Source organism: Mytilus trossulus, unplaced genomic scaffold, assembly GCF_036588685.1.
Source record: "Mytilus trossulus isolate FHL-02 unplaced genomic scaffold, PNRI_Mtr1.1.1.hap1 h1tg000233l__unscaffolded, whole genome shotgun sequence".
Taxonomy (NCBI): domain Eukaryota; kingdom Metazoa; phylum Mollusca; class Bivalvia; order Mytilida; family Mytilidae; genus Mytilus; species Mytilus trossulus.
In genome coordinates this window covers 370021-442109 of record NW_026963314.1, presented here as the reverse complement: position 1 = coordinate 442109, position 72089 = coordinate 370021, and the positions used below count along the sequence as shown (strand labels likewise).

The 72089-nt window shown below is 32.9% G+C and overlaps 1 protein-coding gene across 1 annotated transcript; it reads left to right on the top strand.

The window, feature by feature from the left end:
* The first annotated feature begins 35879 nt into the window (after positions 1–35879).
* LOC134701151 (probable serine/threonine-protein kinase pats1) lies at positions 35880–61780 on the top strand. Its single transcript, XM_063562295.1, has 5 exons — positions 35880–36090; positions 38522–39109; positions 43469–43620; positions 56748–57977; positions 61718–61780. The coding sequence occupies exons 1-5, from the start codon at positions 35880–35882 to the stop codon at positions 61778–61780; spliced, it is 2244 nt and encodes a 747-aa protein (XP_063418365.1).
* The last annotated feature ends 10309 nt before the right edge of the window (positions 61781–72089 follow it).

Here is a 72089-nt window from a genome sequence, read left to right as displayed (position 1 = left end):
GTAGCATTATAGGCATGTACTAAAGGTGGGACGTAACTCTTCCAATCTGACTTCTGTTCGTCGTTCAAGGTTCCAAGCATGCTTAAAAGTGTGGAGTTAAACCTTTCGCACTGACCGTTTCCACTTGGGTGAGCTGGAGTTGTCCTTGATTTCTTTATACCGGCAATTTTACAAAGCTCACTTATGACTCTGGACTCAAAGTTTCTGCCTTGGTCGCTATGTATACGTGCGGGAAAAGAATAATGTTGAATGAAGAACTCCCACAGGCATCTAGCCGTAGTCTGTGCCGTCTGATTCCGTGTAGGAATTGCCTGAGCATACCTTGTAAAGTGATCAGTTATCACCAGTATATTTTCATAACCACCCTTAGATTGTTCTAAGCAGAGAAAATCTATGCAAATCATCTCCAATGGTTGACTGGTCTCAATACTCAATAGTTCAGCAAATCTATTACTCTTTGTTTTCCTTAGTATACAGTTTGGACAATTCGCCACCTTACCTTCTACGTCTTTATTCATTCCAGGCCAATAAAATCTGGAGTTGACAAGATATAGAGTACGGTCTCTACCTTGGTGACCAGCATCGTCATGTAAACCTCTCAAAGCAATATCCCTGTAAGCAGCTGGTAAAATAAGCTGATATATAGTCTCATCGTTAAGTTTACTTACCCTATACAGAACTTCTTTCTTAATGACTAATTTATCCCAGTCGTAAAGTAACTTGCGTGTACCTAAAGGTTGCTTACCAATTTCTCTCTTCGTAGGTTTATGTCCTGCTCTTTTTAACTCAAGTGCCCTCGCTATATCTTCGTCTTTCTTCTGTTCTACACCCCAAGAAATGTCTGAAAAGGCCTCTAGCTCGGGGTCATCCTTGTCGATTATACCTTCCAGAGTTTGAGACATACAAATGCTCTCAGCGGGTGTACAGCTGGATGAAACTAAAATAGCCTCGCATATAGCTTTAACAGCATCGCTAAATAATTCCTGATGGTCATAATCAATCCTTGACAAACTGTCGGCGTCAACGTTCGACTTACCACTTCTATATACCAAACTAAAATCATAATCGGCTAATTCTGCTATCCATCTCTGAGAAGTAGCATCTAATTTGGCCTTACCCAAGACATAAGTAAGCGGATTATTATCCGTGCGGACTTCAAACTTATTTCCATATAGATAGTCTCGAAATTTATCAGTAACCGCCCACTTCAAAGTGAGAAACTCTCGTTTATGGGCCGGATACAACTTCTCTGCAGCACGTAGCGCTCTACTAGCATATGCTATAACCCTTTCGATACCATTCTGACGTTGATAAAGTATGGCGCCTAATCCTTCACCACTGGCGTCTATATTCAAAATAAATGGTAGACTATAATCGGCAAAAGCAAGAATAGGGGGACTAGTCAATACCTCTATCAGCTTTTCTCTGGCAGCTTGCTGTTCATCGCCCCATTTCCACTTCGTTGGCTTGGGTTTGTTCTTTTTCTTAGATATCTGTTTCTTGTTCGTTTGGTGTCCTATCAGAAGATCATTTAGTGGTCTTACTATTTTAGCATAATCTCGTACGAACTTCCTGTAATAGGATGTGAATCCTAAAAATCGTCTGAGACCTCTGACATTCTTTATTTCTGGCCAGTTTCGTACCGCTTTTACCTTTTCTTGGTCTGTTTTAATCCCCTCTTCAGAGACAATAAAACCTAGGTATTTTATTTCTTTCCTAAAAAATTCGCACTTACTTCCTTTTAGTTTTAGGCCATGCTTCTTTAGCTTACTGAATACAGACTCTAGTCTTGTCATATGTTCTTCAGCAGTCTTAGAAAAAATCACTATATCATCCAGATATATTAGGCATTCTCTCAGGTGTAACTCACCCATGCATCTCTCCATGAGACGTTGAAATGTGGCACAAGCATTGGTTAAACCAAAAGCTAGCCTGTTACACTCATAAAACCCTAAAGGACCGAGACTAAATGCAGTCTTATAACGGTCAGACTCTTTAAGGTTACACTGCCAATATGCCGACCTAAGGTCAATTTTACTAAAATACTTACTTCCGGTCAGACAATCTAGTGTCTCATCTATGCGTGGAAGACTTTGGGCGTCACGAATAGTCTTCTTGTTAAGTTTCCTAAAATCAAGACAGAATCGAAGACTTCCGTCTGGTTTCCTTACTAGTACAACATTGGAAGAGTAGGGACTAGAAGATTCTCTAATAGCCCCCGCTTCCAACATTTCCTTCAAATGTTCACGAACCTCTTCGTACAATGACGGTGGTATGCGTCGATACGGTTCCTTAAAAGGAATGTTGTCCGTTAACTTAATCTCATGTTCCACCAATGTGGTGAACCCTAGATCCGTTGGTCCTGTAGAAAAGATCGATTTCCACTTAGTTAACAAACCTTTTAATTGTTCTTTTGTATTGTCAGGTAAATCCTCTCTGACATTAATACCAAGTTCTTTAAGACTCTCCTTACCTTCGTTAATTATCTCACCATCTGACAATGTCTGTTCACCAAAACCATCACGTACGACAGTAACTCCACTTAACTCACAAAGGACAGTTTTAGGTTTGATAACAACAGGCTTTGCTGTTATATTACAAATCCTAACTGGTACCCTCTGTTTACCGTTACCTTTGACTGATACTACTCTGGGACAGACAACTACCTGATCTGACAACTCACTCAAAATAGAGCGGTTCTCCGTTACTAAAGTCTCAGTATTTACATCACCTTTTAGCTTCACTATTCCAGATATGGTCATTACTGATGAAGGAAACAGTTTAAACGGGCGTCTATTGGAAGAACGCACCACTCCTGAACTATTATCCTGTATAGACGAAAAGGCAACATCCCACTGTTTTGGTATCGAAATATCATCATCAAGACAGTGTACTAACTCCATACCTAACCGTAAAATGTTTGTACCAACAATTACCGGTACTTTATCTGTATAATCAGACCTAGGTACAACCAACATAGGCACATAGAAAGACTCACCTGGAAGAAAAGGTATCTGAACCTCGACCTCAACATAACCAATATAGGGCAGTTTCGAACCGCCAGCAACACTGACTGATAACTCAAAATCATCCATATCTTTAACCTCGGGGACAGGTTTCATTAAGTTCAAAACATGATCAGAAACTGTTGAAATCATCGAACCACTATCAATCAAAGCTTTACATTTCATCGAATTAACCTGTATACTTGACTGATTCTCCATACCTACCATTCTATCTAACAATGATTTAGTCTTACTTAAGTCTGATTTAAAATTAGGGCTACACTTACTCTCTAAGTCTCTAGTCTGCCCTGCGACAGAGACTAGTCGAAGTTTAAATTCTGATTCTGATTCTGAAACTTATTATCTGTTCCTGACTGTCCTCTGTTACCTCCTCTGTAATTATAACGGCCCCTTCCGTTATCTCTATAATTATTATTATATCTACCTCTCTGTGTACCTCTATTATTCCAATAATTACCTGAACCTTGTGGTTTATTGTTTTGTCTATTTTGTTGATCATCACCTTTAGACTCTTTAACTTTCTTCAACTCACCTTCGAAATTATCTAGCCTTTTATTAAATGCATCTAACTTCTGTATAAGAACATTCATATCTGATACAGCAGTAACTGGTTGATGTATGACAGTAGCTGTAGGCTTAGAAGCACTCGAAATTTGAAGCTCTAGTTCAACTGCTCTTACCTCTTTTCTTAATTCATCAAAGTTTTTGATAGTGTCATATTTGTATCTAGTAGCATTTTTCAATGCAGAATCCCTGATACCTGACCAAAACTTTGTTCTCAGCATATCATCTCTAACGTCTGAAGTTAATTTACCCTTATCGTATGCTTTCTGTAATATACCTTCTAATTTCATACCGTAATCGGCCACTGATTGACCCTCATCCTGCTTCTCAGTATAAAATGACTGTAAAAGTGTCTCATTTGAATAGACATTTCCGTAAATACCTTCTAATTTTTCTAGAATATTATGTGGAGTAGCAGACTCAGGAAGTGTAAGCAGGGTATTACGGGCTTGATTTTTTAAAGAATTTCTCATACACTGTACTATGATTAACTCCGGGTACAAGTTTTCTCGGAGTAAGCATTTTACTTCAAATTTCCACACGTCAAATGAAGCCTCACTCTTTGCATCCCCAGAGAAAACCGGTAACCGTGGTCTTTGGTACGTTGGTGTATTACCAGTAATGTCATGAGTGTGATTTCCCAAGTTAAAACTAACTTTCGGTTTCACCTGCTCATTTATACCCGAAAAATCGTGATAGTATTTTCTAAAAGGAGGAGGAGGTGGTGGTCTAGACGGAAGCTTATCAGTAGTCGGCTTCGGAGTACTAGTGGTATACCCTGTTGGCATACTTCCTTCTTTCTTAACCAACGGTTTAGCATAAGATATCAAGTCATACTCCTCATTAGTAAGTACTTTATATTTACCATGTTTAGACAAAAATGCTATCATTTTTGCAATATCGGTCTCTGACATATTAGGTTCGTGACCTTTAACATTACCCTCAACTACGGAACCAGATGCGTTTCCTTCAGCCATAGTCAAAACAGAGTACTCAAAATACCAATCGGGACACAATACAAAACGTAAACAGACACATACGAAAGACAACAAAAATAATGAAAATGATGATGATGAAAATGTCAACTTACCGTCAAATGATCTAATGTGCATGTGAAATCTGACAGTGCAAGGACCAGGTGTTCATGCAATAGTGCACACAAAAATTCAAACTGAAAAATATAAGTTATAAGATAAACTATGACATCTTAAATACATATATATATATCAATAATACTAAACAATATAAAGAATATATAATACTTATAATAATCAAATATTTCTATTAAATAATGTTAACTGTTTTGATTGCTATTCTTTATTTAAATTTCAGCTCCAATCTAATAAAATACTGTCTGGGTTCAATATACTATTGTTTACTTCGTTGATACCAGTCGAATCCACCGCGGAATGTGTTATGAAATTGACATCTGTGATGATTGTAAACACACAACGTTGTGTACTATAAAGCTACTCAACTGGAACGTTATCGACACCAACACAATATTATGAATATTTAAATGAATGAATCTATTTCCTTTTGTTATCGGTGTAAAATTAAACATTCACCAAACTAATCTAATTCTTTGGTTTGCGCAAAATATGAATATTTTCTAAACATTCATTACCAATATGCCTTTACATGTTTTCAATCCAACTCCGGGATTTGTTTAAAACTTTTTCACTATATACCTCAACAGCGCTGTATATTCTTGGATTATCGTGTCGCCAAGTAGATATCTAGATGAACTGTTATCCAAATAAATTCAAGTGCGGACAGATTCTCCGACAACTCTTAACTAACAAAAAACGTGGCACCAACTAGGTCATCTCTCTCTCTGAAGGCTCCATTTGTCACAGTGGAAATTATACCAAATTAACGTAATGGCTTATATACCAAACAATGACTTCAGTACCACTTTTTATTACTGTAAATATACATTTATTTCAACATATACAAATCTTTCAACAAATACGGAAACAATTACATTCATTCATACTCTAAATATAAAACCACAAACAACAATGAAACAAGGACTGACGGACTAATGAATTCGACAATGCACTTTTTAAAATTACGCCATGAATTAATATCGCCAATAAAACAATTTCTAGCTGTAATTCAGTAATTTGAACTTTACCATAAAACTATGTAAAAAGTACGGAAAAGCCGTATAGCAGATTATAATAAAACTATCATAATATTTCCATTTAACTTTTAATGAATGAAACTCTATCGAGAAACTAAATAATATTTTCCAAATAACAAAATTAACTAACCTGTAAATATTGCTTGAGCTTTGAAGCGTCAGCTTTGAAAGGCTGCTATTCATTTAATGAAATCCTAAATCTTTATATAAAAATAAGGCGTACACATATTTTCCCGCGCTCGTGCAATAATGTTTTATTTTATTTAAATCGTTCAGGTGTGAAGTGACGTGTATATGAAATTGTGCAGTGACGTATATTAGAAATGTCGTCAGTCTCAGTCAATCGTCATAATGAGTATGATGAAACAGAAAATGGAATGAATGAATGGATGAAATAATGAACTGATGAATAACCATTTAATATACACATAAATACGACGGTGACATATATAATGTAAAACAATTCAAACGAAAAACTAACGGCCTCATTTATGTACAAATATGTAACACATAAACATACGACAAAAACAGAATACATGCTCCTGACTTGGGACAGGCTCATACATACAGAATGTGGCGGGGTTAAAATGTAAGCCGGATCCCCGTAGTGGTAGTGTTTAGATTTTGCATATCTTTGACATGCAATTTTTAGATAATGTCCTTTGAAATGCGTGGCTGTGACAATATTTGGAATTTCTTGATTGAACAAGAATCAGTTTTTTGTGTGTGTTAGATGTTGATACTTTGAAATATGATAGACGTTGTACACATGTCATGTCGTTATTTCTTTTATTGTTAAAAGATCTACAGCCAAAAAGACACAAGCACATTTTTAACATCAGCTTTTTAGATGATATTATTTCATTGATTCTATTACTCTAATTATATCGTTTCATATTCAAATAGTTTGACTTCTTCGGATTAAGATAAGCTAACAAATTCCCACGATTACACCCAAGCTGATAAATAATTTATAAAGCATTTTTTATGTTAATTTAGCATTGATATATATACACTATTCTTGTATTGGAGACTTATATCTGATATATGATACTTTGTTATGCCTTAACACAAAGAAAGGTGTTGATATATGCAATATACGTGGTTAAATGTCTCATCAATTTAATAAGAATAACCTAACACGTTGATAACATACCTGTTTATCCAGTGTTAGTATAATATTTATATTGATTGATTTAATGTCCGTTAACAATTTCTGTTCGTACAACTGACATTAAAAACTCTGTAAAATATAAGTTTTATTTTTAAAGTTATCAGAAGTTTTAATGCCTTTTCAGAGGAATTAGCAAAATATAGCTTTGCTGTCACTTGGTCTTGTTTAAACGCGAATAAATTCCATTAGAAATGCGTTTAACCCTGATAAATCTGTAAATTTGGAGATAATAAATATATTTTCCTTTCTCGTAACCACTATTACACGTCAATAGTATATTTGAGTAGTTTTAATGGACTGGCGTTTAAATATATTTTTGGTTTCTTGGAAAGAATGTACAACCTGAAATCCGATGTCTGATAACCAATAGAGTGCGTACTACACACTATCAATGAAATGATTTTTTTTTGTGTTTTTCTTAATTTAACGATGAACGCGCAGTGAACAAAACTATAGTTTGAGCAATTCTGGGTTATTATCGCCGCCATTTTGTTTACCTTTGTAAAAAAATCAAATCCGTCAACGTCTTCTATCTAAAAGAATTTGAAAAAAAACAAAGAGCCACTAACGGCAATCCTTTCAACCAATCAATCAAATGATAAACGCTTGTATTTGTAGAATTTGTATTTTCACCCATCTTATCAGTTAAGCCTCTTTCAACTGATTTTTATAGTTTGTTCTTATGTTGTACTGTTAAACCACTCTCCCAGGTAAGGGGGAGGGTTAGGATCCCGCTAACATTTTTCACCCTGCCACATTTTGTATGTATGTGCCTGTCTCAAGTCAGGAGACTGTAATTCAGTGGTTGTCTTTTTTATGTGTTACATATATTTACATTTCTTTCATTTTTGTACATAAATTTGGCCGTTAATTTTCTCGTTTAAATTGTTTTACATTGTCATTTCGCTTTTTCCATTGTTGAAGGCCATACGGTGACCTATAGTTGTTAATCTATTTGTCATTTGGTTTCTTGTGGAGAGTTGTCGCATTGGATATCATACCACATCTTCTTTTTTTATATCCCTTATATGCAAATCACGTAAGAATATGTGTTTAACTCACATTCACAAATTCAATTATCGCCGCGACATATCTGTTATGTGCTGATGCGGCTTAATCAAACACCAGCCAATCAATAAACGACAACTGTTGGACCATATACTAGCATTTGAAGTAGTATGCCTATGTATGTTTTTACCCGAAGATCAATAGTACGTCATCCATACAAGTTTTGATTTATCTTTCAATACTATTTAATACAAATATAACACACCAACGTTTAGTCATCACAGTGATTTTGCTAAATAAAGGAGCTATCTTTTTTGTGCAATAAATACATAATGTTAATTAATGTTCATATTAAGGAGTGTGCACTTATTCAAAATTGATAACTACACAATAACATTATCATCATTTTTTGGCATCCCATTTCTTTTTCAACAGCCATCAACAGCTGCTTTAGTGTTTACTGTTTACATTTTTTTTAATTTTTTGAAATACTAAGGCTTTTCTACCTCAGGCATAGATTACCTTACCTGTATTTGGCAACATTTTTAGGAATTTTGGTCTAATGCTCTTCAACTTCGTACTTTTTTTGGCCTTTTTAACCTTTTTGGATTCGAGCTTCACTGATGAGTCTTTTGTAGACGAAACGCGTCTGGCGTATATACTAAATTTAGTCCTGGTATCTTTGATGAGTTTATTTAGATGTTTTTTTTACCATAATTTGATTGATAGTTCAATTTTACAGGATGCACATTTGAAATCTTTTTTAGGCTTGAAATGGACTAACCAAAAACCGGTCTCTTACACAATAAATAAATACATATGTTTATTTGATAACCAAGAATTGTCATAACAATATCGTGTACTCACCATTAAACAACGACTGGACAATTTCTAATGTACAAAAATAAAGTGTCCGAGATATATTTTAAAGCATATATGTACGTTTCTCTTTTTGTAATAAAATACTTGAGTGTAGTGATGGGTGTTACATTGTAGAGAACAAGGGCTTAATATTTAATATTTAATTAGATAAACACGGTAAAACATCATGACAAGAGATACTTTAGTGCTTAAGGTAGATTGATTGATGATTGACGGTAGTTCACTTCACGTTTTCGGCAAAAATTTCGAAAACAAGTTAATAATAAATCATGCATACGACGCCGACTGAGATTAAGGTTTGTAAAATTGAACTGTCATTGGGACAAAAAAGGTTTATTTGATTAATTGATTGATTGGTGGTTGCTTCCCGCCCAGTTACAATTACTTCTTGCATTTTAAAGACGAAGGTGTATTTTAACAGTAATAGAAATATAACTTTGCAACAGACGTTTCATATATTTCATATATGCATATATTTAAATCATGGAAACCATAATATATTATGCCGTTTACCAAACCAACGTGTATCATTATTCAAATTCGCCCTCACCATCCTCGTCCGAATTTAAATCATGTAAATAATACTTGCAATGATGAATATACATTTTTATCAAGTTATTGGACGATTAACACACAAGGAAAAACATATATATATATATATATATATAATAGTTGTACTATATATGGCAGTTCTTAACAACTAGATACTAGTGCAATAAAGAATTTGTTAGTGTAAAAAAAAAATCTCCTTACGCACACCATACATTTAATATAATCACAAAAACTCTTTTTCGTTCGTCTAAACGCTGCTTTATTTGTAATACTGTGTACCTAAATGAATACAATGTTTTGAGCGCCTTTATATGGAATATATATCGTCCAGTTTATGCAACATTCCAGAGCTTCTGTTTCGTTGAAATATATTCTTGACATACTGTTGACTTATTATACCTTGCAAAATTTCTAGTGTCAAATTTTCCATGTATGTTCAGTACGTGAACATTTTAACAATATATACACATGGAAAAAGTATTGCAACACCAAATTGAAATTCAAATTAAAAAAAACACATTTTATTTTTTTGTGATATAATTTGGTAACACTAGTTAAACATTATGTAAGTTTCACCTGAGTGTTATCAATAAATATCGACTCGATAAGTTTTTATCTGCAAGCTACTCTACCCGTAAACAGCAAAACAGATATTTTATCCTCATTGTTTTTCAACACTTTAAATAACCAAGTTTTTAAAGTTATGTGATTGACACCTTGTAATGGGTCCTTGACAACTCTTAACTGCAGCGAGATGAAAGATTATCAGCATAAGAGAAGCAGGGATGTCGCTGTAACAACTGCACGTATTGTTGGTCATGACCATTCCACTATAAGTCGTTTTGAGAATAAAAATCTGGAAATAAACGCTGTAAAAGACCTTCCGAAATATTGAAAACCCCTATACCATTTGCTAGAGAAAATCAAGCATAATGAAGGTTGGTCAGAAGGAAACACATTGCATACAAGACAATCCTAAAAAGAAAGTGGTGGCCATACAGGAGCCTTTTATTTAGAACTGTTCGAGATCAGCTCATCACTACTGGTTATCGTGTGATAAGACCATTTCGGAGACACACAGTTTTTCGTATCAAATGTAGTGCAGAGCTCGCCAAAGTTGAAAATCAGCATCGTGGAGGTAAATCCAATGTTCAAATGGAATTTGGTTTATTTTCCTAGGCCCGATCGTAGCCCGGCTTTGAACCATATCAAGCATATATGGGACACTATTGAGCGGAAAGTGTGCGAAGGACACCCCAGTTCAAACACATCATGAAATAAACAATGCCCTTCATCAGAAATGGTTTCTGCTACCTTAGCAACAAATTAGTCGATTTATAACAGGACTCAGAAGACGTTAAGATGCGGTTATCCGTTTAAATTGAGGCTGCTCACAAAGTACTAATTATTTGGCGTATAACGATCAACGATGATGTGAACAGTCATCTGAATGTTAATTTTGAAATGTCTGACATTTTAAAGTTCGACTACAGTAAAAGTTGTAAAATGGATTTTTTTTGTACAAAAAAAACTTCATTTTGTTATTAAAAATGTGGTTATGTTCCGGACCATATGAGTATTTGGACCATACGCGTATGGTCATGACCATATGGGTATATACTCATATGGTCCGACCATACGCGTATGGTCCGACCGTACGCGTATGGTCGGGGTAATTAACAGGTTTACTTCTAGTTGTCATATCATTATTAAAACGACACTACTAAAGGTAATTTTATTATAGATCTATACAAAATTTAATATTAACAAGATTAACAAAATGAAATAAGCAGTTTCACACAGTAAATTTCATCACTAGTCAAAACTACAGTAAAAACATTGGTTTTTTTTCATTTTTCGATGTATTATTATGAGTGAATGGCAAAATGTCGACCTGGGAAGATAACTTCCAAACATATCTTAATGAACTGTTACACAAGAAATCAATTGTTTTACTGAAAACTGACGTAAAAGTTGACAAGATAAAGAGTCTAATAATTTGCTTACTTTTGAAACTTTATATAATTAGCATTTATTTAGCAGTGCAATATTCAGAATTTGTATACCAATACGTGTTTTTGTTGTTAAAAAATGAATGACGTAACCGGCAAGGACCCTAGTTTAATTTTCTATGTTGTCTTGTGATATGATGCACTTCAGTCGTGTTACGATATTGGAGATCTAGAGCTTTTTAAAAACATCGTAGACACATCGGAATGACCCAGTACCCAAGAAAAGCTATGGTACCGTATGGAAGTAAATGTCACTCTACGCATACAAGCAAGAATACCATAAACGATGAAAAGTAGATTTGGCATAATTATTTAGTGCTATTTGAATTGTAAATAATACTATTGCATGTAGAAATCATTGTTTTTTATAAAGTTTTCTAATGCATATTATTGAAAAACAAATACCTATATGGTCCAAATACTCATATGGTCCGGCCCGTTAATGACCAAACGAGTATCATACTCATATGGTCCGACCATACGCGTACGGTCGGACCATACGCGTATGGTCGGACCATATGAGTATACGCATATGGTCATGACCATACGCGTATGGTCCAAATACTCATATGGTCCGGAACAGTTATATAAATCCTTTTTTTTTCAAACCTTTTTTGTTAGTTTCAATGCCAATGTTATCATAAACTATGTTTTAATAATATTATACACATATTTTCTTATATTTCATCCAAAAAAAGAAACTGATTTTTCAAGTTTTAAAAAAGCAAGGTGTTGCGATACTTTTTTCCATGTGTATATATAAAAGGTAGATTTTGGCACTGGTTTGTACCTGACGGATCAGAATGCACGTCCCCATTCGGACCAGACACATAGATTAATTGAATTGAAAAAGCCGACACAACCAATCAAATGCCATATGTTGATCAGAAGTCTGTATGTATTTACCACAGTCATCTTAAGCACATTTTTGATAAAATATGACTGCTAACAAGGACGATCTTATGGTTCAATGGGAATCATTACTTCGTCATGTTGACGTATGAAATCGTGTTGACAGATTACACTAGGTGTTTTCAAATGCACACACTCCAAACAACTGTTTTGTAAACTGCCTAACCACTAAATATTTTTTTCACCGCTCAATTTCTGTTATTGAAAAGTCAATATCATCTCCTTAACAAATACGTTACATGGCAATGCAAATTACAATAAAGTATAAGAAAACAATAGCATGTACACGTGTTTATTCGTATCAATGCATACATTAAGACAGCAAATTAATTAATATATCACGATAACGTTACGTCATACTGCCATGAAGCAGTGCTGCAACTTATTATGTTGATATTTTTTATTATTATTAACGATAAGGTGATAAACTTGAGTATTTTAAATAAATTCTAACAACTTAAACAGCAAAAATGTCAACTCACTTAAACAGTAAAGCGGGGGGATCTCCAGATAAAAGCATCAGATGTATGTCTATACCCAGTCACAGTAACACAACACGTGGATAAATCTCTTTTTTTACATCACCGATATCTATATTGTTGTGTTAAACTGTATTAATAGTTATATTGTCCAGTCAAAGTTTCCTGTTTTGTTTTCAGCTAATGGCAATGTTACCGATCCCCAAATTGTATATATAATATTAGCATACAGGTATAATGTTTCACTTGTTGTTTGGCATTGAACAGTGCGAGGTGATATGCCGCAAATGTCCTGTTAAAATTTTCATAAACTTTGTAATGATATTTCCAAATCTATCTTTTTAATGAATATCACAACAATGTATATATCTATCGTGCAACGTAAAAGTAGGGTTTAGTTTTCGTAGGAGGGTTGGTTATGAATCTCATATAAATTTCGAGCGGAATTTCCAGAAAAAAATGGCATAACAATGTTATCGTTATACTAATCAAAATTAAAAATAATAACGGAGTGTTGAAAAGGACATAAATTAGAACAAGCAGTAATTGAACATTTTCATACTGTCGTGCATGTTATAATTAAGTTAGTAGATAAAAGGAGATTTGGTATAATAATGCCAATTAGACAACTCTTCATTCAATCCAGAATGTGTAAACAACTATATGCCAAAGTAAGGTCTTCAAAACGGAGCATTGGCTAACACCGAATAGAAAGCAGTTAATAGCCTAACACTAACTAGTTAACATAATCAAATCGACAAACCAACGGTTCATTCAATATAAAAAAATGAGAAACCAGAAATACTTATGAAGCACATCAACAAACTACTAAACAACAGGTTTTACATCGTCATTAACACCCGGTAGTGTGTTAGTTGAGGGGTGGGGTGGAATGTGTATGTGTGTTGATCAAACAAAAAGGTGACAAGGTATAGGGTAACTTTGATTTTACTACTGTTGATGATGGATTTGTCTATTTGGTAGATGTTATGCTTTAATGATGCATACGACTTCACCTGTCCATCGCAGGCACACTGGCAACTAAGAGCAAAATCCATGTGCAAGCCGACAACAAACTATACTTGCTTATTTGACATCAATTTTCAAATAAATGTATATAGAGATAGATGTAATAGACCTAGAATTCTAGGTCCTGGTAAGTATTTTTTCAATTTTGTGTTTGTTCTCAATATGATACCGTATCAATTTTTTAAATTCATATTGCAATGAATTAAAGTAATTTTGATATATTAAACAATAACGTTTTTTTCATTTAAAAAAAAATACTTGAAATATGATAAACAGAAAGTGTCTCGAATAGAAAAGCCGTTCACATTAAAGAAATTTATGTCAGTGTATATAACTTTGTAGTGAATGTTCTAAATTGACAAATTACTGATGAAGCAGAATATAACACACAAAATATAATTTATACATAACATTGATTACTAAACACTTTCAGGTTATAAATACGTCTTTCAACCTAACTTAAACAGAGCAGCATGTAGTGGTAATCGATATCAGCCTTTTAATTTTGAGACAGTTGGGTATAGTGACTGCACCTATCAAAAATCACTTTGCAACAGTCAAGGTCAGGAGACGTATGATAACAGCAACACTAGGTCAGACACAACGTGTATTTGTAATACTGATAGAGGATATACTTTTGTCAGGAACTCGAAAAAACAATGTTATTGTAATCCTTCAACTGCTGATTGCTCCTGATATCTCGGAATAAATCCATACAACGATACGGTTGGATTGAAGGGTACAGTACAGTTCTTTTTTTGTCAAATTTATTTACTTTGAGTATTTGACAAAGAATGGTCCTGTCTCTCTATTTATGTATTGTTTCATTCTACTTTAGAATCCATACGTCTGTCTGTTACCAATTTCAAGGCAAAATTATGTCCCTTTCAAATAAATTATCATGTTCTAGTGGCATTTTAAATTTCCGGACCTACTTATTGTATTATTTAAACACAATTTCTCAAGCCTGTAGTTTATTTGCATACATGCTGGTTATGGATAATAGTTATCAAAGTTACCAGGATTATAAAATAGTACGCCAGACGCGCGTTTCGTCTACATAAGACTCATCAGTGACGCTCATATCAAAATATTTATAAAGCCAAACAGATACAAAGTTGAAGAGCATTGAGAATCCCAAATTCCAAACAAATGTGCTAAATACGGCTAAGGTAATCTATGCCTGGAATAAGAAAATCCTTAGTTTTTCGAAAATCTTAAAGTTTGGTAAACAGGAAATTTATAAAAAATGACCACATTATTGATATTCATGTCAACACCGAAGTTGGGCTGGTGATAGCCTCGGGGACGAAACGTCCACCAGCAGTGGCATCGACCCAGTGGTGTTAATAGTTATCAAAGGTACCAGGGTTATAATTTAGTACGCCAGACGCGCGCTTCGTCTACAGAAGACTCATCGGTGACGCTCATTTCAAAATATTTATAAAGTCAAACAAGCACAAAGTTGAAGAGCATTGAGGATCCTAAATTCCAAAAAAGTTGTGCCAAATACGGCTAAGGTAATCTATTTCCCTGGAATAAGAAAATCCTGAGTTTTTCGAAAATTTCAAAGTTTGGTAATCAGGAAATTTACAAAAATGACCACATTATTGAAATTCATGTTAACACCGAAGTGAGAGTGTGCAACCTTATGGTTCGTCCTACCCTTACAAATGACGGAAAAAAGGTTATCTTGTTGTCTTGTACAAAATTGAAATTATTTTATATCAATAAATTTCTCAATTACATTTTTTAGACATCGAATGCTATGATGACATTAAAATGACAAGAAGTCCGTTTTTAGCAGATTGGTAAGTTTTAGTTTATTTCTCAAAATTATGTCCATTTGTTATGTCCAACTATTACTAAACATTGATTTAAATATACCTATGTACTTAGTGTACTGTCTCTTTATAATTTGTGTATAAAAGAACATAAGGATTTATTTGAAAGGGACATAATTTTCATTTACGAATCAATATAACTTAGATATTATTTTTTTAACGTTATTGTTGAGGTTACAATTTGTTTTTATGTTTACTTTGCTCATTTTATCTGTACAAAACGATGCACCAATATATTTATATGTGCTTTTTATAGGTTTAATAAATCACAGACAACAAAGGACAATAGGTTTGACAACTACACATACAACATACATTGTTTGCCTACAAGTAAGTTTTAACCTAATAAAGGAAGGGTTAATTAAACATGGTAAAATTATTTGAAAACAACATATTGTTTTCGTTTACGTTCTATTTGACACTAAAGTATTCATAATTATTTATGGTGTATCCCTGGTTATGGCACATACGAATGATGAGGTCACAAATTACTACACTGCTTAAATGCTTGATAAAAACAATCCGTAAATTATATGTGTCAAGTGAACTTTCTGAATTATAAACGATGACACAAACAGTCATCTATAACGACTACCTTCAAAATGTATAATTTTATAATTTGACAAAAATGTCATATGATAATCATAGAAACCATATGAAAGACCGTTAACATCAAAATTGGGGTTCGTGTTGTTTTTTTTTAGTTTTCTATGTTGTGTCATGTGTACTATTGTTTGTCTGTTTGTCTTTTTCATTTTTAGCCATGGCGTTGTCAGTTTATTTTCGATTAACGAGTTTGACTGTCCCTTAGGTATCTTTGGTCCAACTTTGTATTTGTTTGGCTTTTTTTCTTTTTTGATTTGAGCGTCACTGATGAGTCTTATGTAGACGAAACGCGCGTCTGGCGTATAAAATTATAATCCTGGTACTTTTGATAACTATTTTATAACCATGGTCCGATGTCTCTGCAGGTGGACTTTTATTCCCCGAGGACATCATCCGCCAAGGAGCAAAACTACAATTGCATAAATTTACGAAGATCAAACAGGAAACTGGCTCTGACGTCGGTTAGTATAAAAAGGTTCGAAACAGACGTCACCAAGGACACAGTCATATTTTACCAGAAGTTACGGTGATCTGACGAAAGGAAGGCTAAACAAACGTATGTGCGGTCATATATCGGACATTAACGTCAATACGAACGACATTCTATACCAGCATTTTAATCAGCCCAAACATTCCATCGTTTATGTGACAGTTCGCACTTTTAATTGGGAATTGGGACACCTCATGGTTGCAATGACAAAAATAATGTAATAGGTATTCTATCTAGTCCGTTGTGTAACTCGGTGTATGTGATGAATATTTTCAACTCAACTCCTCGACGCAGACGCAGTCATGGTCATCGTCATTAAACATAACCTTCTCTAGATAGTGTCTCTATTAATGACTTGCTTCCATTTATACAAAAGCCGTTAGGTATTCACCACATTCGCACGAAACTATATTCATTACCCCTTTCAAAACTTCATTCTCTGTTCAATTTATGTTTGTAATCCACTGTTATACACCCTCATTCAACCCAATACAAATCTGAAGCTATTATTTCGGATATTGCAAATCACAGACTGTTCAAGTCAATCCGCATAGGAAAAGATGAAAAAGAGAAAAGATATTTCCTTAATCTTTCCTTTGCCATTAAAGGTCTCGATGGCGTCAACTTAGGCAATATCCTTCATCATAAACTAGTTCAATCGAAAATACCTCCTTATTTAAAAGACCAATCTGTACAAATCGTTTCTTATACCTATATCAAACCTATTGCAAGACTTCAAGTCTAAACCTCCTGATTGTACTTGTGCTAGTTCCCAATTCACATATAAACCGGCGGGCCACGTTTTAACCGGTGACCTCAAAATTCTTAATAAGTAAACACTTCTCTACGAAATATGATATCGAAAGCTCCGAAATATCGTGAGCCTAAATCCATCAATTGGAAAAAACAACTTTACAATTGTGTTTGATTCAGTCGAGGATTTTGCCAGGCAATGGGCTTATCGCGAGAAGGAAGACGTAGACACTCTTTCCGAATGGATTTAAGCAGTGGGGTCGTTAATACAAATCATAATTAAGAAAATAAATGGGTCCATCAATACCCATGCTACGTCAATCTTTAAAGACCTAAATGTTGCAAAACACTTATCCTACCTCCATTAGAAAAATTGTTGTTGTCCCCGCAGATAAAGCCCCAAACAACATCGTTTTTGTGTGTAAAACTCATTACATTAACTGCTTAATAAACGATTTAGGTATTTACAATTCACTTGGAAACTCAGTATATACCTTCACGACACTTACCAAAGAAAAAATCCTGGATAATCATAGGTCTGTTCTATGTTCCTTTGGAATTTCATCCAAAGATGAAGAACTGAATCACTGAATTGGATACTTAAACTACATAGGTGTCCTTACAAATAACGGTCCATTGCTGGGTCTTCCAAGTGCTCCACGAAACCTCTTTCTAAATTATTAACATCTATGTTATCAGCAAATCAAAGACGGGCTTCAAATTTATTGTGAAACTGCCTATTCTAGAGTTGACATGAATCAGATGTGGATACTTAAAAATTCCAAAGATCGTTTAGATTTCAAACAATCTAACTCTCTTTCATCTTGTAACAGTATTAACACATTTGACTTTTCTACTCCTTTCACAAGTATTCCACATTCCAAACTAATAGAAAAATTGAAGTAGTTGGTGTTGCTTAGCTTCATGAAAAAGAATGGCCAACGTAGAAACAAGTATATTGTCTTAGGGGGATGAACCCTACTTTGTAAAGGATCACTCTGAATCAAACAAAAAATTATCTGAAACTGATATTATCAAGATGCTTGATTTCTTGATTGACAACATATTTGTTACGTTCGGAGGACGTTTTTTTCAACAGACTGTCGGTATGCCAATGGAAACAAATTGTGCCCCTCTACTTGCCTATTTGTTTCTTTTTTTTTTTGAGGCTGACTTCATGCACGAACTTTTCAGGTAAAAGACAAAAAGTTAGCGATATCCGTTAACTCTACTTTCCGCTATATAGATGATGTTCTTTCACTCAATAATTCAAAATGGGGTGACTATGTGGAACGCATCTATCCCATCGATACTACAGATACAGTTAATTCAGCCTCATATCTTGACTTGCATCTAAAAATTGACAATGAGGGTCGGTTGAAAACAAAACTTTCCATTTTTAAGTAGCAACATTCCAGCAGCACTTGCATACAGGGTATATATCTCCTAATTGATACCATATTCCCGTGCTTGCATTTCCTATCATAATTTTCTTGATAAAGGGGTGCTGCTTACAAGGAAGCTATTAAACCAAGAGTTCCAAATGGTGAAGTTGAAATCATCCCTACGATAATTTTACGGACACAGTCACGAGTTGGTTGACCATTATGGAATAACTGTTTAACAAATGATATCGGATATGTTCCTTACGTTGTAACTACAATCCCCTTCCCTTTCATGAATGTGCTCTACCGAATTAGACTATTTACCGGATTTGTTATCACATAAGGAACACGACGGATGCCAAATGTTGAATGGGATCTGCTACCCTCCCGGAGCATCTGAGATCACCCCTAGTTTTTGGTGGGGTTCGTGTTGTTTATTTTTTAGTTTCCTATAATGTGTCAAGTGCACTTTCGCTTGTTTGTTTGTCTTTTTCATTTTTTAGCCATAGCATTGTCAGTTTATTTTCGATTTATGAGTTTGACTGTCTCTTTCGTATCTTTCGTCCCTCTTTTACTTAACATATTTGTTAATGGATTGATTAATGTTGCCCTTTGTTTCTCCTTATACATTGCTTATAATGTATCATCTCCTTTTTGATAATTGGTTATTTAAGAAGATCATTGCTTACTTGTTTTGTCTTGATTATACAGTACTAAGCTCTTTTATATTGCTGCTTTTTGTTTATTATATTTTGTTCATTATCTGATTTCGGACTTCTCTTGAACTAAGTTGTTGTGCTTTTGTTCCACATTGACTAAAGGTATAGATGGAGGGTTGAGATTTCAAAAATCATGTTTAACCCCGTTGCAATTTTGCGCCAGTCCAAAGTCAGGAGCCTCAGGCCTTTGTTAGTCTTTTATGCTTTTTAATTTTAGTGTTTTTGTGGATAATTCGGAGTTAAGTATGGAGTCCATTATCACTGAACTAGTATACATATTTGTTTAGTGGCCAACTGAAGGATGCCTCCGGTTGCGGGAGTTTCTCGCTGCATTAGAAACCATTGATGACCTTAGTTTTAAAGTTGTACCTCTCGGTTGCTCCTTGATATGAGTTTTACCATTTCGGATCGATAACACAACGTATTGCAAATTTGTTCCAAACGTTTAATTTCAAATACATATGTACACACTTTAAAAGTTTGTTGCTTTGTCACTATTGCCATCTGTTTTAGCCATATTTTAAAACAATTGAAAAATTGTAAAATAGTAAAAATTCAGCATACTCTGAAAATTAAATCAAAAAGTATATTTAATTCGAAATAAGAGAAAACTACCAATGGTGACTAATGAATAGAGTAATGGTTACCCGTGGTCTCTTTTCCGACCGGTTAATCACCCCTTGACAAAGTAGGATGTCCATTTGACTCTGTAGGCGGTAGTGTTTAACTCCCATAAATTGTTTCTAATGTGCTAGGGAATTTACATCAATTCCTCTAATTCGAAGCGCTATTGGTGAAGTCATATAGTTGCTGTTTTCTTTATTAAACGCTTATCATAAACATACACAAAACTGAATAAATGGCATTGTTTTACGGATTTCAATGACGTACGTGTTAACACATTTTAATGATTATCTTATTTTCATTGATCAACGTTAGTTTTGATGACATTAAGTTTTACATTCGTGAATTTTCAGGTAGAATCCTTATGTCATCGAATTTCATCGTTCAATGACAACATTTGCATCGATTGATATCGGATAACCGATTCATTGACATCATAAGGGAGTATGATGGAAACACCGCAAGTAAATCATAACATCGCCGATGAACTGACATTCAATAAATATTCATATTGTATCAAGGGGGTGTACTGAACTGAAAGCTTTTGAAGAATGTTTTATAAGAATAGTACGAAGCTTGAAATGATCGGGTATCATCTGAAATAATTAACATAATGCTTTTCGTTTGGTTTTGAGAAGGTTGTGTGTGAATCTAGCTTCATATATTCATCGTGCAAAAAACAAATCAGATAGTAGTGCTGAGTGCACAATCTGTATTCAACAGAAAACTGACTGTCTGCTGAGATATCAGGCAATCAAAGTCAACAAATATGCTATCGATTATCATATACGGTGTATTTGTAATGGAAATCTGTTTGATTTTTCTGCCAAAAAATTAAATTTTGCATAACCCAAAAGACGGAAGACCGTTGATGAGTAGATGTCTTTGATTTTGTAAATATTGCCGGTATATTTAACGACCATGTTGTTAAAGAACAAATTCCTGGATATTTTGACAATACTGAGCTACCTCTTATTTGTTATACTTACAAGAAATCTACCCGGAAATTTGTGTTTAATTACAGTCAATTGTGTAAAGATGTTAATATCAGTGAAAATACACCTACTTCATGTAATTGCAGTAATTCCGAATATATTTATGGACCCATTTCCCATGTTATAGCAGGAGATCTTTACATCGTAAAAGACCGAGAGTTAAAATCATTCCTCAGTAAAGGACATAAATATCGTCCCCCGTCAATTATTAATTGGAATGAGTGTCGTAATATCATCCACGACTCACTCCATACTTACTGTATGAAATGGATAAAACGGGAAAAAGCTGACAAAAAATCTTTGGACTCTCTTTTTTTAATTCAGTAATGAAGATAGTTGATATACGTATTAAACATTTTAAAGAACATTTTACTATAAACAATAACCACAATAAACCTATTTCTCGTATCAAACATAAACTAACAGAACTAGCCAAGGAATTTGTTTTTGTCCCGGCCGATAAAGCTGCTAATAATATTATTATTGTTTGACGTAAAAATTTTTATTGAGGTTCTGAAAAAGGCAATCACCAATTCACCAACAATCCAACTGACTCCATTTTCAGAAAACGAAATCTGTAACAAACATAAACTTTTAGCCACCGCTTGACAAGCAGAGCCAAATACAATGAAAGTCCCAACTATGTATTGGCTTCCAAAGCTACACAAAACCCCTTACAACTATAGATTTATTTCGTCTTCAAGCCATTGTTCAACTACTAAATTGTCTATTCTTCTTACCAGCACTCTTTGTACAATTAAAAACCTAACAATAAATTGTTCAAATAAGGCCTTCGAAAATAGTGGAATAGATTACTTTTGGAGTTTCAAGAACTCGTTGGAAGTACTTTATGAATTGCATGCTTATATTGGTGATTTTGAATCTGTTCAAAGTTTTGATTTTTCTACCCTGTATACCACATTGCCTCACATTCTCATTAAGAAAAAATTCACACACCTAATTAAATGGGCATTCAAAAAATCAGAATGTGAATATATATCTTCAAACTCTTTTAGGTAATTTTTTAGTAGCAATAAACAAAAAAAAATATGTTAATAGGACATGCTTTGATACTATATATGCCCTTGATTTTTTACTAGATAACATTTTTGTTCGCTTTGGGGATTCCGTATATCGTCAGATTATTGGAATTCCGATGGGGACTAACTATGCGCCACTTATTGCGGAACTCTTTTTGTATTGTTATGAGTTACAATTTATGACAAAAATAAGCAAAGACCCATCAAAACAACATCTGATACACAAATTTAATAATACTTTTAGATATTTGGATGATATTTTGGCTCTCAATAATGACGACTTCAGTATGTATATTAATGAAATTTATCCTGCTGAACTTACTTTAAATAAAGCTAATACTAACAATGACCACTGCCCTTTCCTCGATCTTGATATCTATATCACTAACGGAAAGCTGAATACTAAAATTTATGATAAAAATGATGATTTTTCATTTCCTATCGTTAATTATCCGTTTTTAGATGGTGACGTTCCCTTGTCACCATCTCAACTTGTACGATTCGCTCGTGTATGTAACAATGTTTTAGATTTTAACGAGAGACATTTATGTATTACTGAATAATTATTACACTAGGGTTTTCGTTATCACAAACTAGTCAAAACATTTACTAAATTTTATCATCGATATAAAGACATCATTCGTAAATATAGCTCAACATGCAGACTATACGTTCAGGTACATTTCACATCCATTTTTTTATGGAAATATTCTTTATAAAGCACAAAGGTGTCAGTATTCACCTCAGAAACTTACAAAACCTTTGAATAGACTTATTAAGAAGGGATATAATTACGATACTGTTATCAAGGCATTAAAAATTGCATATGTTGACGTTAATATTGAGTCACTGGTAAGGTCTTTGCGTCGGAACTAAACACATTTATTCTAAAACAGTTATGACACGGGTTATGTTCTTCTCATATATGTTATGATGGTATGATACTAAACCCCTAACGGGAGGGATTGTGCCTGATGTTCATATGATGAAATCATAATCTTTCAGTCAGTTTAATTGAAGTCTGGAGCTGGCATGTCAGTTAACTGCTAGTAGTCTGTTGGTATCTATGTATTATTGTCATTTTGTTCATTTCCTTTGGTTACATCTTCTGACATCAGACTCAGACTTCTCTTGAACTGAATTTTAATGTGCGTATTGTTATGCGTTTACTTTTCTACATTGGTTAGAGGTATAGGGGGAGGGTTGAAATATCACAAACATGTTTAACCCCGCCGCATTTTTGCGCCTGTCCCAAGTCAGGAGCCTCTGGTCTTTGTTAGTCTTGTATTATTTTAATTTTAGTTTCTTGTGTACAATTTGGAAATTAGTATGGCGTTCGTTATCACTGAACTAGTATATATTTGTTTAGGGGCCAGCTGAAGGACGCCTCCGGGTGCGGGAATTTCTCGCTACATTGAAGACCTGTTGGTGACCTTCTGCTGTTGTTTTTTTATTTGGTCGGGTTGTTGTCTGTTTGACACATTCCCCTTTTCCATTCTCAATTTTATCTAATAAGTCAACACTAAGGCTGTGAGTTTGAATCCGTAACAAGGCAGTTGTTATCGTCTCCAATCTTAATTAACTGTGATTTTTACTCTCCCTACGAAAGTTCGGCGGTTCTCTTCGGGCACTCCCTATTAACAAAGGAAAACTGACTGCCACGAAATAGCAAAGTAAGGTTGATATGCAGAAGGCGTCTTTGTGTATCTTTGTATTAGCCTGCCGTCACTTCTTTCATAGAGAATATTGGACAACATTAACAGAAAAAAGAAACGCATAAAAGGATACATGCAACAATGCCTATTTTAAACGTTTATGTTGCCCGTCAAAATTGCGTTGGATAATTTGTATTAAATTTTGTTATTAACATCTAACATAGAACGCATATACAGAATATAACATTCAATTTTAAAAATGTAATTGACTATCTGAACTTTACATCAATTAAAAACAAGTAGTGCAAATGTTCTAAAAATATAGCACACGTTCACAAACTCTTTATTTTGTACTGTTGTAGATGAATATCGCATCAAAGCAGCCATATCTGTATTAACATTGTTATTAGCTTACTGTAAGTATTTCAAAATATAGGAACAGTTTAATAAATAATTCCAAAATATATTTTCTATTTCTGCATTCTTGTTTCTGAACGGCTTTTAAAGGAGAATGTAATATGGCTTTTTTTATTGCAAATATTATATAGTTTCCTTCAGTTTGGTTTTTCCATGTATTATCTATAAAGCATGTTTTTTTTCAAAACCTGTATACTAAAGAAAAGCCGAGTGCCCAAAAGTATCCCAAATACATGATATCAGTTCAGTACGTTTGAATGAAGTCCCATAATAAATATATGGTCTTTACAATTGGATATCGTACCAAGATGAAAGGGTATTCTTTAAACTATCAAATTCTGCTAACGTTAAAATAAGTCTGAAATGTAGACAGTTTAAGATTGTCAGTGTAAAAGGTCCAAATTTGTTTTTCGATTTTCACCATGAAATTAATAAAATGACCCCATCTATATACTAGGGACAGTATTGCTCTCTTAAATGCTGGACATGACCCTCCCATGCTTTCCCAAAGAAACTAATAAAGAGGCAACCAATATGAGAAAGTGATTAAAATTTTACAACCTTATATAGATTTTAAAATCCTGCCCATCAATTTGGATAAAATATCATTCAAGTGATAGGAAAAATAATTGGGTCCATCTTTTTCCAGCGTAAAGTAAATTTTATTTGGCAGAGTTATATACAATTATATCGATTGTAATTGATGCGCACCATCTATTTGAAGTATAATTTGGTTTCATGATGATTTTTAATAAATATTTTTGCTGTTACTATACTACTTTAATCCTGAATGTAATTTGACTGAAAACAAAGCTTATATATCAACTATTAAAATGAGGTATACTCATGAGTATGCTCAACAGAGGTTATCCTGAAACGCAAGAAGAAAATAAAAACATGTTTTCCTGTGTTGAGGAAACTGAGTCAACTTATATGCATGCTGTGGATGTACCCGTTTGAATTTTGCATTAGTTCAAAAGTGGATCATTTATTCATAATCGTTATTGTTAAATGCCGTGCAATAATTTCGATTTCTAGTTGATAAGAAAACGTGTACTAGATTGCCTGGAATTTTTTTTTAGTCATGTGTAAACAATACAGTACATGCCTTTGCGAACGCTTAACCAACTTTAAAAATGGGGCCCATTCTCTAAAATACGAGCATATTGACAAAGACAAAAACAAAGGCATCGTACACATCGCTACTATATAAAAAAAGAAGATGTGGTATGATTACCAACGAAACAATTATATACTAGATATCAAAAGCCTTAGAAGTAAATATCTATATGTTAATGTACGGCCTTCAACAATGAGCAAAACATATACTTCAAAGTAAATAAAGGTGTTGAATTAGTAAAAGTTTAGAAAACAATAGTATTTGAATGAGCGATAATTACCCACATCGTATATAATTTTACGGATCTGTTTATCAACAAATCATCGTAAAAAAATCAATTTTCTACAGGTACAACTAAATTTTCAAATCTAGAAATTAAGAAAGACTTGAGAAAAGGTTTGGCGTTATTTGTGGTTAGAATCATAAACTTAAATATTAACCAGTAAGACATCTGTTATGTTAATTGAAATCAAAAGCTTCATTACAGAAAAGAACAAAACAAGCGAAATTGGGCAAACAAGCACCGTAAATGGGTCGTAAAGTAATAACATTGTCCATAAAAGACAAATTGAAAATACGAAAGGAATAATCGTCCTTTTTGTCTAAAGTTAATATCTTATTTCCGGAGTACCTGAGATGACCCCTAGTTTTTGGGGGGTTTCGTGTTGCTTATTCTTTAGTTTTCTATGTTGTGTCGTGTGTACTAATGTTTGTCTGTTTGTCTTTTTTTCCTTTTTAGCCATGGGGTTGTCAGTTTGACTGTCCCTCTGGTATCTGTCGTCCCTCTTTTAGGAAAAGACATATAAATAGTTAACTCTTAATACTTTAATTGAAAAAAAAAACCAACAGTAAATGTTTCGAATTTTTTATTTATAAATAAAAGTTATTTACTGAGTTAAGCAATACAGTGTGATTCACAAAAGTACAGGAACCAGTCTGACATTAAAGAAAGACAATCTGGTCCAAAAGGAATTTCTAAAACTTTTGAAAAAATTTAATGTTGTGAAGTAGATAATTATAGCTTTCATCATATCATCACACTTCCACTAAGTATATCTAGCATATTTCCTTTTTTTTTATATTTAGAGACTGCTAAAAATTTAAACCACATTTATCAAGATACCGTTAAATTAAAAAGGAAGACTTGTATATATCGAAATTTTGTGGAAGTGTACCATTGTGTACTGTGATGCGTTTTTTGTTTCGTATACTATTTCAAACAGTGCAATATTTTGTTCTCTAATAATTGTTGGTTTTACACTATAATTTATTTGACTTTATTTTTTTAGGATATGAGTTAACGCATGCATGTGCTGCATGATCGTAATGTTTCAACAAAATGATTTTTTAGCAAGAACCGTTTTGTATAAAAAAAGATGTTTCACAATTTTTTTTTGTCAATTTCACATGTTTTGTTTACTTTTAAATTTAAAGTGGTCGAATTTAAGATTTGTGTGTACTGGTTAGCCGGACAAAAACACTGAAAAATCAACTGGTCGTGCATTTTTTTGACAAACACCAAATTATATAAATGATAGATGTTTAGTTTGATTTTCATGTTGTTCTATCTTTTACATATGTTAGACAAGAAAGTAAGAGTAAAATGAATAAGGGATTAGATTAACCAATACCGGTAAATGAATCCATTCCGGTGTTAAGTTCTAGATTTTTATCTACTGATTTCAAAATTTGAAGGTTTGCATTAACTAGTTATTGCAAAAAAGTATATAAGTTAAATAGATAGATGGATAGGTAATTTATTTTCTAAAAAAATCAATACAAAATTACAGAGTACAGTTGCAATGTAGATACAAATAAAGTAATTGAAATTTCTGGTTTAACACAATTGACCTCCGATTTTAAATGATGCGTTACTACTCAAAAAGTAAAATCACAAAAATACTGAACTCAGAGGAAAATCAATTTGGAAAGTCCATAATCACATGGCAAAATCAAAAAACAAAACGCATCAAAAACGAATGGACAAGAACTGTCATATTCCTGACTTGGTACAGGCATTTTCAAATGTAGAAAATGGTGGATTAAACCTGGTTCTATAGCGCTAACCCTCTCACTTTAATAACAGTCTCATCAAATTCCGTTACATTTACATGATGCGTTAAATAAACAGTCACAATCAATAAAATAGTCAAAATATGGGAACATCAGTCATCATCGTATAACAATTTAACAGGACACAACAACATCTACTATCTACGAACACATGGATTGATTTGAGTGTCTGACGTCAGAAAAATTATATACGTCACATAAATTTGTCGTTCAATGTGAATACAATAGTTATCAAAAGTACCTGGATTATAAACAATTTTAAATTTTACTCAATGATTCCAGAAGTATGTAGTGCAAGGTATTTCTACAAAGACATCGTTTAAAATTTTATACATACTGTTCACAAAAACCTTTTACAAGGTCAGATGTCTTTAAGCATAATGCAGAAAGACTTTATGTCACTTCCAAAGTAAACAATGTCAACATCTACAAATTCAAATTTGCATTTAACCTTGACCTAAATTTCAAGTTCATAAAACAAAGTGCTTAATTCGATATACCCTAGGTCTAAAAATAATAGGCTATCAACATGCGACCTATTTAAAAAATTGAATGGGAGAAAACTATTTCACTGCACCGAGTTGGTTGACTATTATGGAATAACTGTTTCACAAATGATATCGGATATGTTCCTTACGTCGTAACTACAATTTCCTTCCCTTTCATGAATGTGACCTACCGAATAAGACTATTTACCGGATTTGTTATCACATAAGCAACACGACGGATGCCATATGTGGAGCAGAATCTACGTACCCTTCCGGAGCACCTGTGATCACCCCTAGTTTTTAGTGGGATTCGTGCTGCTTATTCTTTGGTTTTCTATGTTGTGTCATGTGTACTATTGTTTATCTGTTTGTCTTTTTAATGTTTAGCCACGACGTTGTCTGTTTATTTTTCGATTAATGAGTGTGACTGTCCCTTTGGTATCTTTCATCCCTCTTTTAATCCAAAATAATGTCATTTTTAAATTTATCGTCCCTCTTTTAGTCTAAAAAATTTCAGTCTCAAATTTAGGTAAAAGACGTTTATAAATATCTATTACTGTTTATGAAACATGTAAAAGATAAAGGTAAGATATTTACTTTGATTTCAATTGTCCATTTAAAATTTTAAAGCCTTATTGTATTTTACGAGTGATATATGGGCTACTCATACAGTCCTGAGGATGTAACATTAGTCTTGGAAGTGTCATTTTTAATATGATGTTCGATTAAATGTAAGGTATCAGTTACATCTTGCAAAACAACCAATCACACAACAAAAAACAAACCGAGAAAAATATTCTCAACATGACAACATCTAAAATGAAAATGACAAAGTTATGCCTGGAAACACTTGTAAATTTAAGTACATTATATCGTTACTACGGTTCAATGCATTAAATTGAACATACATGATATAACACAAATAACAAAATATATAGTCCAGTACATACAAAACCAACCAGCAAACAACCGACATTTTCAATAAGTTAACGTATAAACATCAACACATGGTAACAATAGTTGACTCATTTAAAACTTTTGCAATTTAGTGCGTTAGAAGTCTTTCTGTACCAGGAAAGCTAACAAAAATGAAAACGAAAAATGTATGACTTCTTCGTAACTTTAGGAACTTTAAAAAAAAAGAACACAATGTGGTGAAATTAAAATAGCTTTGCCTACGTATAATTCTTCTAATTTTTCTACGTACACCATGTTGATTTAGATCTTGTTAAATATATCCATTGAAATGTCTATATCAAACTGTTAGTACTTTCTAAAATACAGCACATGTAAGGACTTATATTCTTAACATACAATTTGTTTTTCAGTTGCTGTCTGTATTTTTGTTTATACACTTCTTCCACGCTGGATCCAATTTCGTAATAGTAAGTTTTAAAAATTTATAAGGATGACTGGGGAATACAAATGTGATCATGTTTCGTCTTCTTCGGACTGAGGGTAATTTCTTGCCACTGTTTGACATTCTTTGAGTGTACGTGATAAATTAATACGAAGATGTTCACTCTGATGCTTCGTGTAGAGTGAATGTCTAGCTCTCTACACGCTGAAAACCCTCACTTCAATTCTATTTTGGGTCTGCAAATTTAGAATTTATACAAAAGCAAAGTGTGATGAACGGCAAGACATTGTTTTACTGCAACTACAAAATATGTAAAGTTAGATAAAATCAGACATTTTGCTTTTCGACAGATAAAATTCGGACCCCTTGAGAGTTATGTCTGTTGTACTATCTGATATTATTCTTCTCTTAGCAGTATTAAATTTGCACGATAGCCTCATTAACGATACAAAGATATCCAAATTTCGAGGAAAACGATGACAACGTGCAAATAGATAATTACCTGTTCAGGTTCGGACATACAGCCGCCTTTATGACATTTACCACTTCCCACGATGTATTCCTTTGAATTGTAGAAATTGGTTGTTAAAATCAAATGTCAATACGGTTGAGGTTATTTTTGGAATGAGCTATACACGCTATATAACATTTCCTAATAACTGACAATATGGTTAAGAAATATGACAGTTGTTTGCCATTAGTTTGATATGTTTGAATTTGAATTTTATTTGGCGGTCGTTATTTTCCATATTTTTACTTGTTCATAGACCATTAACTACATACAGTGTGTATACGGTAATTAAATTACCATGCATCTAGAGTTCAACAAAATGTCGATTTTGTTATGTTACTTAAAAAAACATCAACAAATAAACAACATATAAACTAGTACGCAAATCAAAGTTATTTGCTCTACAGATAACTGCTTTACTATCTTTATCACATTTGATCGCGGATATGTTCTGTTTGACGGTGTCAGATATTCATTGCAAGTTATGATATCAAATAGACTACATGAACACACTATTTTTGTTATTCAGAAATGCACTTTCGTGGATTCACCATATGTCGATACCTTTATCTGTGAATTGCACAAGGTAATGTTTTCTTTGACTGTTAATGACGTCTTTACACTAAATCTTTTGAATGTTCCTTTAGTTGTTATTTTCTTTGAACTAACTGTAATTAACTGTGAGTACTCTCAGATATATGCTAAGTGTCTTTTTTTGTTCGGATGTGCTACTACCACGTCACGTCCACTCTTCTATTAGATAAATTTATATGTGTATCCTACTGATCAGTTAAAGATGACTATGCGGTATGGGCTTTGTTCATTGTTGAAGGCCGTATGGTGACCTATTGTTGTTAATGTTTGTGTTATTTGGTCTCTTGTCTCAATGGCAATCATAACTTCCTTTTTATGTTTCGAGAATTTCTTAAGCAAGGCTTGCTATCGGGTTTTATTTCATCTCTGTATACAGGGCTGTGTCATTAGCTGAGAATACACCAATGATCGATCGGGAGCATTTATGCTTGTCCTATAGTAATTTTTGGGTGATTTACAGACAGGGAATTACATTACCCTGATGTTCGTTCTTTCAATTACGTGTACCTCAACCAAATCTTCTGAAACTCATACACAATCCTGATATTTATAAATCATAAAGCTCTAATATTGATGGAAAACGTTTTACAGTTCTCTAATTATTTCTCTTTATAACCTAGTATGCAGGTAGGTGAAATATGTGTCCTATTATATATCCGTTTAATTAATCTATTTACTATAAAAACTTATATGGGTCATTCTATGATTTACGTATTGGCCACGTATTCATTGCCGCAATTTACTTATTCGTGGCCGTAATTAACTAATTCGTGACCATGACTTATTTATTCGTGACAACGACTTTTTTATTCGTGGCCAATAATTACTAACTTGTGGCACGAATTACTATATCGTATCTACGAGTTATTTACTCGTGGCAACGATTTACTAACCGTGGTTACGAATTACTACATCGTGGTAACGAATTACTATATCGTGGTTACGAATTACTAAGAGTTACTTATTCGTGGCCACGACTTACCTAACCGTGGCCATGAGTTACTAATTCTTGGCCCCGACCTACTAGTTCGTGCCCACGAATAACTAAGTCGTGGCTACGAATAAGAACGTCGTGGCCAGTGGCCACAATTACCTAGGTCGTGGCCACGAGTTACTTATTTTTTGGCCGCGAGTTACTTATTTCTGGCCACGAGGTACTAATTACTTACAAGGAACCGATCCTTTAACTACAAGAAAAAGGGTTATGTGTCGATAATTGTATTTCGTCAAGAAACCTAGCCACCCTATTTAGATAGAACATTGAGGGCAAACTGCAGTTATTTTCAAAATCTCAAAAAGTGGGATCTTATAGAAAATTGAGGGAACCGTTTTTATTGGCATTAAACGTTCTACAACAGCCTTGGTTTGAGTAAAGTTCTATGATAACTCTTGAGAGAAATATAGGTCCTTAAACGTCAACTCTCACGAAGTGATACACAAATAAAAATAATAAACTAAGGACAACAGTTTAAAAAGACATACAGATACTTTCTCTATATATATATCGTGGGCACGAGCAAGTAATTCGTCGACACGACTTACTAATCAAAATGTGATACATGTATGAGTGCCAATGAAATTTCTCTCCATCCAAGTAACAACTAAATAGTTCTTGTTAGAGAATTAGTAAGTCGTAGCCACAGGTAAGTTGTGGCCACACAAAAGTAACTCGCGGCTTCGAATAAGTAACTCGTGGCCACGACTTAGCAAATCGTGGCAACGAATTACTTACTCATGGCCACGTTTAAGAAAGTTGTGTCCACGGATAGCAAGTCGTGGCCATAAATAGGTAAGTTGTGGCCATGAATTAGTTAGTTGTGGCCACAACCTTTTTTTCTAAAGTATTCAATGACCTAAATAAGTTTCATAAGTTACTATGACTAGTATGTTGTCTATATTTTCCCGGTTAATTGTTCTTTTATTAACTAATTTCGATCTCGTTACGATATTGTAATGTACTGCTCTGAAAATTTAGTTAATCGCTTTACAGCTTTTAGAAAAAAATTACATTTGAATCTGTTAATTTATTTGGCATTTCAAATCAACTGTGTGGAACGGGCACTGATAAGTCTTAGGGAGCGAGAGGTGCATTTTTCGTACCAAATTAAAAGCCTTGGATCTATAAAAAAAAAACCATAATAATCGAAGTAGCTGCTGGGGTACTCTTCGTCCTCAAGTGAATCACTAGCCCAAAAGACAGCTCTCATAAAGTATATTGGAAGACACAGTACATTGCAAAAAATCCTCACTACTTCATTTACTATACAATATAGATAAATAAATAAACACGAAACAGTAAAAGACTCCTCTACAATCTGAAGGCAAGCGCATACAAGTGTGTTAGAATGTTCTCTGTAATTCTGTATGTTGATACCTTAGATGGTTTTAACAAAAATATTGGACTGCGCAATCGGACGATCTTATTTCCACTTTATAGTATCTATTTTCGTGGTTGCATACTACATAAGTATTTTAGTTTATGTCAGATTGGATTGTAAAATAAAAATGAGAGAAAAACTGGAACACGAAGACTATCAAATGTAATCTGCATCAATTTCGAGTGTGTTATCAAAAAGTTCCAAATATTGACTTCCCACCAAAAAAATCAAGTATTGATACCTCAGGCGGCCTCGTATCACACAATGCTTTGACCACATCAACTAAAACTTACCATATTTGCACCTTATTATGTAAATTGACATGACTGCAGATCAAATCGATGATAATATTTATGTTTGGACGGGTTAAATAATTAAAATGACAAGATTGATTGTGTTATATAACATTGGAATACAAAAATTTGTCCAGTTCGATTTACAGTGTCATTATATACTTTTTTATTCCGAATTGTGACGCGTCATAAAGCTAGAGGCTCTAAAGAGCCTGTGTCGCTCACCTTGGTCTATGTAAATATTAAACAAAGGACGCAGATGGATTCATGAAAAATTGTGTTTTGGTGAAGGTGATGTGTTTGTACATCTTAATTTACTGAACATTCTAGCTGCTTACATGTATAATTATCTGTATCTATAATTAACTTGGCTCAGTAGTTTCAGAGAAGATTTTTGTAAAAGATTACTAAGATTTACGAAAAATGGATAAAACTTGACTATAAAGGGCAATAACTGCTTAAGGGATCAACTGACAATTTCGGTCATGTTGACTTATTTGTAGATCTTACTTTGCCAACATTTATTAATTTGTACATTTTATCTCTATCTATAATAATATTCAAGATAATAACCAAAAACAGCCAAATTTCCTTAAAATTACCAGTTCAGGGGCAGCAACCCAACAACGGGTTGTCCGAAACATCTGAAAATTTCAGGGCATATACATTTTGACCTGAAAAACAAATTAAATTAATGTCAGATTTGCTTTAAATGCTTTGGTTTTTGAGTTATAAACCAAAAACTGAATTTTACCCTTAGGTTCTATTTTTAGCCATGGCGGCCATCTTGGTTGGTTGACCAGGTCACGCCACACAATTTTTAGACAAGATACCCTAATGGTGATTGTGGCCAAGTTTGGTTTAATTTGGCCCAGTAGTATCAGAAAAGAAGATTTTTGTAAAAGATTACTAAGATTTACGAAAAATGGTTAAAAATTGACTATAAAGGACAATAACTCCTAAAGGGGTCAACTGACCATTTCGGTCATTTGACTTATATGTGAATCTTACTTTGCTGAACATTATTGCTGTTTAAAGTTTATCTCTATCTATAATAATATTCAAGATAATAACCAAAAACAGCAAAATTTCCCTAAAATTACCAGTTCAGGGGCAACAACCCAACAACGGGTTGTCCGATTCATCTGAAAATTTCAGGGCATATAGATTTTGACCTGATTAACAATTTTACACCTGTCAGATTTGATCTTAATACTTTGTTTTTTTAGTTATAAACCAAAAACTGCATTTTCACCCTATTTTCTATTTTTAGCTGTGGCGGCCATCTTGGTTGGTTGACAGGGTCACGCCACACATTTTGTATAACTAGATACCTTAATAATAGTTGTGGCCAAGTTTGGTTTAATTTGGCCCAGTAGTTTCAGAGGAGAAGATTTTGGTAAAAGATAACTAAGATTTACGAAAAATGGTTAAAAATTGACTATAAAGGGCAATAACTTCTAAAGGGGTCAACTGACCATTTCGGTCATGTATATTTATTTGTAAATCTTACTTTGCTGAACATAATTGCTGTTTACAGTTTATCTCTATCTATAATAATATTCAAGATCATAACCAAAAACAGCCAAATTTCCCTAAAATAACGAATTTAGGGGCAGCTACCCAACAACGGGTTGTCCGAAACATCTGAAAATTTCAGGGAAGATAGATCTTGACCTGATAAACAATATTACTCTGATAGATTTGCTCTAAATGCTTTGGTTTTTGAGTTATAAGCCAAAAACTGCATTTTACCCCTATGATTTATTTTTAGACGTGGTGGCCGTCTTTGTAGGTTGACCGGGTCATCGGACACATTTTTTAAACAAGATACCCTAATGATGATTGTGGCCAAGTTTAGTTAAATTTGGCCCAGTAGTTTCAGAGGAGAAGATTTTTGTAAAAGTTAACAACGACGACGGACGCCAGACGCAAAGTGATGGGAAAAGCTTACTTGGCCCTTTGGGCCAGGTGAGCTTAAAAACCAATACTGCTGATATCTCAAGCGAGCTCGTATAAGAAAAATCAACCAACACTAACCATAAGTGTTATACATGTTTAGTTTACACATGCTATAAGTATGACATACATGTATGCAGTGGTATTATCTGAGACTTCTTTCCTTACTAACCATAATATACTAGCATCATTTACAACTATTATTTCTCGCTGTTTTGTCGCTATAGGACACATAGCCTGTGTAGTAAAATCAAAACAAATATTAGTTTTATATTTGTTGTGTACAAAATGTACAAACATGTTCTTGTTATTGACAGAAAGACCAGATAGAGCAGTACGATACCTTTTTAGTATTGCTTCATTTTACAGAGAACATGAGTTCATAACTTCAATAATAAGATACATCTATGCAGAGTTACATAAAGATCTTCTTTTCATACTTTAGCGCCTTAGAAATACACAAATAGCTCAATTTGAAATAGTTGAAACAGTCAGTATAATAATGATTTTAATATTGTGTCTAACATTGGCTTAGGAAAATATTATTGTCTCTCATCCCGGCTACAATTTTCGCATAGTCAAAGTTAAACAAAACATTATTATATAAATAATTACACAAACATGAAAAGGCAGAAATTTGTTAAGAATGAATTCATTTATGTTCCATTGAATTCGGTTGCTGTTCTTTCTACAATGTGTTGGCAAAACTGCCTTTTGTCGTCCAATTTCAAATCAGATCGTTTATGATTTAACATTGTGTATCATTTTTAGAAATAAAAAAACAAAGCATGGATAAACGTATAGCAGCAATCAAAGACGGTACAGAAATAAGACGTTATGTTAGAATTCAGGTTATTGGTAAAGAAGGAGTTGGCAAGTCGAGCCTTGTACGTAGATTAGTTGGAAATTCTAATATGAAAGTAAACAGCACGGATGGAATCGATATTGTTACAAAATGCAAAATAAGAACAACTGATGGTAAATGGGTTATTGGAAAAGGTAAGTTGCAATGTTTACTCCCTATTACAAATTGAATAACAATATGACAAGGATTTGCATCTACCGTTCATTTTTTAATTAGCGCTAGCATATTGCATATTATCAGCAGCAGAAAAAATAAAACATGTAAATATGTACCCTACAAAACGGGCCCTTTCGAAACAATTATGGGATTAAAGTAAACCATTATAGGCCAAGGTACGGCCTTCAACACGGAGCTTTGGCTCACACCGAACAGCAAGCTATAAAGGACCCAAAAAATACTAGTGTTAAACCATTCAAACGGGAAAACCAACGGTCTAATTTAAACAAAAACGAGAAGCATGGTTGTGTCGCTATAGAAAATGGACACAAAGTATTATTAAATACAGACAAACAAAACCTGGAGAGATTTAATATGTTTTATTTGAAAAAAACAACGATGGTCGTAGTATGAACATACATTGTAGTCAGGTCGTAAGAAGGGCGTGACGAGGACGGTAAGGGCGTGCTGTGGTCTTTAACAGTGCAGTGTTAACGTGATATAGTCGTAGTGGAAGCGTAGTTGGGTCAGGATGAGAACGTGATGGTCGTAGTGAGGTCGTAATAACGTCGCTGTTAGATCGTAGCGCAGTCTCTCCGAATAGAATCACGCTTTCAATACGCTCCTGCTACGATGGTACAGCGACCTTTGCAATCTTTCTATGACCTTAGTGCACTCTCACTTACTACTCTTCTACTACGACCTGATTTCGCCACGACCCTACCACGATTGTTTTGTTCAAAGTTAGTCACGCTCACCGCGATCTTGAAGACCTCAACAAGAACGTGAAACGACCTTACTTCGATTTACACGATCGTCCTACGATAAAAAAAATTGCATTTTTCTCACAAATCGTAGTAACTAGCCTACTAGTTGGACTGCGATATTAGGTAATAACTAGTGATACTTAGTAATTCCAATCAATTCGTTCAAGCATTTCAAAGTAAAATCTAAAAACAGGCTATTTTTTTTCAATTTTGAATTATTTGAATTATGTGCATTTTTTAATTTGCATGATTTATTGTGCATGAAATTCCATGTTTATTCTGTATTATATATTTTTAGCACTGCATAACACTTTCCATACAATGTACTTTGTATATATAGTGTTGTGTGCGGCACAGTACATTCTATTGAAAATGTGTTATCTTCTTTGTAACAGAAATTTTAATGCAATTATTTTGTAACAATTGTTTTGATTGGATGACAGCAAGCGTAAAATTCTCTATCTCCTTGTCTGTAACTAGGGAAGCCGACATTTTGAATTTCGGAATGTATTGACATGCTATTTCTACAATAATAAACAAAAAAACTCACTTGTTGCGCTTAAAAATCTCCTTTTTATCAAATTTTATTACATTTTGAAGCGGCACAGAAGCCATAAAACGCCCGGTGTTTATGTTTGACGCCGGAAGCATAACTATGACGTCACCTAGTGTAGGGACCAAAGAAGATAACATTTTTTCGCGGAATTTTCTTTAATGAAGATTTTACACTGAAATAATGATTGAAATTTAATAATGAACTTGTTTTGCATTAGAATAGAGATAACTGTATTGTATTTGAAGCCTTGCGGACGTCCATCGGTAGTTTTACTGTCGCAAATACCCGTTTACCTGTCTCCGCTCCGCGTCGCCAGGTAAACTAAATTTGCGACAGTAAAACTACCGATGGACGTCCTTAAAGCTTCAAATACAATACAGTTATCTCTTAAATTCAAATGTGTATTGAATATAAGACTTAATCTAAGTAATGTCTTTTTAATTAACACAGTTAGTTATTACTTAAAAATAAGGTCTAAGTATTTCATTTACTCATGTGAGTAAAATTGTTATCAGTATTTGTTTTAATTCAAGTTTTTTTTTTGATAGTCACACATTTTCAGTAAAACAATTACTTGTTTCAAGTAACTATTTACATATCTAGTAAAATTTAAGTAACTTCTAGTAATAATGAGTAATTATAAGTAATTCCTAGTAATGAGTAATAAAAAAAGTTGTGTTATATCGCAAAAATTAAGAAATTTGTTGAGAGAGTGAATGCGTCAAATATTGGTGAGTATCATTGTGACAGCCCTTACAATCGTCATCAAAAGATTACAGTCTGATAATTTGCGATATTATAATGAGTAGATTATGTGACACATCATAACACAGTTTGTTTTGAACACAGCTTCATAGTTCTTTCAAATAATTTGACTGTTGTATTCTTGAGGGTTTTGTGCAACATTTTTTAAATAAATTGTTATTTCAGTGACTTTGCGTAAAAATATTAGTTCGAGCTTGTTTTTTATATTAAAAGTCCGGCGTGGACAATTCATATCTATTATATTTTCATTACACAAGCAATATCTAAAGTTATCCATAATCATGTTACATGCATGTCTATATTGTCAAAAACGTATTACAGTTGAAACTGAGAGGGATAAAATAATGAAAAGGATACAAGAGACTGTTCGTAAAGAACCAAAGCAAAGCGAACCAGTTAATAGTGAAGGAATTCCATGTGACGGAGATAACACAGAAAAAGAAGCAAATATTTCAAAACAAGAACATAAATCCCCAACTAAAGATAGAATAAGAATTGCATCACCAGGTACAAATACAGTAGAACCATCATTGACAGGTGAAAACAAAGTAAACATAGGACATAATGTTACCATCGTTGAAAAAAAGTCTGAAACTGACATACCTAACGAAAATGTTGGTGTTCTGTCAAAAGATATAAAAAAAGCCGACGATTTAGTAAAAACTGACGATATGATGAAAACAATTACCGAACAAATGGATAAAATTCTTTTAAAAATCAAGAAAGATCAAAACAAAATGACATCTGAGAGTTTAGTAGAATGTGGTCTCTGGGATTTTGCAGGTCAGAAAGACTATTATGCCACACATCAAACGTTTTTAAATCCACATGCTATCTATCTTCTTGTTACAAATATATCTGACGACATATCAGCTACAGGAGATGAGACAGACTTTGATTCAATTGAAGGTAAGATGTAACAATCTTCGTCAATAAAAGGTTAAAACAAGATCCTGATTTAAAAAAATGGCTGAACTTCTAGGTTGAGTCAAAAGGATGTCAACCTGTCATAATACACATACAATCACAACAAATACATTTTTGATAAAAGATTTCGTTTGAAGCATGTTGGTTTACAAAAAAGCCCTAAACTATTTGCAAACAATACTCGTATTTTAAAATAAATAAAGCATAACAAATCTGAAATGATTATTCCTTCTTATTCAACGTGGACATGATAAAAATAATAAATATGATACAGTAATCAAATGTAATATATACTGAACCGCTGTAAAGACATAAGATAATCGGATTGTCAGTTGGCCAACATTCATAGAAACACAAGTAAAAAATAATATTTTACTAAAACAAAACTAAACAAAATCAAATAAAACTAAGCATAATTATAACATGCAAATGAATACAAATAAACAAAATAAACAACTGAAATGTTAGTAAGTATAAATTGAAACTAATCAAAAAATGTCTCATCACATCTGCTATCATCATTTGATCATACACTGTTTGCGGTCAAAATCTAGGACGTCGCTTGGAACATCAAATAATTTCAGATTGAATTATTCTAAACTTTTACTTTATTAAACTTTTCACTATTTAATATTGACTTGTATACACTTGTAACATCAACAAGATGTATGGCTCACTATATATTCACTTATAAAATATATTTCACTAATTGCATAGCTTCTATATTGATATTCCACTTCCGGTAAATCAAACACGGACTTCCGGTAAATCAAACACGGACTTCCGGTAAAACTAACACCAACTTCCGGTAAATCAAACACGGACTTCCGGTAAAACTAACACCAACTTCCGGTGAAATTAACCACAGCTTCTATAAACTCAAATACGTTATTTCTGCCACATAACATTTATATTGGCCGTTGTATGATACGTTAAACTAAACCTCACAACTGGAATTGGGGAAGATCTTTGTCAATAAACGGGACATACGCTGTCTGACCATTTAAACGTTGCCACTCCAAAACTGAGCATTAAAACTGCACCAACCAACCCCTGAAACAAATAATTGAACCCCAAATAAATTTATAATCAAATAAAAACAAGATTTCAAACCATAAATCGACCGCCACGTGCATGAAAAGTCTCCGGGTCTGTTTGATATGTCAGAATGACAAGTAAATGATAACACCTTCAAAAATATAAATAAATGTTCTTACCTGAGCTAATTCATTATATTGTCCTGTCAAACTCCATGTCCTGAATTGACAATTCTGAGGTATCATCAAATATAAGAACTGCAGCAGACAAAACGTCTATTCACATCAAAATCTAGGTGTACTCTGCCTAACCACTTTACCTGTATGAAAAAACCATTTGCTACTTGTCACATGATTTTTACCTGCCGCTTAAATGAATGATTAGGGTACCAATCAGGGTGAAATTTATACATACCTTTATAAACCATGAAAATAAGATAGTGAGCTGCCTTTCATGAATTACAGTTTGTGAATTATAAGCAAATAATAAATAAAATATAAAAATCACATAATGAAGTTCGTCACAACCGCAAAAGAAACGTCGTAGTTTTTGAAAACTCACATAATGATTAAAATCTTTTTCTGTTTATTTTGGTTTAAATTCCCTTTAAAGATGCTTATATCATGTTGAAATCTCCGCTGACTGCGATCATTTATTCGGTCTTCATTATATTGGTTTCTCTGGGTCCGTAAGGGTCAAATGTAAGGATAATGATATTCACGTTGAATCCGTGCCTTATTAAGGGTATTTAACAGATTTGTCATCATTATCTGTTTGATGCAGTACTGATGCCACGACACGGATGTTGAGAATACATAGCAAAAGATATGCAGATAACTGCATGATAGAGAAAGAGATGTCCAACCATTCTAGTTTGAGGCGGAAATGACTTGAACTATAAATAAGGGCTTGTTATCTTGTAGAATCTTTGACTTGGTAGAGGAAATTTGTGTCATTGCAGCCCGATCAATTTCTAGAATCACATGTCGTGCTACAATTTACTTGCTATCAAACTAACACATGATTTCCCGCTTTATGTCCGGACCTAAACCCGATAGAACATATTTGGGACGACATTCAAAGAAAACTGAATGACATTCATCCATCAGCACTAATGGTGGACACACACGCTACTAAATGTTGACCTGTATTAATAACCCATGTAATATGATGGCGAAGAACTGTATCAATGAACAGATATTGAACTGTAATAATGTCAATCTCTTAAAAAAAAAACCTGAGCAATACGAGCCCCGTTAAAACCTTGGTTTATTACAGGTTTTCCTGATTGGTTAGGAAATCTTATCCTGATGTGACACCTGTCGTGTGATTTCTATAAATTTTACATTAGATGATTGCAATTGACGGTTATCTAACCATAGGACATTATCTGTTGTTTTAACCATAAGAAATACGAATTTTTGAACCCTGAAGCTTGACTTAATATGATACACAAACTAAAAGCACGATGATTAACGCTTCTAATCAAGGCAAGAACAACACTCTTGTGGTTTTTATTTTCGACACGAATTAATTTATTGCATGAACATTTTTATCTAGTTTTTTCAAAGCTACCAATCAAATAACGTTGTTCCACTTTTAACCCTTTAAGTTTTTTGGAAAATCTGGATCAGAATTTGTTCCCCTCATTGAACAAAATATGAGTTTATCAATGTTAGGATCAGAATATTGTTTAATAGTAAAAAAACACAACCTCTCTTATAGTTGAATGGTCATTCCCTGAACCCCTAATCCAGACTCAAAGTATCATTATTATAAACACATAAATAATTTGACAAATGTCTTCCCGAATTTACATTGACAGAAAAAAATGACACTGGTCACTCACCAATTCGCTCATAAATGAATTACTAAAACACCCTAAACATCGCAATCCTTCTTTTTCATTTGTAGTCTACGTGATGTATTATGTAATAAGTGGCGGGTTCCAGGGATTAGTGCTCTTTATCGAATGTTTAGGTGCAAAGCTTCAAAATGGCTTTCATTAATGCCAGAAAAATGATCCAATAAATTTTAATTCAATTCTATGTAATGAACAATCAAATAACATATAGTTTATAAGTGTAAACAAAACAGATGCACAGGTAATTATACCAGGTGTATAGATGTGAGCAAATTAAATGTGAAACCCATGTACATAACATTAAACTAATTGTAAACATGTTTACTGTACACGGCGTTTGGGGTGAACACGGCCTTAGTCGGTAATTTCACAAACGAGGCCGAAACTAATGTATCGTATGCTTTGCGTTAGCATTAGTAGCACTAGTAATTATATATATTCAAATATTTATCATATTTATTCAACAATGTGTTTGATATTTTATTTCATTTTTAAAGTATTTTCGGTGTTTAGTTTTTATTAATCTTTTAATGTTGTTTATATTTGTATTTATTCCTTTTTTCATATAGTTTTAAATTTACTATTTTTTCTGAACTTTTTCTGCATATACTTATAATTTTACTCATTTATTTTTTTGGGGAATATGCTGTTTCTTTTATTTGATTGATTTTACATTATTTCAATTTTGATGTTTAACTGTCGGTTTAATAGCGTCACACAAACAATGCAAACTAAACCAACTATTTATTATTACAAACAATTGTAGAAAGCCAGGAAGAGATTTGCACGCACACAATAATATGTATCACTGTGTAATCCATATGATTTATAATAATCAACACTTTATGACCGAAATAAGGGATTCTGCACATGTACAGATAACGTGACTTCACTATTATATACAAATAACTGAGTTTATATTTGATTACAAACGACTTTAAACACAAAGAGATAACATAATTATAAAGCATACACCAAATACTGTCGAACGTTCGAAATAAATATCATAAAGAAATATATAAAAAAAAATCATGATTGCCAAGGTGACAACTCTTCGCAAAAACCAAATTGAAAAGAGAACAATTATAGGTCCCCGTACGGGTTTCAAAAAGGAGACAAACCCACACCGCATAGTAAACATTAAAATCCCGAAATGAAAATTGTCAAACAATTCAAACGAGAAATCTGACAGCCTGATTGATGTACAACATAATAAACAAAAAAAACTAATATGTAACACATCAACAAACACCAACCACGGAAATGATGTATCTTGGATTAGATTTTGAACTTTTTTTACCCTTAAAAATATATTAAAATTTTCAAACAAGTTCCGCCGTTTTAAAGAAAGAGTGACATGTATCCTAATTGTATACTGGCTATCACACAGATAAAAGACGACAAATAAAAAGTTCAGCAATTTCTTTATTTCTTTTCAGAATACATTGACTTTTGGTTTGACAGTATTCATTGTTTGAGTACGAGTTCTCCAGAAAAGAAGACCAATATACCAAAGGGGTATCCAAAACATAGATTATACCCACCAGTTATTGTAGTGTGCACTCATATTGACGAGTATAAACCACATAAGGTACAGTATGACGATTATATCGATACATGCATTGTGTTGCTTTCTCACATATTTGTTTATGTCTGAATATAAACAGACGTTTACAAGAGAAGGTATTGTTCGTGTTAATTTAATAATGGAAGTTTACCGAAAAAAAATATAACTGCAGGATAAAAATATTGGTTATTTACAACCTTCTAAAAGTAGCATTATAGAAATGAAAATGCAAACGCAATGTGATAACGGCTATTTACCAAATTTGATCAAAACATAGGCAAAACGGAAGAACATTGATAAACAGGAGCTACGGATGGAAATGTTCTTGAAACAAACAAATGTGTAATAAAGATTATGATTATCATAATTGGATACAAACTATGTGTAACCCATTGGCTGTTGATTGCTAATTGGTCGGGTTGTTGTCTCTTTGACAGGTTCACCAATTTCATTTAAATGTTATTACTAGTATCAATATTGAGTCGACTTATCAATCATAAAAACAGTCAATTGAACTTTTGGTGTAGAGAATTAAGTCTGATATTTTATAAGTTAGATGACCAGCTATATATAGCATATTAATCTATTGTAATAAAAATTTATAATATCTATTAAGATTTGTAGATTTTGTTAACACAGTCCTTATATTTGTATAAAGTTACATTCGGTTTATAGTGGAAAATTGTTTTAACGTTAAATAAGCTACAATTGAAATTGCATGCTTGTACCTCTCTGATATTATTATGAGATAACTCTGGTTAATTTCCCCATCAATCTATCATGAAGGGGAAATAAATAATTCGACTTCCGTTGAAAGTCTGTTTCTAAAATTATGAATGGTTCTTTATATTGGTATGTGATCATTTTAAACGTTTCAAATTTATGAAATTATATTCGTACATCAATGTTTTTGATACACCAATAACAAAAACTGAAATATATTGAATAATAAAATTTGTAATTATTCAAAATTATATTAGAAACCTATACTTACTTATAAAATAATGAACCTGTTTAAGAGAGACAAAACTCGCTTAACTTTTTTTCAAATCGCCACGTAATACAAAGGAATGTAACTCTTGCATGTAAATCGATAAATGTCGTCTACGGATTAGAGTGCAACCCTTGCGGATTGGTATACATGGTATACGCCGGTGAAACGAAAAGAAGGCTAAACAAACGTATGTGCGGTCATAGATCAGACATTAACCTCAATGCTAACGACATTCTACACCAGCATTTCAATCAGCACGATCATTCCATCGTTTCCATGACAGTTCGTAGTAACACAAAGATATGCCATAGCTCTAACAATCTTAATTTTTCAACGACTCTCCGTAGACAAAAGGAAGACTACTGGATTAGACAATTGGGAACTGCGACACCTTATGGTTATAACGACAAAATTGATGGTATAGGTATTATATCTAGTTATTCGTGTAACTCGGTGAATGTGATGAATATTTTCAACTCGACTCCTCGACGTAGACGCAGTCATGGTCATCGTCATTATACATCACCTTCTCTGCATGATGTCTCTATTAATGACGTGCTACCATTATACAAAAGCCGCTAGGTATTCATCACATTCGCACGAAATTTTATTCATTACCCCTTTCAATACTGCATTCTCTGTTCAATTTATGTTTGGAATCCACTGTTACAAACCCTCAATCAAACATATACAAACTTGAAGCTATAATTTCGGATATTGCTAGTCACAGACTTGTCAAGCCACGCAGGTAGGTTAAGGCACTTTTAAACGTAAATAAGGGCAAAATATGATATTTCAAGAATAAAATTGTTTTATCAACAATTCATAAATCATAGTTGTTGAATTTATATATTCATGTAGTAAGGATTCAGTAAACCGAAATTTTGGTCATGATCGCCTAGGTCACGTGACTTCCACAGGGGTAAAATGCCTTAATCAAATTGGCAAAAAGCGGGTTACTACACTGAATAACAATCAACAAACTTTTTTTTAAACGAATCCCTGTGCTTTCCCGTTGCTTAAAAGTGCTGCGCGATTTTCCAAAAGTGAACATATTAAATTAAAATAATATTTGTAGTTTGCCCGGCAGCATATAACGTTAAATTTGTACACAGTTTCGTTCTCAATTTGATTACAGTTTCATATTCATTAAGCGCGCAGCACTTTTCTATTAGGTTATAACTATAGCTTTCTATTTCGGTTGACTTTTTTGAGAAATATCGTCTCTGGTAACCCGCTTTTTGTGAATTTAGATTTCGTTTCTATGGTTTCGATAAATTGTCTATGTCATTCAAGCGCACTGACGACTCGAACAATCATCAAAGAACCGCAACTCTGTTGTTACAGTTGACGATGCTGGAGTATTTACATTATTAAACCTCAACATAAATTGATCTTATTGACAATATCCGTTGAAATCATTTGACCTTTGTAGTAACCGACGATAGTAAAACAAGTTGTGCGTGTTTGACGCACTTCTTCAGGTTTCAACTGTATGTAGAATGTCGAATTTTCCTGGAAAAAGAGACTGACAAAAGTGAAGTTCCACCTTCATAAATAATTTGTAATACCAATCTCTATGCAAATTTGGTCGCTTAAACTTAAAAAAGTAGTCTTATGGTGTATATGTTGGTTGTCTGAGTTCTATATATATATATGTCAGGGGCGGATCCAGCCATTTGAAAAAAGACAGGGGGGTCCTAACCCAGAGTAAAGGGGGACTGGGTTCCAACTTACTAGGCAAGGATATTCATTTCCAAAAGTGATGTCCCAGTCAGTACTGGCATGCAATTACATTTCATCCATCATGTATTTTGTGTACATATATCATGTATATCAAACATCACATTTCATTTTGTGACCAAAAAAAATATTTTGTGTTGGTGTTTTACAGTTTTAAAGGGACAGTGGCTTGCTTTAATTTGGTTCATGTCTGTTGACATACATGTATCTGTTTTTTATACATTAGACTGTTAAGTTTCTCAATTGATTTTTTTTTGTTCAAGCCATATTAAACCCACTATTGACACTATTCAGTATGATTTTTTTCATTGTCAAAGGAGGTATTTTCCTACAGTGTAATTACTTAATTATATAGCTTTGTCATTAGAACATGTGATTGGTGCATAGTTGTCTCAATGGCAATCATACTACATCTCCTTATTTGATATACAAGACAAATTGCATTAAAGTCTTTTGTGTGACCATGTATTGTTTACACATAGGCGGATCTAGGGGGGGATTTGGTTGCTTATATATGGAATCACTGAAGCGTGACTGGAGCTGGCCCCCTCTTAGGTCAGTCAGTGGGCCCCTACTTATGAAAATTTCTGGATCCGCCACTGTTACATGTTTCTTGTTGACTCGGCCCCTCTTTAAAAAATGTGGATAAACTTAAAATAAAATCAGTTTATAAAACATGTAAAATCAGGATACCCAGCAATTTTTTTTAAAACTGTAAATACTAGTACTGAAAGTTTTGCATTCATCTTATACATTATTTCTAGTATATGATCATTTATTATTGCAATTATTCAAGAATGGATTTCTTAGCTGTTATTTGCTCTTTGGTTGGGTTGTCTCATTGACATGCATATTCCCCTAATTCTATTCTCAATTTCACTAAAAAATATTTATTTATTGAGATTTCTAATAATTCCTCATAAATGTGCATGTTTCAGTTACAAATGTTTAAGAATGCAAATTCTTATTATTGCGATATTTACCTAGTCACATTATTCGCATTCAATTATTTCTGAATTGTCAGTACTGTACATGTAGTGTTTGAGTGGTTTACAATAGGCAATATGCGGTATGGAACTTTACGGAAGAAAAATAAATAAGCAAAGACAATGATAGAAGTCTCATCTGTGTCTTATTGTGATAATGGAAATGGCAATATCTTATGATTACATGTACAATGTATCTGTATATTTACCACGACTGAAAGTATGTGTTCTGTCCAAATACAGTCTAATGGAACATACTTCAAGTTCAACTTTTACTGGGATTCATGTTTAGTACATGTACCAGATTGTTGCTTTTATATATGTTTAACTTCTTTAAATATTTCTTTATGAGTCCTTGTGCATGTTTTGTGTGTTTTACACCAATCAAGTTTGATTGAGCTATTAATATATATTTTTTTTTCTTTTTTCTGCATTGTCTACAGACATGACTGAGTTTGAACTTCGTCAATTGCTGGTATTCATTGATATCTACATGTCATTCATGTTGACCGACACTCTTTACCATATACATGTAGTAGATTCTTTTAAATACAATGTATATTGCAAGAATATAAAAATCCTAAATTTAGCTGGTGAATGTACATGATACTTACCGTAACATTAGAATTAAAATTACATGGTACCACCTTCTATTGAACAACCTGCATTTCAAACTTTGAACCTGTATTCACCACTGCATGTTATATTTGTCATTATTTACATAATTTTCTGAGGATTTCTCAAGGTTGATTTTTTTTTCTGGTTTCTTTTTATTGAATTTTGTACTGCAACACCCTCAATTGTTAAAGGCAGTACAATTTTCAAGGCCGAGCATTTCAGCTAAATGACTATGTTGTATAAAATTTGCTCGTAGTTGTAGGCCTAACACTGACCTTTAGTTTTTTTATTTTTACATCATTTAGTTGCTTGCCCGTGTTAGGGAGAGTTGTCTCATTAGCAATGAAACCATGTTAGTTTTGTATGTACCCATACCTCTGTACATGTAGATCATCTCAAAAACATGTTTACTATCACATGACTATTGTCTCATTGGCAATCATACCACATCTTCTTTTAATATTTACTTTGTCACATTTTATGTGCCAGTCTCTCAACATGCTTGAGCTAAAGCTTATGTTGTCCTTTTTTAGTTGCTGTCTGTCATTATTTGTTAATTTGAGTATTCAAGGTAGCATAACTCATGTACAAATGTAATTGTATGTATAAATCCAAATGATAAAGGGTTTTACTCATTGTTGAAAGCAGTAACCTATAAATAGTTGTGATGAACATGATGAAACATCCAAGAACTTTCATAAAAATCTGAAATCAAACTGGCCTAATTACTCATGAAATTGTCATGTAAGAACATTGCATGAATAGAAATATTTAATCAAATTAATGTTTTGATACACATGCTTGACAAAAAATTAATGGATGATGTTAGTGTTCAAATGTTGATACTGCTGTTCTTATGAACATAATGTAAATTTACAGTTATCTATAACATTTAGCCCTGTTTTGTTGGTCTTCTGTCCGTAATAAATTGCACATGTAATTTTTCCACTTTACAGGTACAACATTGTACAACGTACATGTATAAAATGTATGTGCACACATTCTTTTTAATCAAATTGTAATTGTTGAGATTAATCTCTGTCTGACATGTCTGTGTTCATGTTGAAATTAGAACTGGTCACCTTTGACCATCTTTTACTGCTGTGGAACGATCTCTACGAGGCTGCTACAAGATGTTGAATTACTTTATAGATTACATGAGGTTTTTTCTCTACACATGTTTCCATCTGTCATTCTGTAGGTTCCGTTAATTTTACAATTTAACAGTCACTTTCTGCATTCTATTTAAATGGAGGCTTTCTTTCTGTCCAGAAAAAACAGGCAAGAAAAAGTGGGCGTCAAAAACTGGGTCCTCCTTTCACCTTTAAGCTGAGTCTTACTATATTGTTTTTAATTATTTTTAACATGCTGTTTGACATCACCATGATCACACTGTGGAACTTCTGGTTGGAAAGTTATCTTTACTAAATTTCAAAAAGTTATGTTGCCGTGAATTACACATTGTTGTCCATGTTTTCTGTTCATATATCCTGCAGTCATGTATTGCAATGTAAATGTAAGGCAAGTATCCTTTGCATTTTTGTTCTCATCATTGTCATCTTGAACCTGTAATACAAAAAGTAACAATTGACAATTGTGTACACAAAAAAAAATCCAGTAAGCATGCAGTACATGTATAACAGTATTACTGATAAAAATATTTTTCATATATAAATATGAAGGACTAATTATCAATGATTATCTTGTAATCCAAACTTACATGCAAAACTTCTGTGAAAAGAGATGTGTTAAAAACTTAACAATATCCACCTAACATTTTGTAAAATACTCACCAACTATCAAAATAACAAGTTTTTGCAAAATAAAAATAACTCCCTTACATTATGTGTGTATGTAAATATATGTGCCTGTCTCATTTGAACATGTTGAATTGTTTCACATTGTAATTTCGGTGTCTTTTATAGCTGACTATGCGGTATGGTCTTTGCTCATTGTTCAAGGCCCCTACCGTGACTTAAAGTTGTTAATGTGTGTGTCATTTTGTTCTCTTCTGGAGAGTTGTCATTTTTGCATTCATACCACATCTTCTTTTTCATATTAGATAATTTAATTTAAGTCAAAGCAAAAGGATTTTAAATTTATGTATGCATGTTTCCAGTCTCCGATTTGACACAAAAAGGTTCAGGTAGGTAATTCGCCTTTTCCCGAATTATATATAGGACTATATGGGTAAATGGTAATCTCATTGTTCGTACACCAAAATGAAAATAACGCCACATCATTGGATGGAATTCAAATATTTCGTACGTGTAAAGCCAATCACAACTTTTTGTAAACACTTTTGAAAATATTAGCCAGAATGCATATAAGAGTTCGAAACGACAAATCTATTTTACGTCTTATTTTTTTAAATTATTATACAGGTACATTTCAGAACAGTGAATGTTCTAACTTTCAAGCCTATACCAAATAAGCATTCAACAACATATATACACATGTAGAAACCCAGTGTTGCAATTGTTTTAGGTGAAGCATAACATATTAGATTTAGACAATATTCATGATATTAAAGCTTGATTTATCACAAGTTTCTACCCTGACATTTCTTTAATTTATGACGTGTTTTTCCCTGTACAACAAAAAATAATTGAATAATAGGATCCGGGAATTCTTTTTTTTGAATTTCGGGATTTCGGGATTTATTTTTTTTAAATTCAGGACCTCGGGATTGCGAGTTTGTTTAATTTGTATATTGCTGGGTGTTCCATGTGGTCCACGAAACCTCTTTCTAAAATTTTAACATCTATTTTATCAGCAATCAAAGACGGGCTTCAAAGCTATTGTGAAACTGCCTATTCTAGAGGTGCCGTGAATCAGATGTCGATACTTAAAAATTCAAAAGATCTTTAAGAGTACATACAATCTAATTCTCTTTCATCTTGTAACAGTATTAAAACATTTGACTTTTCTACTCTTCACATTAGTATTCCACATTCCAAACTAAGAGACAAATTGAAAGAGTTGGTATTGCTTTGCTTCATAATGAAAAATGGCCAACGTAGATACAAGTATCTTGTCTTAGGGAGGAATACATCCTACTTTGTAAAGGACCACTCTGATTCAAACAAAAAATTATCTGAAACTGATATTAATAAGATGTTTGATTTCTTGATTGACAACATATTTGTTACGTTCGTAGGACGTGTTTTTCAACAGAATGTCGGCATTCCGATGGGAACCAACTGTGCCCCTCTACTAGCCGACTTATTTCTTTATTATTATGAGGCTGACTTCATGATGGAAACTTCTGAGGAAGAAATATAAGAAGTTAGCAATATCCTTTAACTCTACTTTCCGCTATATAGATGATGTTCTTTCACTAAATAATTCAAAATTTGGTGACTATGTTGAACGCATCTATCCCATTGAACTCGAGATAAAGGATACTACAGATACAGTCAAGTCGGTTTCATATCTTGACTTACATCTAGAAATTGACAATGAGGGTCGATTGAAAACAAAACTTTACGACAAAAGAGATGATTTCAGCTTTCCAATTGTGAACTTTCCTTTTCTAAGTAGCAACATTCCAGCCGCACCTGCATACGGGGTATATATCTCCCAATTGATACGATATTCCTGTGCTTGCGTTTCCTATCATGATATTCTTAATAGCGGGTTGCTGCTCACAAGGATGCTATTAAACCAAGAGTTCCAAATGGTGAAGTTGAAATCATCCCTTCGTCAATTTTACGGACACCATCACGAGTTGGTTGACCGTTATGGAATACCCGTTTCAAAAATGATATCGGATATGTTCCTTACGTCGTAACTATAATCCCCTCCCCTTTCATGAATATGATCTACCGAATTATACTATTTACCGGATTTGTTATCACATAAGCAACACGACGGTTGCCACATTTTGAGCAGGATCTGATTACCCTTCCGGAGCACCTGAGATCACCCCTAGTTTTTGGTGGGGTTCGTGTTGTTTATTCTTTAGTTTTCTATGTTGTGTCATGTGTAATATTTTTTGCCTTTTTCCTTTTTAGCCATGGCGTTGTCAGATTGTTTTAGATTTATGAGTTTGACTGTCCCTTTGGTATCTTTCGTCCATCTTGCATACAGATGCCTTATCAATATAACTAATTAACTGCGCATTCGTGCTCCATCTTCAATGAAGATTCTAAATTATAAATATAACAAAGAATTGTTAATCTATAGGAAGGTTAAGACTAATAAAAGCTAACCCACTGTAAAATGTATTTCTTTGAAATTGTTTAAAACTTCCTCAGAAAAATGCTCGAGCAACTTGACCTTTAGCTCATAATTGACGTTTTTAAAAAATATTCTAAAAAAGTAGTTCAAGATTATTTGCTTCTCAAAGTGTAAGACGCAATGAAAATCGTATGCTTGCATCATCCTACCCAAATACAGATGTAATTATGCTCTGAACATTTCGACATTTGTTTGTTTATTTTTTCAAAACCGGTTTAAACAAATCACAAGTACATGTTAAGAACCGACTTAATACCTATATCTCTATATCGTCTGGTAAATATGTTACTATATAGCTACTGAATTATATGAATCTGACCTATAAGTACAAACTGGCAAATTCCGGGTCTTAGAAGTATGCAGTTTTTTTTAAATTAAACTTAGTCTACAGATAATAGCAGTGTACTGTATTTACTCAACTCGACCGTTATTGCATCAAATGTCAGATGATCCTAACTGGTAGTATACAACAATTGATTCTTAGCATGCATAGAATAAATTTGGATCAAACGACTTTTTCATATACAAGTTGATTTACAAGAAGTATAATTTGTTTGTAAATCAAATGTTGGACAAGAACTTGGGCTCTTCATATTTTTAAACGAAATTTGAGACAAATTTTCAACCAAAGAACAGTCTGAACTGACAAAAGAAATTTTGTTTGATTGCAAGCGAGCTGTCTCAATAGTTCTCCAAATAGTTTTGCATCTGATTTTACAAGAGTGGTAATGGTAACCAGAATTTAAATTCATCGGGCAAGGCTAAATAAACATCAACCCTATTTAAAATAGTTTACTGAATATATGTATTGAATTATATTGAGTAGCATGTACACATTTTGTCAATCTTATCAAATACATGTATTCAGTACACTAGGGGTCAGTTAGGTAAACAAAACATATAATTAAGATCCGTCAAACTAATTAGAAATGCCACCCTGTAAACAAATTAAACAGGTATTAATTGTTTTTATACTTTACAGTGTCCACTTCTGTGTAAGGTATATAATTATAGCAGAAAGGCGACCCCCTGTATTTATCGTCACCCTGTTCCACGTGTTATCGATTTTAGTTATATATCAAACCTCCAACGAATATATACAATTAAAATGAATAATTTAGTAAATGAGACATATTGCTAGCAGATTTCAAAATGCAGAAATATTTGAACCAATTGAAAATTAAACTTAATAATAAATTAGTTAAATGTGGTGAGATTCAGTAACTCAAGATCAATGATATGATGATAATTGATGTGAAAACTCATCTAAGTTGTTGTGGTTATTTATTTGAAAATCAAAGGAAATAAATGGATACAAACTTATTTGTCAATAAACTTCTCTTTTTGATTGTAAACTGCTTATTTTATTTTTTGTTCTTGATCAATTTGTCAGTTACAAAAACTCCTTGTTTGTGCTAGATTATAATATTTTCATCTTTGCAAAATAAGGGGAGATAACTCAAATAGATTCATTTTTAAAATCGGAAGTTTTTCGAATGTACCTATTTTGATATGTACATGTAGCAAGTAAACAAGTTCGGTAACCCTGTTTTTTCCTTTTTCTTATCTGAAAGCATGTATTAAGAGCAATTTTCTCACAGTTTATCTTAATTTTCCGATAATACGTTTTCTTTTTATCAATTAAAATTTGATTTTCCGTGCATAATCTATTCAAATATCTTACAATTTTGCACAACATGTAGCGTGAAAAAAGTCCGATGACCAATACTTTTTAATACATTTTTGAAAAAAAAGTATGATGAAAACTTCATTTTGACAACTTATCAAAAGCATTCAATCAATTCTAATTAAGACGCCCTAGTTACCTAAAGTTTGTCATTGGTGTCATCAGTGATTTCACAGCGCAAACGGCTGAAAATATACTAAAACCCTTAGATTGACTATACGATTGTTGTAGGTAAAAACTTTGCAATTTAGTCCCAAACAATTCCTAAAGGTGTAATACCACCATTGATTTTCCCCTATAAGTCTTTGTTTTATTTGCATTTTCCCCATAAATGTGTAGAATTTTTCTTCGTTTCAAATAAAGAAATACTAAGCATGAGTAAAGTTTTATTCTGTCCAGTAACATAGCAAAAAGTTCACATACCATTTCCTGGCATATAAGAAAACAACCATCACTGGAAGTTAACCAATCAAATTTCTCCCCCTATTTTGTCTGTGTACATGGTTCAGTCACCATGTAACCTCAAGATTACAAAATATTCTACAGAAATACCAAAATAAGAACATAATGGTGATTTGAAATACCCAAGACATATGTTTATAACAGAGAAATCTTTTACTGAAATAAAATGTAGGATAAATTACCTACAACTGTCAAATTCAAGGGAATATTTCTACTTTTTTTCGCATACAACCGGATGTGACATACCATGGTTTGATGGTATTTCACTTAAACAAGGTAATTGCTGTTTTCAGCAAGCGTTTCCATCCGTGGGATTTACAAAGCAGTATAGCATTGTTTCTACATGTTTGCTTCATCAATTAAAAGTAAAACGTGTAATTAGGAACAAACAATATAGAGGAGAAAGTATCTCTAGTCGAAAACTCGCTTATAATGCGCTCATTGATCATGAAGTGTGCAAAGGAGTTAGTCAAGTAAGACCTCATTTTGTCCTCAAAATGTAACAGTTTTACGCAATTGTTAAAATATAAATATATAAATATTTTGGAAAGTAGTATGCGTCTGCTTCATTAAAATTGACTTTTTTTACAATACAATGCACATATATCGGTAGTCCGAGATTACTCTGACGTCCAACGGCTGTTTTGCGAGACAAGCTGGGGCCGTGGACGTCAGAGCTCGTCCCATATAAAAAAAGTGGATATTTGCCCACCCAAAATTGATGCGCTTCTTCGTCGCTTCTGGTGCCGACTGATGGCCTTGGAATGATATAAATCGGGCATCAATCTGTTCATTTTCCATTTATCTCTTCATTTATGTAAGTTTCACCTACCTGCCAACCTTTTTTTCCCATATTTTAACAGTTTTTACAGTGACCCATCGATTTCGGCATTTTGCCTTTCATGTGTTTATTTTTTATGTTTTTGTTGGAAGCTATTTTATGTCTTTTTGTTTGTAGTCCAATTAATTAGTAAATGCCTTTCAATACCGGCATTCCGATGATAATCGTGAGAATAATTCTCTTTAGTTCATGTTAACTTCATAACATATATGTATTACTTGGTGTGCTGTCTGTCGTTGATTGAAAATGTTTGTAGTTGTTCTGCAGTTTGTTTGTTGGATTCGACTTATATCTTAATTGTTTGTGCGAGTGTTCGTCTGTGTGTTTGTGCTTTAATTCTGACACGTGGTCTGGTTATTTTAGCGATATTTGTTATATTTTCATATTAGCAGGAGGGTTTGCTAGCCATAAAACCTGGTTCAACCCACCATTTTTGTTAACATGTCCTTTACCAAGTCAGGAATATGGCAATTGCTATCAAAACATTCGTTTCTATGTATGTTGGCGTTTTCGTCTTATAGTTGATGTGTTTCTCCTTTTTTTTAGTTTGTAATCCGGGTTTGTTTTCGATTGATGCATTTTGATCTACTTTTGCCTTTAATTAGGCTAAATGGATATATTTATTTACCAAAACTACATTTTTTGTTTTCAAAATTATTTAGAAAAGAGGAATAACCAACACACAACAAAAACGAAAAACAAAAGATAAAGAAATACATTTTTAAATTACAACGTGTATATCAAGGTGATATGTAGTATACAAACGAGTATGTTCATTTACGTCTACTTGGCCAGAATTAAGTACTATATTTGTACACTAGTTTAAGTATTGTAAAAGGAACACAACGCAAAACGTTTTAACATAACCATTAACGATATTCTTTGTACAATATGATTTGCATGTAGGTTGCACTCTGTAAAAACAGCTGTTTCTCAAACCAAGCCTCTTTTAGAATATTCATAGAAAATACATTGTTTGTATATACTAGTTCCCAGTTATGCTTTGTGTTCAATCTCTTAGAGACATAAATTGGGAATGTTACCAGTAAATATACATGTGCATATTGTTAACATTGAAATCTGTGGTAACCCTTCATTCGAGGTAGGGGTAGTTATGGCAATTAGTGGTTTTTGTAACTCTGAAAAGTTCAGGGCATATACACGTTGAAAATATGCATCACAGTCCTATATTTTGACCTTTGAAAAAAATTGAAGTGCATATGAACTTTGAAGTCTAGGATAAGATTTTTTTTCAAAACTTCATAGTTAAAGTGGTAACGTTCAAGCCGTAAAAAGGAGTTCCTATGGTAAATTGCATTGTCAATATTTACAGAAATGCAACCTGTAGATTCCCGCGTCTTCCAGTCGATTAGTGTGTTTTGTATGTTCTTAATAGGCGTTATGTGTGTTTGTAAGATTTTGATAGTACAGGAAAAAGATACAAAGAGATAAAATTCCTTGTTGAAAAAGAATCTTATTATGAGACGTTTATATCACTATAATATCACAGTACTATTTTGTACATTGTTATGACATGTATACAGGTTTTACGGTTTGACGAAGGTATTTTTATTTCAGTTGGAAATGAGAAAAAAAGAATACATCAACAGATTTCAAGGCATTTTTGGAGGTCAAGATAAAGCTAATCACAATAGAGGCATACATTTTATTTCTAACACAGAATCTTTTGAACTCGACTGTAAAAAATTGAAGGACACTATTTATGAAGTTGCAAAAGAGACGATGTTCTTTGAGGAAGCACTCCCAACGCAGTGGATTCAACTGGAAAATGCGTTAAGCGTGTTGAAACATGAATCGAAACAGAATATATTGTCATTCCAGAACATTGTGGAATTATCCCAAATAACTTTCATCGGAAAAGAACAACTTCTTCCTTTCCTCACTTACCAACATAAAATTGGGAACATTATTTTTTTCGAAGACATTAATGAGTACATCATTTTACAGCCAGAGTGGTTGGTTAAATGTTTCAGGTGCCTAGTATGCGATGACCATGAATTCAAACGAAATCATGCAATAGTTAACTCGACTAACTGGCAACATCTGGAAAAAACAGGACAGTTATCAGATGACATAATTGATAGGCTTTTTGAAAAAGAACCTGAGTTAGAGTTTGGAAAATATAAAACTCACATACTTAATGTAATGGAAAAATTTGATATTTTAGTAAAACCCAAGTTTAAAGATACCAAAGACAATTCGAGCTCAATACCAGACTCATACTATATGCCATGTATGATTAAACAACAATCGACTTCTCTCGATAGTATTAGGAACATGTTTGAAGGGGAAAACTGTAGATTTAGTTGTTCACCATGGTTGATACTTGAATTTAAATTTCTCCCCCTGGCTTATTTCAATCACATTTTATTCTATTATTTTACAAGATATGAAGTCTGTGAGAAAAAGGCACAGAAAACATTATATAGAGGAAAGACACTGGTCAATTTAGATAAAACTGGACTCAGAAAGTTATGTATCTGTTTCTCAAAGAATGCCATAGCCTTACAGGTATGGACATTATCGGATGTAGATGATAACATAAATAGAACTATTTTAGAAGAGCTATGTAAAAAGATTGAGGAGTTAAAGGAAAGATTAAGACAGAGCATATCTTACGATATAAAAGCAAAATGTAGCAAAGGTGACTACTCTAATAAAGAAGGCAGAATGACCTTTGAAGAACTTGGTGAAAAGTGTGAAAATGGACACTACGTCTGTTCTGAACATAATGAAAGGCATAGTAAAGACGACTTAGAGAAAACCTGGTTACAGCATGCTGACATAGTAAGTGGGATGTGTTGTTTAAGTTCTCGATTTTGTTTTAATATTGTATTGCCTTGCTTGTACGTTTGTAAAATGATGTTGCTTTTTTTGCTTTTGTAAATGGAGAATGAATGTAAATGTAAATGAAGACCTCTATCATTTGCCCCTTTAAAACTTTTTAGGATTCGAGCGTCACTGATGAGTCTTTTGTAGACGAAACGCGCGTCTGGCGTATATACAAAATTTAGTCCTGGTATATATGATGAGTTTATTCAGTATCATCAAATAATATGATATGGAATATGAATAAATATAATAGGTTTTGATAATTTCCTCTCTTTTGCATTATTGTAAACTAATATAGCTTATCTGTTACATGTTTAATGGCACATTAAACTTGTTAAATATTAGTGTTTTAAATTAATTCTTAACAAAATTTTACTTCTATGTTGATAGTGTAACCAACTAATGTCGCTGTTGTTTTTTTCTTCTCTTCCGCGAATACGAACTTTGTTTCCATTAATATACTTTTCACTTTATCGTTAAAACCTAACTCTTCATCATCAGATAATGGTTTTCAAAGTAATTTGACTACCCTTTACACACTCTTTGAATAATCGTATTATTTAATGTCGATATTCACCATACATGCCATTTGTGCCGTTTGTTATCTTTTTTCCCCCATTCGTCGAAGCGATTCAAAAAAGTCGAAACAATTTTTTTTTAAAATAAAATCCGTATTACATGTTGTATAACATATAAGCACAAACAACTAAAGATAACTACGAACATGTGTTATGTATTTTTTTATTGGTATTTAGCTTTATAAGTGACAATTACAATCACATTGGTGTGATATTCAATCTTGCAAAAAAGACACCAGCTAATGGATAGAAGGTAGCACCAGATGGTAGTAACTTATGAATATGTATTATAACGATGTCAGTGGACACTAAAATGTTGGATTAACACACAATCATTTTTGTTTTATTTTTGCAGAAATTCATAAAATCGAAAGAAAGAAATGATAATTCCCATTTACACTCAGTGTTAAGTTCAGTCTCGTCAAAATTAACTAATAAAATATCTCTGATTTGATACTTGTGAAAATCATTAACATTCATTAAATGGTCATAACTTCAGTATAAACCGGGTTTTTTGTTGTTGTTAATTTATATAATCTAACGAAAAGTCACCAACATACAATTACCTTCGGACCCCTACAAGGCTTTATTGTAATTTTTAAATTATATCCGTATATTCGAAGCTTTCTGTGAAGAAAATATATGTTCGTAGAACTAGTGTTGCATCCGTGTCCTTCACTTTATATAGTATACTACTTTTTCACTGAAGCATTTTATTCAATGTGAATGATCGTATATATTATCAGATGTATATACTCCATGTATGCGATGAGAAAACCTCACTTGGTACCTTTGTGCCATGTGAGCTACATAACTATTATATATCAACAAAGGAAAACAAAAATGTCATAAAGACACTTTATGGACAATGTATTTGAGCAAAAATGAAAGACTAGAATACAGATAGGACCATAGCACAATGACAGGTTGTATCAATACCTAGCAAAGCCAAAAGTATTAACAAAAATTTGACTGTACAGTACAGGTTTCAAAAATAAACAACGTCAAATTAAAAGAACACTGTAACAAGTTATCAAGATGATGAAAAATGCCAAAACATAGAATCAATGCTTCAAGACTATGTTGTTTTATTTTTGAAGTTGATACGAAATGTTACTAAAAATGTCTTGGTAACTTCCGATGAACCTTTTTAGAAAAAGACGAGACATTTTTTGACATGACGATGATTCATCAACTTTCTGCCCAGACACTGGTGACGTTTTATAAAGTCTGAGTAGCAGCTGAAACTATTGAATATCTAATGAGTTGGGAACTGTATATTCCATATGCTGTTGAAGTTGAAAAATTGCTGCTAAGGTGCTATAAGACTTTATAAAAACGTCACTAGTGGTCTGAAACAGAAAGTTGATGAACCATAGTTATGTCAAGGAATGTCTCGTCCTTTTCTGAAATGTTTAATTGGAAGATAACATAATGCACTACTGCTACTGTTCCGGGCTCAGGGCATGCACATGCAAAGGTGGCGAGGTTTAAAATTAGTTTTTAAATATAAATACCTCTTAGTGATTCTGTTTCTATATGACACGTTTTGTTGAAATAAGAAGATGTGGTAAGAATGCTAATAAGACAAATCTCTAACCAAGTCACAGTATTTCATCAAAGAGCAGATTGCTCTGAGGGATACGATTGCCGTTGTTCATTGACAGATGTAGCTGGATAATATTATTTTCAAAACTAATTCAACTGCACATTTAAAATAGTTACAAAATAGCCAATCACGGATAAAAGTGTATGAACAATGTAATCAGGCCTATGTTTTATTTTTGTACTATCAATTCCAAGTTTGCTTTCCACAGCAGTCACTGAGACTCAGACTGAGAGAAGGTATTTCACTTCGTATCTTATCATCTATTTTCCTACGTTAATTCTAGGAGGAACCCCATTCCTAACTCTTTAAATATTTAATTTCCTTTCGGTCAGTAATCAAAACTCCTTTCCGTACACATGTATCGGTTTAAAATGCGGTCGTTTTTAATATACTACGACGTTTATTGACAGAACGAGCTAATACTCAACTTGTTGTTTTGATTCAGAATTCACGGAAGTTACTTCCGGAAGGGAGACAACTCGAAACGATATGGAAGACTCTATTTCGCATGAAGGGGTGTTCTACGATGAGGACTACATTTATTTTAATTTAAATGGTGCATATGATTTAAAATTATGCAGCAACAATAACCTTTAATAGCAGACATACATAGAAAAGATCCCATGAGTTATAAATTAATTAATTGAATGGAGAATCCAGAGCAACCATGCAATCTAAATCCCCTTGAATTCAAGAAAACTATACGCATGCGCATAATTTCCAAAACAAACCCTCGAGCAAGAACGTATATTAAATGTTTATTAACACCTAGGTGGTTCTCAATTCCTTTATGGAAGTACAATCTCAAATATCAGTTTCATAACGGTAACATATAAGAAAAACTCCACTTCAGTTCTTAAATGACAGAAATAGATTTATCGGAATTCAGAGAACTCTCGCATTTTATTAAAACTGGGAAATCCTTCTGATCGTGTTCCTAAATTTATAAAAATAATAAACATAAATACTGCTTAATTCTAAGTTTCCGTGTTGTTTAAAACACGCATATAATTCAAGGGAATTTTCAAACATGAAGATTATGAAAAGAACATTATAGGAAAGTTGTTTAAGTTCAATCTTTTTCAATTTGTTTGTTTTTACCTTTTAAAGCAAGACAGTCATAAGAATCTGAGATGTTCCTTAATGTTTAGAATACAACGATTGACGTGAGGGCAATGCTCTGAGCCACCGGTATAATTCTACAGATTGCTTGAAAGCAATCGTATCCCAAAAAGTAAATAATAGACCAAAGTACGGCTTTCAATACAAGTCTTTATGTCTACAAAAGACACAACTCCCTTTTGTCTATGCAAGCAAGTAAAGTACATCAGTATGAATACTGTATGATATAGTTTGTTTGATCAATTTATCTTGAGTTTACTTGTCAATGAAAATGTGTGAATAGTTGAAACTAAAGAGGACAATGTAGTTGCATCACGTAACGTTATCGTTTAATTGTTCATGTTTTCTTTTGCTGCATTCAATAAAATTACTCATTTCTTTTCCAGGTAATGGCGAAACTAAATACAGAGCAGGCTGAAAAAAATCCACAGAATAGTATAGGTAATTGACCTAGAATATTTGCATTGAAATTAAGATTCATTCGCAATAAGGAAAGTACCTCCACTTAGTCAGCCATTTTCCTTTTTTTTCATATATCAAAGAAATGTACGTAATCGAATGTACCCCAGTAGATCATTGATTCATTATATCCTGTTAAAAATGTTTCTCTTTTGTTTAAGCCTAGGAAATATTTATTTATTTTCAATAAAATCAACCTAGAGTTATTAGTAAAGCTAGATTTTTCTTTTCTATATAAAAATTACGATAAAAGGATCAAAATATCTTTTTTTAAAGAAATTACATGATTTTATGAATTTAAATGCCCTACGTGTTTTTACAATACTTTATGTTCCTTACGTCGTAACTACAATCCCCTTCCCTTTCATGAATTTGACCTACCGAATTATACTATTTACCGGATTTGTAATCACATAAGCAACACGACGGGTGCCGCATGTGGAGCAGGATCTGCTTACCCTTCCAGAGCACCTGAGATCACCCCTAGTTTTCGGTGGGGTTCGTGTTGTTTATTCCTTGAATGTTTTGTCATGTGTACTATTGTTTTTCTGTTTGTCTTTTTTATTTTTAGCCATGGCGTTGTCAGTTTGTTTTTAGATTTACGAGTTTGACTGTCTTTGGTATCTTTCGTCCCTCTTTTAAGGAGGAGACATGACCTACGAAATGTTGATATCAAAATAACTACGCTAATAAAAGAAGAAGAAAACCAGTTTATAGCATGAAGAAAATGATAAAATCAAACGAAGCAATAGGTTTCTATATATTCTTTAACACTGAAAAGATAAAATATCCATGAAGACGATTAAATCCCGTCCAGACCAGTTGAATTGGCATGTTCTTTAATAAAAAAAGTTTGTATTCAATGTCGTATAAATGTATTCCCTAATATGCACATCATATAAGAATTATAAAGCAATGTCCATTGTGCATTTTCCATACAATTACAATCTGTCTCACCTTAAGCAGAAGCCCAGGATAATTAATTACGGTAATCATAACGAGAACAAACTATAGTACAAGATCGCAAACACTGAAACACATTCGACTTGTGTGATAATAAAAATAAGTAGAGTGAACTTCAGATAAAACCAACAAAGAGAAAAAATAAATCACAACTGAAAGCACTATGGTAAAAAAAAAACAATGAAGAACATAATTTAAAGAAAAAGATATTTCAATAATAAAATAAAAGAAAAATGTATCTGATGACACGAACGACCCTGCTCACAACCCAAACTCTGTTTGCATATTGTGTACACAATGTAGGAGTTTAATATAATTTGGATGAGGTAATTTAAGGTTAAGAGTGCGGAAACGTTACAATTTGTACTTTTCAAGTTATAAAGGGTCATAACTCGAAAAGAAAAAAAAAACGCCAAGTGACTCACTGCCTTAATTTTAACTCTGTCTGCTAGTTTTGGTTTTAAGCATTGTGAATGAATTAAATAAAATTTGGATAAGAATAAACATAGGTTAGAGTGCGGAAACGATATCATTTGCAATTTTCCAAGTTATAAAGGAACATAACTCTAGAATCACAAGTGACTCACTGTTCATATTTGAAATCGGTTTGCTTGTTTTGGATCTGAGTATTGTGTATGATTTTATTAATATCTGAATGAGAAAAATTTAAGTTGGAGTGCGGAAACGAAAACAAAATGCAATTTTCCTTGTTATAATGGGGCATAACTCTAGAACCGTAATTGACTCACTGCAGAAATTCAAACTATATCTTCTAATTTTGAGTTTCATGCACTTTTCACAGGGCAAACTTAGGCTAGAGTGCGGAATAAAACCATTTTCAATTTTCCCAGATATATAATGTCAGTGGATTCTGAGTGACAGCACAACTTGTTTTCAATAATGTTTGTTTATAGATGTGCGACTAGCCACTGAACCTTGAGGGTTTATTGTTTATTTATGACGAAGTAGATGAAGAAAAACACAACGGAATGCCTTAAAATAAAGGACTCACGGGTCATTCAGTGCTTAAACATTCCATCGAATGCCCATGACTGTTGAAATGCGTAGTAGAAACATATTTTGAAGTAAATCTGAAAGTTAATGGTCATATTTAAAGTCTAAATATAGATGAGTTGTCTGAATACAAATAAATTGTTTAAATTAAAATAATATTCCCAAATTGTATGCAACCGAGATTACACATTTATTTTTCAAACTTTTCCAGAAATATACATTTTATCGTTTGATTCCTAAAAAAAAACCACCTAAACAATCATTGTGTATAAACCTCAAAGATCACACTTGATTGAATTTGACCGTTTAAAATCCACAAAATCTTTTAGAAACAGACCTTAGAACAAAGGACATTTTATTTCTCCTCTGAGGGGAACAAGGGGGTCTCAATAACAGCAAAAATGCAAAATGCTCTGGCTAATAACAGATAACAAGGAATTAAAATGGACAAAACATATAATAGTAAATGAAAGGAGTAGGTTCAGTAAGACCCCTTTTTTGCCCCAAAATATAGCATTTTTACAAAATTATAAAAATGTAATCTTTTAGCTGTTCATCGGAAAGTAGAATGATTCTGCTATATAAATATAGGCTATTTTTGACAATACAATGCACATACATCGGGTACTAGCATCATTAAGTCTTGCTAAATTACTGAAATCTTCACAATTTTAACATTTTAGTTAAATTTTAGACGGTTTCCATCTTAAATGAAAATGACCACATCCGTGTTCATTCATTATATTGAAATGTAAGTTGTATTTGATGATGATACATAATATATATAAAGGTTGAGGATGAACACGGATGCGACCACTTTCACTTTTGACAAAAAACATCTGAAAAGTGGCGTTTTTTTGGCATATTTGATAGATTTTTCATATTTAAACTTTAATCGGAGCGTTTTTAATTACTAAATCAGTAAATTTCTTTCACATAAACTAATCGAATCAATTGAAGTAGACTCTTAAGTGTTTAAAAAGTGTCTTAAATCTTTCGTTAGACGAACTTGAAATTTGAGGCAAAAATCGGCCCTTACCGGACCTACTTCTTTGTTAAAATAAGTCGGGTCAGTGACAAATCCAGTATTTCTTATTACGGGTATAATCCTTTGTAATGAATTCCATTTTCTATGAACATGTTTTAAAATTATGTATCTAGAATGTGTTTACTACTCAATATATTTGTATACGCTCGTTTACGAGACGTATTATGGAATACTGCTATCAGTCTGTCGTCAACATGTCGAACATTAACTCCAAAACTCTTTAACCTATTTGCATAAAACTTGGGGAAATCGTATATATCTATTAACTTGAGCTCCCCTTCGTTTTTTTTTATAAATTTCAGCTTTTAATTTTCTGAGCAATTGGGTTTTATTCAATAAAAATGTGGTGTTTTTTCAGTTTTCTGATAATATCTCAAAAATCCTTTCACAAATTTGCAAGGAATTTTAGTTAATTGTTTATATCTATTAATATTTTATGTTTCCAAGTTTAGGGGTTTTATTAATTAAAAGAGCGGATTTTCAAGTTTTCGGACATTAACACAAACACGTTTTCAGCAGTTCTCATGACACTTTGCTGTATTGTTTATAGCTATTGTTGTAAGCGCCCTTTCTAGTTTAATTAATTTTAGATTTATGTTATTGAGTTAAGGGGTTACTTATTCATTAAAAAAGGTGGTAATTTCCAGTTTTCGGACAATAGCTCAATTTTTTTTTCAGCAGTTCTCATGAAACTTTGGTGCATTGTTTATATATATTGATCGAAGCTCCCTTTCGATTTGTATACATATCTGATATGACATAAAGAAGTTATCGAATATTTCAAAAAGGGCGACTGGCGGTGTTGACAAGAATATCAATTATATGGTCTTTTTTTATATAAATTTTCTGTTTACAAAACTTTGAATTTTTCGAGAAACTAAGGATTTTCTTACCCCAGGAGTAGATTACCTTAGCCGTATTTGGCACAACTTTTTGGAATTTTGGGTCCTCAATGCTCTTCAACTTTGTATTTATTTGGCTTTTTCAACTATTTTGATCTGAGCGTCACTGATGAGTCTTATGTAGACGAAACGCGCGTCTGGCGTATAAAATTATAATCCTGGTACTTTTGATAAATTTTTACACCACTGGGTCGATGCCACTGCTGGTGGACGTTTCGTCCCCGAGGGTATCACCAGCCCAGTAGTCAGCACTTCGGTGTTGACATGCATATCAATTATATGGTCTTTTTTTATATAAATTTTCTGTTTACAAAACTTTGAATTTTTCGAAAAACTAAGGATTTTCTTACCCCAGGAGTACCTTAGCCGTATTTGGCACAACTTTTTGGAATTTTGGGTCCCCAATGCTCTTCAACTTTGTATTTATTTGGCTTTTTCAACTATTTTGATCTGAGCGTCACTGATGAGTCTTATGTAGACGAAACGCGCGTCTGGCGTATAAAATTATAATCCTGGTACTTTTGATAACTTTTTATATCATGCGCTCATGGCGTAGCAGTTTATTTGTTATAGAATACTTTTTTTCAGCATTTATTTTTATACAGTTATAGAGACTCACACATGCTTGTAATTTAAATAGTGTTACTGTAATAAAATTAAGAATTGAAACGAGGAATATGTCAAAGAGACAAAAAAGATATCTAGTAAAAATTCAAGGGCAGTATTGGTATCAACGCAGGTCCAATTGCCATAGTTCTTGTGTTTGTTGCTACTAAAAAATGATCTAAAAGAGCTTGAATATATATTCGCATTCTGACTTTTTTAAATGCCCATTTAATGAGGTGTGTGCATTTTTCTTAATAAGACTATGTGGCAAAGTGGTATTTGGGGTAGAAAAATCAAAAGCACCAATTATAAGCATGTAATTTATCGAGTACCTCGAACCAATTTTCACACTCCAAAAGTAATTTACTTCACTATTTTCAAAAGGCTTAATTTGAACAATTTTTTATTAGGCTTTTGATTGCACCAAGTGTACTAGTAAGTAGAATACATAGTTTAGTAGGGGAACAATGGATTGAAGAAGAAATACATGTTTGTTTATAATGAGCTATGTGCAGCTTCGGAACCCAGTACATGGTTGGAACTAATATTGTACAATGTATTTGATTCTGCTTTGAAAAGAATCACATAGCTGAGTCTATATACCATATTATATAAAAGGGTAACTGGTCCTAAATTGAGATTCTTGTCAGATATTCCTGGCCATATGTTTTCCTTTAAGAGCCGTTCTCTGTAAGCATCAACATTTCTGATATAGGGTGGGAAAGTGAGGACCTCAAATTTCAATGAAACTTGGTAGTTAATACTCATATGTCACCCTTGTTTGAAATTTGGTATAATATTGATACACAGAGTTGCGGTTGCCATGGTTACCATACCTCATCAAATAAGGCTTCTACAAGAGTCTTTCAATCAGTGAAATTACCGTTTTCTTTGCATATAAAACATAAAGCAAACTGTTTTGATATCATATTCTTTATTTGTCTTCATGAAGACAATGATCTAAGCATACAATAACAATATATATCATAATAAAAAAAGTTCCTATCACAGTTTTTTGAAGCTGCCAAAAACCTTTTGGGGATTTCTGGAAAATTGTATTTTTTACCAATTTTAATAATAGACTGTGAAAAAATGCACCGACTGATGTTCTTAAAATATTGCATATATAATGCTTAAAGCAAAAAGTCCAAAACATCAAAAAATTGGAGTAGTGTTATTTCCCTTAAAAATAAAATGCGTTACCATGGCAGTGAATGAAAATATATAAAAAAAAATAAAAAAAAAATCCAAATTTCAAGTTAAAAATGAAGAAAATTCAGTTCAATTGGATCTAAATATTTATTTGACTCTATTTGAAGAGATAAATGTCAATTTAAGATTGTGGCTACCATAGTAACCATTCACATGACCCTAAGCAAAAAAAAGAAAAATCGCCAAAAATATGCATTTTATAGCTTCTGCATACAAATATTTACTCCAGTATTCTTTCAAAAAGCATATCTCAAACAAGGTTACCATGTCAGTAAAGATTAAGACTTTGTAAACTCTCAAGAGTCTGTAAATAACAGTTTAGTGGTAAAATTATGAAAATTGTAAGTGTAAATTTAGTCAGAACCTGTGAAAATGCATATACATCGTGCACCTCACTTCACTTAAACTTTGAAATAATATACTACAGCCTTGCACTGGTGTTAAAACACTATGCAAACAAAACACAAGTCAATGTCTGTCTTTGGTTAGAATTATCATAGGAAATCCAAATCTCACTATTAACTTATAATAGCAAGAACAAGATTGTGTCAACCGTCCACAGATGCTCCATGCACACTATCATTTTCTATTTTTAGTTGACTGTGAAATTGGGGTAAAAAATCTAATTTGGCATTTAGACATAGTTCAATTTCATCGAAAACTACCATGACCAAATTTTTTTTATCGAAAACTTATAAGGGAAACTCTTACCATCTATGTTCAATGAACCGTGAGTTTGATGTCTCATTGGTATTTTTATTAGAAAAACATATTGTTTTCCAAATTTCACTTTAACCTTTTTTAAATTTGTCATTTTGAAGCCTTTTATAGCTGATAATGCAGTATGAGCTTTGCTCATTGTTAAGGACTCTACAATGACCTATAACTTACGTGTCATTAATAGGATTTGTGTCATTGACAATCATACCATATTATAAGTGCATAAAATATTTGTAGTTTTTTACAAAAAGTTGGTAAATTTAATTAAGTTTATCTGCAGTTAGTTCTCTCCTGATAGTTGTTATGGTTTCGTCCTTTGATGCATCAACGGAATCATCAAATGATTTGTTCTTCCTGCTCATTCTAGAAAAAAAACTTGTAATTTGCTGAACAGAAAGGATTTCATCATATGAAAATCTTCTATTTCCATCTTCTTTTCTCTCAGTCAGCATTTCCTTTGATACCAAAAAAGGATCTTCCTTTCTTCCAGTTTCAGACCTTTATTAAACTTTTCAGTAAGATATTCTTTTTGGTTCACATTAAATCTTTTGTTCTTTCTTTCTTCTTTTAATGCCCAGCCAAGTTCTGAATCAGAGTTGTCATCAAATCCAACTGTCAGCCCTGCTGATGAAACTTGAAAGTTGGTTGAAAAAGACTTAGCTATTGACATGAAATATATGTGTGAAATGAATATAACTAAACTTTGAGTCTAGTGCTGGATATGTATAATCTCTGGCTGCCACAACTAGTCTGTGTCTATATTGTTAGTTGTTTTTTGCTTTGTATTGATCAATCTGACAAGTAAGAACTGTTTTTTTATAGTTTGTTCTGATGTTGTACTGGTACTGTCCCATGTTAGGGAGTGAATTAAATAGTGCCAGCAAACTTGTTTGTTTGGATCTTAAACCTGCTAACCCACATGAAGGAAACGGTTTGCAGAAAGACATAAATAATATTTGGACACTATATTCTGACTTGGAGCAAACTAAAAAATATGTAAGGTTGTTTTCAACATAATCGCAAAAAACAATACTTGATTCATATATATCAAGTTATGGTCTATTGACTGCTTACAGATAACAATAGAAAATCAATGTTTTAAAATCTTAATCATGATTTAGAAATTATAAAAAGAAAGGATAAGAAAATAATAAATTAATAGTCTTTGCTCATCTTTGAAGGCCATATAGATTATAGTGACCTATAGCTGTTAATTTATGTGTCATTTGGTCTGTTTGTGGATAGTTGTCTCATTGGCTATCATACTACATCTTCTATTTTCATATTCATGTTGCGGGGAATTATGAAAATAATATTTATTTGTTTTACCTGTGCCAACTTGGTATGCCTTCCATGCAGTAATGCCATGTGCGCTAAATGTGAAGTTACTATAACATGATATTGCAGGTATAGCAGTGTACTTGGTTTTCCTACACTCAGTTCCTTCTATAACACGAACTATGTACTTTAGATTTTTTGCTGACTTGTCTATTGCCTGTAAATAAAGTGAAATTATTGTAAATGCTTATAAGAAGAAAAATAACTAGAGTAGAATAGAACTGTTGGAGTTTTGGTGGTAAAGCTAATTATAAAGCAATCATAACAAAAAGAGCTTACAATGAAGTATCTGTTTTGTTCATTGTTTAAGGCCTTGCAGGGACCTATAATTGATAAATTCTATGTCATTTGGTATCCCGGGGACATTAGTACCATGCACAATTATGCTGATCCTTGTTTTTATATTTATATAGAGTAAAAAATTCACTTCAGCTGTCCCATAACTGGGTTTAATTCCTTCAGTTTTTATAACCAAATTAGTTATTGTTGTTGCTCACTGGTTTCCACATGATTTAAATCTTTTTAAAGCTGCACTCATGCTCTTCTGGATCTTTTATAATAAACCTGGTTAATTGTTTTGCTTGGCACTGATATTGTTAGAATACTGTAAACTAAGAAATTTTTGTGTGCATTTGTTATTGCAATTTTTGAAGAATGAATGAAAGTGTGAGATAAACTACTGCCATATCTGCAAAAGGTGCATACAGACGTATGTTTAAAATATCAGAATGTGAGTTCTTATTATTACTATAATCAAGCAGTCAAATAATCCAATGAATTAATGATCATTAATAAAAACCTCACAATAATTTCTGAATTTCAAAGTACATTTACAGCTGTAACCTAGAGATTTTTAAGACATGAAACTAGTTGGTTTTTAAAATTATCTGTACCTTTTTCATTGATTGTGCTGTAAGTACATCATGACCCTGGTTTACATATCTTCTAATAGAAGATTTGATGGTTGCAGCAGTGCGGTCACATGGTCCCTTCCCATTCTGGGATTCACAGAAGTCATATGACAGGGTAAGACCTGAATGAAATAAGAATGAAAGCATCTCTGTTGACTTGTAGCAGCCAGCATTGTCAGACCATACATGAAATTTGATGTCATTGGTGTTAATTTCTCTAATTTTATTCAAAACATCTTGGCTAATACTGGCTGTTACTTGGCTGTCCTATTAAAAGAATATAAACAAAATAAATCACAACCTTTAAACTGCTTTATAAAATATTCATTTCCTAGGCATAATTGATCAACTACAACTGAAATTAGAGCACAGATACTAAATTTTTTTCAGAAGACAGTATCATATCAAGTATATGGATAGGCATTGCAAACACAATTTTGTCATACATGTACATACACTATTTGATTAATGATATCAACAGTTAGCCCCAAGGTATAAAATAATTAACAAGCAAATCTCTAATTCAACATTAATTAATGATATACTGTGGATTCATTAATATTCGTTAGATACCAATTTTCGTGGATTTCGTGGGGACAGGGGAACCACGAATTTAAATGTTAAACAAATTACAAATTTCCTAAAGGAATGTATGCCAACTTTGCCAAAACCACGAAATCAAATATCAATGAATATGCAGGTTTTCTTCAAACCACGAAAATTGGTACCCACGAAAATAAATGAATCCACAGTACATGTTCACTTGTTGTCTTTTATTCTTAGTGTATAAAAATGCATTATGAAAATGGATAATACATATCTCACAGCTACATCAGTGTACAGACCACATTTAATCTCACCAATGGCACGATTAAATTCATTAGCCAATGTCTTTGCCTTATTTTCTTTATGTGATATTCTTACTCATTGTCATGGTATGGTTCCTCTTACACATTTTAAAAATATTTTACAAGTTGTCTGCTAGGCCTATTACACCATCTTCAGCTTGCTTTATTGTGTGCTATTCATATTTATTATAATTTAAACTATGTTATATGTTGAGATGTTGTCTCATATACATTTACACTCTATTCTTTCTTTGTTATAGCTATATTTTGCAACAAAGTTCATACTTTCCCTACCATATATTTTTCAATATGTTATCTTTACAGTAAAAAATAATTATTTGTACATAAATATTATAGCTTATTCATATAAAAAGTTCTAACCTGGGATATTTGGGTTGCAAACAAATGAACAAACTCAAGGCTACCAATGCTTCCATCATCTTTCCTACAGAAGGCTATAGATATGTGCCATGGTATTCCTCTCTTTCCGAACCATTCACATTGATCTTCACGAAACTTTCGGGGCAAAAACTTCATAGCCCAGTCACATACCAGTAAAACTTCATCTGTATGTTTCAAACAGATGAGTTTTTGCTAAGTCTTGGTTTTTGCATCTTATTATGTGCTTTTTCAGGCTAAAAATACTCTTTGTTGCTTGTTGTACCTAAAAATGAAGATCAATTCATAAAACATATTTTTATTAAGTTTTATTTTAAATTTAGGTATGACCTGTTAGG

Bases quoted from the DNA above. Each gene is read 5' to 3' on its own strand.
- LOC134701151 (XM_063562295.1), top strand. From the start codon at position 35,880: ATGGATAAACGTATAGCAGCAATCAAAGACGGTACAGAAATAAGACGT. The intron at 39,110-43,468 runs GTAAGATGTAAC...ATTTCTTTTCAG, and splicing joins AGACTTTGATTCAATTGAAG to AATACATTGACTTTTGGTTT. The intron at 43,621-56,747 runs GTACAGTATGAC...TTTTTATTTCAG, and splicing joins ACGAGTATAAACCACATAAG to TTGGAAATGAGAAAAAAAGA.